The 72,089-nt window shown below is 33.4% G+C and overlaps 5 protein-coding genes across 7 annotated transcripts; 2 read left to right on the top strand and 3 right to left on the bottom strand.

Annotated features, from left to right (window-relative positions):
- The first annotated feature begins 37,845 nt into the window (after nucleotides 1-37,845).
- LOC120067102 (uncharacterized) lies at nucleotides 37,846-40,714 on the top strand. The gene is made up of 2 exons (XM_039018514.2): nucleotides 37,846-38,103; nucleotides 39,546-40,714. Exons 1-2 carry the CDS (start codon nucleotides 38,053-38,055, stop codon nucleotides 40,578-40,580), a joined length of 1,086 nt encoding a protein of 361 aa, XP_038874442.1. The 5' UTR covers nucleotides 37,846-38,052; the 3' UTR covers nucleotides 40,581-40,714.
- A 510-nt stretch (nucleotides 40,715-41,224) lies between these two features.
- Nucleotides 41,225-42,475, bottom strand: LOC120067103 (AWPM-19-like family protein). The gene is made up of 3 exons (XM_039018515.2): nucleotides 42,343-42,475; nucleotides 41,718-41,895; nucleotides 41,225-41,626 (listed from the first exon to the last, which is right to left on the bottom strand). The coding sequence occupies exons 1-3, from the start codon at nucleotides 42,470-42,472 to the stop codon at nucleotides 41,392-41,394; spliced, it is 543 nt and encodes a 180-aa protein (XP_038874443.1). The 5' UTR covers nucleotides 42,473-42,475; the 3' UTR covers nucleotides 41,225-41,391.
- Nucleotides 42,385-48,146, bottom strand: LOC120067104 (uncharacterized). Of its 2 annotated transcripts, XM_039018518.2 has the most exons (5): nucleotides 47,614-48,146; nucleotides 45,492-45,562; nucleotides 45,052-45,187; nucleotides 43,810-43,920; nucleotides 42,385-42,524 (listed from the first exon to the last, which is right to left on the bottom strand). In XM_039018518.2, the coding sequence occupies exons 1-4, from the start codon at nucleotides 47,768-47,770 to the stop codon at nucleotides 43,814-43,816; spliced, it is 471 nt and encodes a 156-aa protein (XP_038874446.1). In that variant the 5' UTR covers nucleotides 47,771-48,146; the 3' UTR covers nucleotides 42,385-42,524; nucleotides 43,810-43,813. The 2 variants fall into 2 exon arrangements, with proteins under 2 accessions (XP_038874446.1, XP_038874445.1); XM_039018517.2 differs by lacking the exon at nucleotides 42,385-42,524 and having other exon boundaries at nucleotides 43,590-43,920.
- Nucleotides 48,147-49,913: 1,767 nt separating this feature from the next.
- GATB (GLU-ADT subunit B) lies at nucleotides 49,914-54,322 on the top strand. The gene is made up of 9 exons (XM_090308482.1): nucleotides 49,914-50,123; nucleotides 50,345-51,019; nucleotides 51,201-51,409; nucleotides 51,885-52,025; nucleotides 52,132-52,335; nucleotides 52,725-52,922; nucleotides 53,095-53,163; nucleotides 53,676-53,792; nucleotides 53,907-54,322. Exons 2-9 carry the CDS (start codon nucleotides 50,395-50,397, stop codon nucleotides 53,985-53,987), a joined length of 1,644 nt encoding a protein of 547 aa, XP_090164608.1. The 5' UTR covers nucleotides 49,914-50,123; nucleotides 50,345-50,394; the 3' UTR covers nucleotides 53,988-54,322.
- A 2,490-nt stretch (nucleotides 54,323-56,812) lies between these two features.
- LOC120092591 (auxin-responsive protein IAA13-like) lies at nucleotides 56,813-59,291 on the bottom strand. 2 transcript variants are annotated; one of them, XM_039050726.2, is made up of 5 exons: nucleotides 58,657-59,291; nucleotides 58,190-58,494; nucleotides 57,952-58,075; nucleotides 57,363-57,424; nucleotides 56,813-57,281 (listed from the first exon to the last, which is right to left on the bottom strand). In XM_039050726.2, exons 1-5 carry the CDS (start codon nucleotides 59,055-59,057, stop codon nucleotides 57,232-57,234), a joined length of 942 nt encoding a protein of 313 aa, XP_038906654.1. In that variant the 5' UTR covers nucleotides 59,058-59,291; the 3' UTR covers nucleotides 56,813-57,231. The 2 variants fall into 2 exon arrangements, with proteins under 2 accessions (XP_038906654.1, XP_038906653.1); XM_039050725.2 differs by having other exon boundaries at nucleotides 58,190-58,497; nucleotides 58,657-59,279.
- Between the last annotated feature and the right edge of the window lie 12,798 nt (nucleotides 59,292-72,089).

The following is a 72,089-nucleotide window of genomic DNA, read 5'->3' as shown; positions in this document are numbered from 1 at the left end:
CTAGTTTCGTAATGACCCTCCAGAGGTTTAGGACAAAAGTCGCCGAAAGGTGGTCAATTTATCCCTCCTCTGAATTGAGATATTCTCAACCAGCCATTAATACCAGAACAACTCTTGCTTCTATAACGACTAGCCATCATTGATTTGGTCAAGAAATCATTAACTTATTTAACAATTTTTCGTAAGTGTGACCTACTATTTTAGGCCCTAGAGTTCCACCCCAAGCAACCAATCCGAAGGGAAAAAATCTGATTGAGTCAAAAACTAAAGTGACCATATCCATTTCTGGAGTTCACCTTGATATTAATCAACTGCACAAAACCCATCCGAAACGAGACACTCCTAGGGTGTTACGAGGCATTACAGAATGATCTCACGGTGTGAACCAATGACAGAGACCGTAGGACGTGTTGACACACACCCTTTACCCACTTATTATAAACACTATCTCCGTCCACCTTGATATTGACGCATGCAAACACCATCAGAAGGGGGATGCTCTCAGGGCACCACGAGGCCAAGCATCACGATGTGAATATTCAGGGAGAAACGTGAGTAGAATCATTGACATACCAGATACATCTCTTCGTCCCACTGAGTATTTTATGACCTAGGATTTAGTTTACTTAGAAAAAAACATGGCTAATAATTTTAACTAAGTGACTTTTTAGGTTCAAGAGTAACTTTTACCTTGGATAGTTGAAACAACTTTTGATCATCATCTATTAAACTCTTTAATGGAGTCTTTGACCAACTATCACATACTTGCAGAAAGTCTATCTAATTCACCTTTAAAGGTAGGTTCCCAGATAGGGGTGTTCCGTTTTCGTCAGCTTAAGTACCTCAGCCTAGACAGAACCCGCCTTAGACAAAAGGTATCTTATAGATAGATTTAATACAATTTTAATCTTTTATGCTAATCCATTTAATCCTATTAAACCGATTAAAAAAGATTAAACTAGGTTGCTAATCCCATTAGAACCTTTGAACTTAGGTCTACCTCAATCCAATTTTAAATCCCATTTAAATATGAGCTCACCCTAAGTCCGCATGCAACTCTTTCTTATTGATTTTAGTCTAATTTCTATTATAACGCTTATAACAGAAACAACCAAAACCATTCACAACCCCAAGCGAACACATACAAGGCATTCATAACGCTTATAAATAGCCTAAATATCATGCTCCATGCATTTTCATTCGTTGCTACTTTTGTCAAGAAAACAAGAAAACATGCTTCCATTCACCCTTATACTATAATGCTTATAATATAAAGATGATGCATGAATATGCTTACTACATGCAAAAATATAACTATTATATTTCATGATGCATGCACATGCTTTCTTGTAATTTCTTCATGTCATATTATAACACTTATAATACATGATGCATGAATAATTGCACAACCTAAGGTGTGTTTCAAATCTATATGTCATACACAATGCCATACAAACCACATACATCTCATGCATATTAAATAAAAGTTGATGAACGGAAAAAAAATTGCCTCAAATCCTAAAAAACAAAAGCTAATTATTACAAAAACAAAGAGTCTCCAGTTTAAACAGGCAAACCGGGCTTGAACCGTTCGGTCGAAGTCCGCGTCTCCACTAATCATGTACCAAAACCCAAGCGTTGGTAAAGATTGTGCAGCGCGCAATGCATAACGCAAGCCTTATGCGATTGTATAAACGACAACGATGCGGTGAAGCACGATCGTCTAAACGATCTCTGAACGAGCACCTTTGTATCATATACCGTGTGATCGTATAGTCAGTGACTATGTGATGAGCATGCTAACTACACAATCGTTTAATGCGCGTGAACGATGAGCATCAAATGCACCCACTCGATCATTTACCTCTAGCGTCTACGCGATCAGGCAACCAACGCTACGCGATAAAGCAAACACTTTACCCCATTATTTAGCATTAGCTAAACGATTGTTTAGTAAATACTACATGATCGTATAGAAAAATCTACATGATCGTTTAGCTAAAACCCAACGATCGTTTACCTGAGGCTACACGACATGACCAACTCTTGGTCTTCTTTTTCACTAAGAATCGCATCTCCATGCTTTGAAACTTCATCACGAACGACTCGACAAACTTAAACACTTTGAATTACAAACTCGATTGCTTATTAATGATGCCTAAAAACATAGGGGCCTTTATAAAGTAACACTGTATAATTTAAAGAAAGCTTTAAATAGAGGCAATTAACCCATAAACATTCATCAACACCATCCACAAACACATTTAACACTTAAACACAAATGCAGAAAACCCACCACTACTGTAAAAGAAGTTCAGACATGAGGATTTCCATGAGCAGCGAAATGATCATTTCAAATTTTCATTCGTATTTGAACATACATAATTACAATCAAGAAACAGAAACTAACCGATCATACACAATATGAAATTACAACATGCTTTCAATAAGATCAAGGGGTAAAGTATCATACCTTTAAAGACTCATCTTCAAATTCCCTCGATCACGAATGCTTAATCAATCTCAAAGACTGCAACACACGAATGCTCGTACACCACGACCACAACATAGCACGATCACAGCAACTGCGAACACAATGATCTCTAAGATCACGAACACAACGAACGACCTCCAAAAATCTTGACATCAGTCGAGTTGAGTAAGACACCACCACAATGGCTATGGGTATTCTCGGTGTGAGAATCCAAAAGTATGGCTCTGTGTGGACTTGGTTAGAGGAAGAGACCGGAGGAAGAACAATCGTGTAAATGATTGAGCAAGTGGGAGATGACAAAAGTTTATCGTATAGACGATGCCCAATAGTTTAGAAAAAGCTCAGCGATCGTTTAATTAATGGCCAGTTGAGTGAACTATCGTGTAATGTCACTCCACGATTGTTTAGTCTCTCTTCAGCTATCATTTAGTGAATCTTATTCACTTGACAGCCAATCGTGAGTCTATCGGAGAATGGAAACTCTCACAACAACTACTAAAAATAGGAAAACATTTTTCCTTTTATCTCACAGTTACCATGAAAACCACCAATAACTTCCCACTATTTTGGTTATTAGAGAAAAATATATAATTATCCAATAATTGAGGTCATGTCACCTATGGTCGTTTAGGTTAGATGTAAGTCTCCAGTATCAACGGCATTATATACAGTGACTATTCATCTCGTGGTCTGGTCTTATACAAACTCTTTGTATAGGATACCCCCGCTCGTATTTCTCCACATGAATGGTCAAGATCTACCATCTGTAGTAGTTCACAACATTTGCAAACCTCTACAAAGTGGGTTGTATCCGTAGTATCACCAGGATTAAGTATCCCTCATTAATCCTTATACTACAGGCCTATTTAAGTTATCACTTAAGGCACGACCCACTTGTATATCTCATATACATGCTTAAGTTTTCATACAATAACCATGGAGCTTTGTTTATTGGATATGAGTAAATGTCAAATAAAATAACTCTTATTTTATAAATAACAATGTGTATAGTTTACAAACTACGAGACTCCGAGAGAATTAGGACACCAATCCCAACATGACAAGCATCTTGTCAATATACGATGTCTGAGACAAGGCTAGCATTTTGTTCTTACGATCCTTGATGATTTGGATTCCTAAAACAACCTACACCTTTCTCAAATCCTTCATTTGGAATTGGGTTGCTAACCACTGTTTAACATTTGTCAGTAGGCCTACATCATTCCTAATAAGTAGGATATTGTTCACATACAACACTAAGAAAGCTACTGAACTATTGATGATTGTAGACACAAGACTATCAACATTTTGGTCAAAGCCATAAGATTTGATTGCAGTATAAAATCTTATATTCCAAGATCGAGATACCTGTTTTAATCCATAAATAGACCGATTAAGCATGCAAACCATTTTCTCTTGACCTTGTTTAACGAACCCTTCTGGTTGTTGCATATAAATAGTCTCCTCGAGATTACCATTCAAAAAGGCAGTTTTGACGTACATTTATCATATCTTATAGTCATAAGATGTGACAATGGACAGGAGAATCCGGATAGACTTAAACATGGAAACATGTGAGAAAATTTCCTCATAGTCCACTCCCTCAACCTGGGTATAAACATTTGCCACCAATCTAGCCTTAAAGATCTATAACTTCCCATCTACACCTTTTTTTCTTTTGTAGATCCATTTACAATCTATAGGTTTTACCCCATCAGGTTGATCTACAAGATCTTAGACTGAATTGAAGTACATAGACTCCATTTTGAGATCCATAGCCTTAACCCATTCATCTTTGTCCACATCCATTGCCTGTTTATAGAACAATGGTTCCTCAACTTCGCCATCTGATATGATAGTTAGGGTTTCTGTTAAACCTACGTAACGAGTAGGTGGGTTCATAACCCTTCCACTACGTCAAGGCTTCCACAACTGTTGAGGTGGATGTGCATAACTAGATGAACCCACATCAACAACTCTTGTTAATGTACTAGCCTCTTGAACAACTCCATTGAAGTGTCTGTAGTTTCATTTAAAAGTTCATTCAACACAATCTTACCGCGGGGCTTATGCTCCCTGATGCAGCCCTCTTCTAAAAAAGTAGCATTTTTCAACACAAATACTTCATTCTCCTTTGGATCATAAAAGTAACCACCCCTCATTCCCTTGGGATAGTCTACAAACAAGCACAATTTTGAACGATGTTCCAATTTCTTAAGATTTCTCTCAAGCACGTGTGCTGGGAAAGCCTAAATTTTGAAGTGGCATAAATTACATTTATGACCATTCTATAATTCCAAAGGTGTTTCAGAAACACTTTTGGATGGAACACAGTTCAAAATATAAGCTGCAGTCATCACTGTATAACTCTAAAATGAATCAGGTAAGTGAGCATAACTCATCATAGACCAAACCATGTCCAACAAGGTTCTATTTCTCTTTTTTGATACACCATTCTATCAAGGTGTACCAAGTGCAAAGAGTTGGGATGCGATTCTATTAAGTTCATATACTCTCCACCTCGATCTAATTGAAGTATTTTAATGGTTCTACCTAATGAATTCTCAACCTCAGCCTTATACTCTTTGAACTTTTCAAGAGCTTCAAACTTATGTTGCATTAGGTAAACATACTCATATCTTGAATAATCATTTACAAAAGAGATGAAGTATTCAAACCCTTCTCTTGCCTTAACATTCATAAGACTACAGAGGTCTGAATGTACAAGTTTCCAGGATTCTTTGCCTCTATGACCTTTTCCAATAAAAAGTACTTTTGTCATTTTGCCTTCAAGGCATGACTCACATACTGGTAAAAAAATATTCTTCTAACTCACTCAGAAGTTCATTCTTGACCAACCTCTCAATCCTATTGAGATTTATGTGATCTAATCTTAAGTGCTAAATTTAGGCATTTTCTTTAGGAGAAATCTTTAGTTTTTTATTTTGAGTTGTTGCAGTTTTGAACATTTCAGTATTTAGAAGCGCTTTAGTTGTTAATGGCCTTAGCACATACAAATTACTTTATAAGTTTGCAGAACAAATGTGAATACTATTTTGTTAATAAACACTTTATCTACATTGAAATTAAGAGAATAATGTTGTTCAAGCAAACACTTTACAGAAATCAAGTTCCTCTTTAAACCAAGAACTACATAAACATTGTTCAATAACAAAAAATATTTTTGTAAAGGTAATCTAACGGCTTCTCCTACTACTACTATGACGACTTGCCAGTTCTAACCCATATCGTCATCTTGCCAGTCTTGAGCTTCTACAAGGAACTAATCCTTGAAAAGAAGAACAAACATGGTTAGTGGCCCTTGAACCAATTACCCAGGCTGAATCATCATTCTCTATTAAACAAGTTTTCAAAACTAGTGAATCATATTTACCTTGTTTGGCCTTCTTTTTCTCTTCCAATACTTGAGACAACTCCGTTTCCATTTCCAGTGTCCCTTCTAGTTGTAGTGGAAATATTTTGCTTTAGAAACCTTGGCCTTTTTACCCCACTAGGTCATAACAGGGTTAACTTTATTCCCCTGACCTCCCTTCTTCTTCTTTTTAATGCTAGGTGAAGAAGGCACAGATTTTGTTCCAGAGTTCGAACCTTTGTAGAACTTCTTGGAGGAAGCGGCAACATTTGCCCCTTCCTTCTATTCCTTGACTTTCATCAAGGATAGGTATCACTATAGTCTAGCTTGTTCATTACAGTGTTACTATGGAATTGAAGGAAACTCTCTAGCAGAGTCTTCAAAATGAAGCTAACATGGTTGGGCTCATCGATGATGATCCTGTTCATTTCAACCACATTAAAATGGACTATCATGTTGAAAATGTGTTATCTAACAGATGTCCCCTCTTTCATAGGGCATTAAAGACGAACTTCAGAGTGTCATGTTTGAGCTGTGAGGACAGTTGTCCAAATATCTCTTATAGTGAATCCATGATCCCGCGTGCAGTGACCATGGATTCATGCTTATTTGCTATAACTTCAGATAAGCTGGTAAGAATGTACACTCAGGCCTTCTCATTTGCCCTTAGTCATGTTTTGTATGCATCTTGAACACTTCGAGCTACATTTTAAGTTGGGGCCTTAGGATACTCCTCATAAGACAAACCTTAGGACATTGATGAGTAGCACAGTATTGATTGTGTTTTTTCAACTTGTGTCGTTATCACCAATTAACTTATCAACACTTAAAACATTGATCGTAGCTAGTCATATTTGAAATTTTTTGGAACCATACAAATTATTCATATTAGTTATATACATTCTCCACTAAAAACCAATCAAATTTTAGCAAAATTTTAATGTACCATATGTGACATCTAATTTTGCAATCATACTTCAGTGAGTTAGGATGAAAGCCACCGTAGGGTGGACAATCACCCCTTCATTAAATAGAGAAATTCTCACTGATCATTACACCAAAATAACTCTTATTCCTATAATGATTAGCCACCATTTTTCGGTCAAGAAATCATTAACTTGCTTAGAAATTTCTCATAAGTGTAACCCTTCATTTTAGACTCTAGAATTTCACCCCAATAAGCCAATCGTAGGAAAAAATCGGTGCCATTACCACAGTTTGAGTAAAATTTCATGCACATACCTTCCTTAGGAGGACACGAACAAACGGTGTCATGAGGCCGAGCATAAAAGCTTACTGAAAACTAATGAAAGAGACCTTAGGATGTGTTGACACACGTCCCTCTCCCTTTTACTATAAACACTTTCTTCATTTACCTTGATATTAACCTACGTAAACAACGGTACCATGAGGCCGAGCATAAATCTCACGGTGTGAACTATTAGGGAGAATGTGAAAGAAAGTTGACATATCATATACATCATTTTCCTCTCATTAGTGTTTTAAAACTTGGGTTTATTACTTAGGTAAATCCAACCAACAATTTATCTAAGTGCATTGTTAAATTGGCCCAATATAACTCTTATATTGGGTAGTTTAACAATATATGATTTTGTTCATTAAATACTTTAATAAACTAAATTATTTATTGCGTGCTTATAAAATACTTGTTTAATTTACTTTTGAGGTTGGTTCCCAGGTAGGGGTATTCCGTTTTCGTTGGCTTAAATACCTCTAGACAGAACCTTCCTTAGACAATGGTCCTTTATAGACAATTATTTTATAAATTTAATCTTTCATTATTTCTTATTTAATCCTATTAAAAAAAATAAAAGATTAACCTATTTTTATTCATATTAAAAAAATTCAACATAGGTCTAGGTGAATTAATTTTAAACCATTTAAAATTAATTGAAACCTATGTTTGCATGCAACTCTTGATTATAGATTTTAATTCTAATCATTAAAGTTATAATACTTATAAATTGATGAAATAATTAAAACCTACAATCATGCATCTAATGACATTCATTAAATATAAAATTTATATTTACTAAGTAATGTCATGTTCAATATAATTTCATTTTCATTATATAATATAACATTTATATTATAAACTTGAAAATAAAACACGTCCATCATACAAACCATATAATATAATTTTTATACTATAATGTGATGCATGAACATGTTAAATATGCATGCAATCATATAATATAATATTTATATTCAATATGATACATGAGCATGCTTAGGATATATCATTTAACTATATAATATAACAATTATATTAAGTATGATACATGATAAAATGTTATCCTGCGGTAGGATTTTAAACTATATGACATACATTATGCTATATATAAAAATTAATCATACATCATATGTAAAATTAATTAAACAGCAAAATTGAACAAAAAATTGGTGCTTCTAAGAATTAATTAAATTAATATAACATTTATATTAATTTAATTAATTAAAAAACAAATAAGTTACATAAAATATCAAAAACAGTTAAAAAACTAAAGGTGCTCCTCGAATGCTTGGAACTCACAACCTCCAGGGCGCGTGCATGACCATCTCGAAGCGTAACTATGCTGGTCTAGAATTGCTCCAGCGTAATTACGCTCGGCTGGAGCATTGTGACATATGCCCTTCTATGTTATAGTGTAAAGGGCAACGTTGCAATGCTCTCCCATTATGCTCAAGCATCAAATGCAATTTCTGCTTCAAAATAGTTTGTTCTTGCTCCAAATTGCTCCAAGCTCAAGCACCCTTCATGGCAAACTCTTCACCATGAACGACACATATTTACAGACTCGATAACAAGAATTTAAATGTCCAAAACAATGGGCCCTTACAATTTTAAACGATTTAAAGCAGTAAATCTAAGTGCCAAATTTTTTAAAACATCCAATATTGCAAACCACAATCACAATGTAGTACAAAAATCCACTGATTCTCCGATTTTGATTTCTAAAAAGAAATTCAGAGACACAACCTGACTTTGATACCAATTAAAGGAATCGAATTCCTAATGTGGATGCGATTGATCACTTTTGTGTCAATGAATTCGTTTTTAGAACAAAACTTAAAATAAAGAAAGCACAAAACAGAAAGGATAAATAGTAACATATAGCCTAAGCATGCTTTCTAATTGAATTACTGAGAGAAATGGAGATAAAAAACTTACCCTTGAAGAAAAACACTCTTCACGTTTCCTCTCCCAGAATCACCAGCTCATCTATATCATGAACACTTCTTCACGAACATAGCAAAAGACAGAGTCTCTTCTTCACGAACATAGCAAAAGACAGAGTCTCTAGAACACCACCACAAGTGACTTCCTCGTTGTTCTCAATGTGAGAATCAAGAAGAAGTTATGGGCTCTTCTTGATAATTTTGGTGAGGGGGAAGGGAGTAAAACTTTTGAAAGAATTTCACAGAGACCAAGAACAAGAATTCTTGCAGAGAAAGTTCAACTGAGTATCACGTCTATCTTTCTTCAATCGCCTCTATAATCTTGTATATGAGAGAGATGAGGGAGTTATAACTCCCTTCATCACGTAAAATAACTCCCCAAGAAGTTTGTTTACTTTTAATTAAATTATTTTAATTAAATTATAATAATTCAATTAAATAAACCTTATATTATATTTTATATAATATAACATATAGTTTATATTATATCCCACATAATATAATCTATAGTTTATATTATATCATATATAATATAAACCAACTTTATATTCTCTCATATGACCTATAGTTTTAATATGAATCATATTCATTTTAATTTTAAACTATAGTTTTATATGAATCTCACTCATATAATTAATATTTGAATCATATTCAAATATTTCTCTCTTGATGGAATGTATCAGCAAGCAGCGGAAGCAACAAGGATCAATAAGTATTTTAATTCATTAATTTTGACAGTAACCAAAGCATGCTCATACTAAAATAAGAGGGTTTCAAGCCATACCTTTGTAGAATTTCTTCAAATCTTGATTCTCAACTGCAAAGTTCTCCAAATCTTGCTGTAAACCACCTCAAAAACTTCCCCACTATTCTCTTGGAGCTTTAGATTGAGTTGTGGAACCCTAAATAAGCTTGAATGAAGGGAACTTGGAGAAGAACTCACTGCTATAACCTACTTGAAGAACCACTTCTTCAACATGAATTTTTCAGCAAAAATTTTATAGATGCATGCCTCAATTCTACTCCAATCTTCTCAATATATTGTAGGCTATCATGCAAAGAAGATGTACGCATGAGATGCAGCTCATGCTTGGACTTATTGAAGCCAATGGATTTGAGGTAAGCTAGTTGAAGGCTTAATGGAAAAAACCAAATTTCCATTTTGTGTTGTTTTTCCAATTTTTCAATTTTTTATCAAATGATTTCAAAAAATAATTTGATTTAAAAAATTGAAAATATTATTAATTTTGTAAATTAATTTCATAAATTAATTTTTAATAAAATTAATAAATAAATAATTAAACAATTTAATTAATTCTAATTAATTTAATATCAAATATTAAATTAATTTTACACAAATCCATCTTCATATATTTAAATCATATTTAAATATTAATTCTCCTATTCTGTTTAATTCTTAAAATTAAACGTGTAATTATATCTCATATAATTACTAATTCCTTTAATTCTAATTTGAACGTTTCTAATTAACTTATTACACTATTCTAAAGTTAATCCATTTACAAGCTAGTAGGGGGACCTTGCGTACCTACAGATCATGGGCTCCAATTATCCAAGATTAATTGATTAAACTCACTACACCGAATTAATCCCCATTCATTAACTAATGGGTCACTCCACTAAAACCCATAGTTGCACTCCCCTCACTGTAGATATATTATGTCCACATGATTTAACCATAATTAGTAAGTCGATCCTTCACAAGTTGTTCGTAATAATAGCTGGGTCAAATGTCTGTTTTACCCTGAGATTATATCTTGTTCTTTAAGTTTCTACTGATCCTCTAATGAATAACTGGTTTGTGATCCAATCACTAAACCAAATCTCTCTCAACCTAGTGAGAGGGTGGGGCCCCTTATTCAAGACCTGGATTTAGTACTTGAGAGAACAACCTTTCTTCTATCCCTAAATCAGGTAGGTGTGAATTCCGTCTTGCATCCTATGTCTTCAGCTATCTATTCGGTCTTACCCCTGAAATGGGAGGCATATTGAGCCGACGCTATTGAGTCAACCCTCACCTATGCAAATCTAAGGATAATCCCGAATAAACAGAAATTCATAGTTAGCTCAGGATTAAGATCGAGTTACCTAGGTCATCTAAGTGAAATAGTTAGTCTTATACAGTAAACAACGTTATAAAGTAAGATTATTTTTTGGTACGATCTTATGCAAACTCATTGTATGGGACGCCCCCACTCCTCATGCCAAATACATGAACGAATCTGATCACTTCATTTGTAGTAATTTTACAACAACTTGTAACAACTATAGAGTGGGCCGCATCCAATAGTGTTACCAGAATAAGGTACCCAACCTTAATCATATACTATAGATCGTTTTTGCTATTTACTTGAACTTGATCTATCTTTATGTCTCTACATAAAGTTCAAGTATTCATATAATAGCCATGGATCTTAGTTTATTGGATTTAGACTTTTATGTATACAATTTATAAAATCAATAACAAGTTTATTGACTATAGGATATTATTATCTTTTTACAAACTGCGAGTTTTAGGACATAAAACCTACCATCTCACTCATCAAACTTTATATTATAATGTATCCATATACATTATATTAATTGCATCTCATACAATTAATTCTCTTTAATTAATTTGAACAATTCAAATTAATCTAAATTTTGATTCTCATTAACCTTTATTGAGCTAGCAAAGGACTTTATAGAACTATAGATTAGAATCTCCAATGATATGAGATTAATTAACTAAACTCTTTAATTAAATTAATCAACTTTCATTAATTTCTGGTTGCTTCACTAAAGACCGACAAGTGCACTCTTCATGTATATATTTCTATGTCCATTGGATATAATCAATCAACAGTAAGTTGACTATTCACAAATTTCTCGTTACTACAATTGGGTCAAAATTACTATTTTACTCCGATAGTTACGTCTAACTCCTTAAGTACCATCGATCCCTCTAATGAATAATTAGTTATAGTCCAATTATAAACTAGACCCCTCTCTGGCCAGTGAGAGGGTGAGATGCCTCATTGTTCAAAACCTAAAATTAGCCGTTAAGAGAGCAATTTATCTACTTACCCTAACAACGGGAAGGAGTGGTTTCCATCTTGTGTAACTGTGTTCTCAACTCCCCAGTTGGATGAGTCCCTAAAATGGTAGGCATATTGGGCAAGGACCACCCTTATAAGCAAGAGTTCACAACTCACTCAAGATGAAAGTTAAGTCACCTATGACCATCCTAGTGAAATGTAATTTCGTGTAACGGTGTTATAAAGAGAGGCTAATCATTTGGTGGTCTAATCCTATATAAACTCTTTGTACAGGATATTGCCACTCACATCTCTCCACATTAACGATAAGGATCAGATCATTTGTAACACTTTACAATAATTGTAACAATTACAAAGTGGGTCATATCCATAGTGTCACAAGGATAAGATACCCAACCTTATCCATCTACTACAGTCATTCAAGTTATTACTTAAACATGATCCATTTGTATGTCCCCACATACATGTTTAAGCTATATTAAATAACCTCGGATCTTAGTTTATTGGTTTTTGGGTTAATGTAGACTAAATGTCAAATAAAATAATACTTTGTTTTATTAAATAAATGATTCATTGTACAAATAATTTACAAACTATGAAACCACGAGATTTAGGGCATCAACCCCAACAAGGATATGGAAGTAGAATATGTTGAATTGGAATTTGATGATGATGAAGATGTAGTGAAGTGGTCTATTGTATATTATGTTGAGGTCGCAATGGTTGGGAAGGATCGTTTGAACATGAAGTTGAACACATCGCTACTTACAATAGTTGAATACATTAACTATTTTAAAACCTTAATTAAGGAAGGCTTCTATTTGACTTAACTTTGGAAAGTCTACAAAATGCTTTGAGAGACAAATTGGAATATTATAAGAAGGTGGTTGCAACGAACAAGGGTTTCAGAGTGAATACTCTTGACCAAAGATGCATTAAAGAGTGAAGTATTTATGCTTTCAATTAAAGAAAACTTTGAATTTGGTGTTTTCGAGTCGTCAAATGATTTACTGATAGTTGCATGTAAAGTCAGTGGTTGTGAGTGGAGACTACGTGCAGTTAGGATGGATGGAAGTCAAATATTTAGGGTCTCCAAATATTGCAATGTTCACACGTGCTCTCGACCACTAATAAACCATGATCACAAATATGTGAGCACTTCAGTTATTGGTCAACTAATAATTGAGAGAGTAGGAGGTGTTGGTCAGGTGTACAAGCCTAAGCATACTATTGACGACATAAGGAAAGAATATAGAGTGAATATAAGCTATGATAAAAATTGGTGTGCATGCGAGACAACATACTCAATATGAATGGGCTCACTGGAAGAATAATACATCATGCTGCTTGCATATGGTGAAGCTCTAAGGATTGAAAACTTAGGTATTGTATTCAATATAAAATTAGAAGATATAGTACATTTCAAGTATAAGTTCATGGCATTAGGCCTTTGTTTTCGATGGATCAACATTAAAATACAAATACAAATGCTACATGTTGGTCAGTGTAGCTATGGACGACAATAATAAATCATATTCACTGGAGTATGCAATAATTGACAAGAAGTTAGATTCATCATGGACATATTTTATGACATACCTTCGATATTACATAGGTGAGGATTTCAACATGGTCATTTTTTTATTGCCACCTTAGTATCTCTAATGTAGTCGAAGAAGTCTTCCTAAATATATTTCATGCCTTGTGTACTTACCACCTACATAATTGAAGGGATTAAACTTTTCAATCCTGCAGGGGAAGCTTTAGGAGTTTCTTTGAATTATTTAGAATTAAACAAAATCAAAGAGAAGGTTAAACATATATTATCTTTGTAGTATGTGCTACCAAGAATTCTCACGCCCTACCTTTCTTTAGTTGTAATAACTACCAGAAGGTCTTCCTTTCTATGGCTCTAGTAGGAATCAAACTTGTAGAGCCTCCTTGAAAGAAATGAAAATAAAGAGGAAAAATCATAGAGAACTTTCAATTGTGGTTTCTTTTGGGAGTAAAGGAGTCGTAGAGAGTTTTTCTACTTCAAGCTTTCAGAATATTATTATTTTAATATCTTATATTAAATTAAAATATTAATTATTTGAATCCTATTCAATTTTATTCTCCCAAATTATATATTTCTTATTTGAAATCTTATTAAAACTAAATATAATAATATATCTTAATGCATGAATATTTATATACAATATTATTTGTAGCTAATACAGTAAAATAAATTTTTCCTCAATTTAATTATTAATTTAAACATTTCAAATTTTCTTTCAATACTAGTTGATCCTTATTTGTCCATTATGACTTAACAATGAGACCTTATGGACCTACAGATTATAAGCTCCAATGATGCAAAGTTAATTGACTAAACTCTTTAATTAATCAATGTTCATTCATTAAAGTTGCATGTACTGTAGGATAAGTTGCTTCCATGAATATAATCATTACAAGCAAGTGGATCCTTCATGAGTTGTTCATAATTACAACTAGGTCATGAAGGAAATCGGAAGCGAGATTTCTATGAGCAGCGGAACAAGATTATTCCAAATTACAATCATAAATGAACATATATTTACAATCGACTTCAAATAAGCAGTTATGCAAATAATACAGAAATTACAGCATGGAAATCCCAAATGTACAGAGGGAAAAACTGTATGAACAAATGCAGAAGTGAGATATACAGTTGAACGTAAAGTCGAAGACCGTAGTTCTTTTGAAAACTTCTACCAAGGAGAGGGTGGGGACCCTTGCTCTCCATGCTCCGATGCGCACGATCGCTCGAACAACAGCAACCTCGAACGCCCGATATACACGACCACAACACTGCACAAACACAACACGAACACTTCGCGCTCATCTTCAATGATCTCCTCGGTCACGAACTCCTCCGCAACACAAACGAACTCCTCCGCAGCACCATGAACGACCTCTAGAAAACATCGACGGTGTTGAGTTGAGTCTGACACCACCAACAATGCGACCTTGGTATTCTCGGTGTGAGAATCTAGAGGGTGGGCTTTGTTTGGACTTGGTATGAGGCAGACAAACGGAGGAAACACCGATCGCATACACGACTGGGCAAGTGGAAAATGGCGGAGACCTATCGTATAGGTCGAAGCCTAATCGTTTGAATAAAGCTAAGCGATTGTCTAGCAATAGCTATGCGATCGTTTAGCTCGGTCTGTCGCCTACAGACTCTACATGATTGTTTACCTTGGGCCAGCGATTGTGTAACAACCCAAATTTGTACGCATACACTACAGGAAATTAAATGTCAAATGTTAAGCAGGACAAAATTTTATTTAAGGGGTAGTAAATGTAATACCCTAACCCTAATTTAGAAAGAAGGAAAACAAATAAATTTAATAGAAAAATCGGATGAAAATTTAAAATTGGAAAAAAATAAGAAATTTATTAATTATCCAAAAATAATGAATAAGGGGACAGAATCAGGGAGGATTGATAAGAAGTTGGAGAGAGTGAGATTCTCAGCGAGAAAGTGCCTGGAGAGAGAGCGAGATTGGATAGAAATATTGGAGAGAAACCTAGAGAGAGCGAGATTGGAGAGAAATATTGGAGAGAGCAAAGTTGGAGAGAAAAGATGGAGAGAAAGAAGGAGAGAGCCACACTGGCGAGATTGGAGAGAGCGAGATTAGAGAGAAAATTGGAGAAAGCGAGAGTGGAGAGATTGAGATTTCCAGCGAGAAATCGGAAGAGAGCGAGAGCCACGAGAGTAAACCAGCGAGAAATCTGGAGAGAGCGAGAGCCACAAGAGTTAAACCAGCGAGAAAGCTGGAGAGAGTGAGATTCTGAGAACAGAGAGAGAGCGAGATTTGGACATAAACGTGGATTATGTGTTGAATTTGGCCATGATCTTATAGATTATACATGAAGAACCCTAAAATTGAATACAAACAAAGGTTGATGACGTAAGGGCAAACGTTAGCCAAAATTAGGTGTCTTATTAAGAGAAATACTTAAACTAAGTAATTTTAAAGAAGCCATTTGTAGGATGAGTTGTCACATAGAGAAGAGCTGGAAACGGCTATAAATAGGAGGCTTTGGGCTGGAAGTTAAACTCATTCTCAAACAAAACTCAATAGTAAAAATCGTGTGAAAATGGTGAAGTAATTCTGTTAGTTAGAAGGAGGAAATGCGAGGGAAGTGCTGCCCAAATTTCCTTCTGATTTAAGAAGGAAAGCTCTACTGATTAAACTATAAGGAATAATAAGGAATAACTAGGATCACAGTCAAGGGAAGTAGTTTATCTCACCCTCTCTTTAAGTGTTTCATGGTAGTGTACCTTTAATATGCTGAATAATTATGTTATTGTTATGTTGTATTACATGTTTAAAATACGTTTATCGACAAGGGACCCCATGCATTATGTTTGTTCACAACGATGAAATAAGATTAAATTTTAATTAGATAAAGGTTATGCTTCTAAGGCTAGCAGGACTTGTATGGTTGCACCTCTCTAGACCCAATTCTATGTCAAGTTTATGCTAGGGACTAACAGAGTATGTATAGTTGCACCCCTCTAGTCCAGTCTTACGTTTATGCTAATGGTTGATGTTGGATGCGACTCTAGCCCTATTGACTGCATGACCCACTAATCATCAGATGGGTTAGTTTTCGTTTAAGTCCTCATCTTCCTACTAGGGTAGAGAAATTTACGTTAGAAGCATAACCGACCATCACATGTTATTATATGTTTTCGGTCCCAATCATATGTTTTCAAGACATGTTGCATGTGATTGTGCATGGTGAGAACTACTTATATTATATACTCATCCTATTTTACAGACTTTGTAGGTAAAGACACAGCGTAGATGACAGAACTAGACGTCGCTCAAATGGCCAACCATCAAGCTCACTATCATAGGCATATGCATTTTTGTATCACTACGCTAATGTTTTATGGATCCTGGTGTTTTATAAAATAACCTTTTTATATAGTTTTCTGCCTAATTAATAAAATCTTAGATATGTTCTTTTGAGATTTTTACCAAAACTCATCTCATGATAGAAAAGTCTAAGTATGCATGTCGTAGCGGTCGTTACAGATCGTCTAGCAAAACTATTCGATCATTTAGTAAATACTGCACGATCGTTTAGCTCTACTCTGCACGATCGTTTAGCTCGCCCGACCGTCGTTTAGTAAATCCGAATTTACTTGACGACCACGTGAGTTTCTTTTGCACGGAGAAAAACTCAAAACTTTTTCAATCTTTTGTAAAAACTTCTTTTAAAAATAGGAAAACTATTTTCCTTTTAAACTCACGGTTACCATGATTCAATAACCACCCACTACTTTGGTTATTTAAAAGAAAAAGAATTAATTATCCAATAATTAATATTATTATAAATATAAATGATAACCAACTTGTCATACTATATTTATAACCTATAGTTTTAATATTTCATCTCATGAAACATATAAACCATAGTTCTTTTTTTATTGCATGGTACTTAATGTAAATCTCATTTACATCAATCCTCCACTAGATGTATCTTATACATCATACTGATTATATCATATATAATCAAAGTACCTCTTGTCAATTTAAACATTTCAAATTAATACCAAGAACTTATGTAACGACCCAGATTTGTACGCATACAGGAAATTAAATGTCAAATAATAAGCAGGACGAAATTTTATTTAAAGGGGTGAAAATTTAGAAGGACAAAAAAATAATTGAATAAGGGAGCAGAATCAGGGAGGATTAATTAGAAGTTGGATGCTAGCTAATTCAGGAGACAACGGGTAGTAGATAACCTTTGTTTGGACACTACTCATTGAAAGAATTGAAGGTGAATTAATTGCCCATATACTCTTAAAATTTGAATGAGTTAAAAAGAGGAAGTGGAATCCACAAGCAGTGAAGGCAACCACGCGTGAAAACTAGCAAGATTGGAGAGAACATTGGAGAGAGCGAGAGTAGAGAGAGCGAAATTCATAACGGTCGGATCATAATGTGTAAGGATCCGGTCGTTACAGTTTGGTATCAGAGCATTTGGGCCAAATAGGCTCTATTGCATTAGAAGAGTCGTGGTGTTTGATGGTTCGGCCTGTTAAGTGATGCCCATAGCCATGCCAAATACGCTGGTAAGTGGAATTTTCAAATGAGCAATTTAGTAAATAATTTAGTAAACATAAAGTATGAGTTAAAAAAAATTAAATTAGATTGTTTCCTTATTATGAAAATAAAATGTGTGTACCAGATGCCACCACAAAGGGCTTCAACACGACGAGGCAGACCTCAAAGTGAATCCACATGGGATCAAAATCAAGGACATGGACAGACGCCTTATGTGTTACTTACACTAGAGGCGCTACAACTACTAATACAAAATATGAGTATGTCAGTGGCACAATTGGATAACAAAAATAGAAACTATTTTTCGCCATATGAACATCCCAGAAGAACAGAAAGTAAATTGTGCCACCTTCATGTTAAGAGGTGATGCAAAGTTCTGGTGGGACTTCACACAAAGAACAGTCAAAGGTACAGTCTCGTGGTAGCAATTCAATTGGGCTTTTTACAACAAGTATTTCCCTTTGACAGTGAGATATCAAAAGAAAGTGGAATTTCTTAATCTTCGTCAAGAGAATATGTCAGTGGCAGAGTATGAACGGAAATTTGATCTCTTGTCTCACTTTGTTCCTCGACTAGTGGACACAGATGAGAGGAAGGTGGAAGAGGTTTATTTGGGGATTAAGAGAAGGTATTCGAGGCATTGTTACTGCTTTCCGACACAAAGAGTATGCCCTTACCCTCGAGTCGGCCTTACTCATGGAAGTAGATCTTGCTGCCAAAACCTCAACTTCGGAACGAGGATTCATGCCAAATCAAAAGAGGAAATTCACCCAACAAGGCTTACAACGTTCACAACGGCAAGCAAAAACTTCCCAAAGCATTCAGGGCATACAGTCACAATAGGAGAGTCGAACATTCACATATTCTAAGTGTAGAAATTGTGGAAAACACCATCAGGGGCAATGTTTTCGGAACATAGAGGTGTGTTTCAATTGCGGCCAGACGGGTCATTATGCAAAGGCTTGCCCAAAGTTCATCAACCAAGTATCAACTGCCCAGACTACCCAGCCTACTAGTAACGAGGTTACCCAACAACAGAAAGGATGGGTGTTTGCTGTTACATGTCAAGAGGCAGAGGATCAAGATGCAGTTGTTACAGGTACATTACCCATCCTCGGGTATTATGCCTTCACTTTATTTGATTCGGGCTCTAGTCATTCATTCATCTCTAAAACATTTGCACAACATGCTCAATTAACATCAAAGCCCTTAGGCTACATTCTATCCATAGCTACTCCTGCCGGAGTATCTATGTTGGCCCACTCAGTAGTAGAAAACTGTGAATTGTCAGTATCAGGACATAAACTAGGGGTGACCCTTATCATCATAGACATAAATGATTTCGACATAATACTAGGTATGGACTGGTTGGCAACAAACTATGCAAGCATAGATTGCCATAATAAAGAGGTCATATTCACCTTTCCAACAGAAACCAAGTTTAAGTTTAAGAGTTCTAACACACAATCAGTCCCAAGAATAATTTCAGTCTTAAAAACTAAACATTTGCTCAACCATGGAGCTTGGGAATATTTAGCAAGCGTAGTAGATTTACGAAACCAAAAGGATGAAATTAAGGCCATCCCTGTAATAAGAGAATTTGAAGATGTATTCCCAGAAGAGCTACCGGGTTTACCACCGAATCGAGGAATAGAATTTTGTATAGATCTAATTCCCAGAGCTGAACCAATATCTAAAGCACCATATAGAATGGCACCTGCGGAATTAAAAGAACTCAAAATACAATTACAAGAATTGTTAGATAAGGGATTTATACGCCCTAGTGTGTCTCCATGGGGAGCACCTGTTTTATTTGTTAAGAAAAAGGATGGATCAATGCGTTTATATATAGATTATCGGGAGTTGAATAAGTTGACAATAAAGAATAAGTATCCACTCCCACGCATTGATGACTTATTTGACCAATTACAAGAAGCCTCAGTATTCTCCAAAATAGACTTACGATCTGGATATCATCAACTACGAATCAAGGAGTCGGATATACCCAAAACTGCTTTCCGAACAAGATATGGGCATTATGAATTTGTTGTGATGCCCTTTTGATTAACGAATGCCCCCGCAGCCTTCATGGACTTGATGAATAGAATTTTTAAGGACCATCTTGATAACTTCGTGATCGTATTTATAGATGATATTTTGGTCTATTCCAAATCTGAGGCAGAACATGAAAAACATCTTAGGAACGTCCTTTCCATATTAAGAAATGAAAATTTGTATGCCAAATTCTCCAAATGTGAGTTTTGGATGCAACAAGTTGCCTACCTAGGGCATATTATAAAGCAAGAAGGAATCTCAGTGGATCCTGCTAAGACTGAAACAGTTAGCAAGTGGCCTCGCCCAACAACAGTCAGCGAAGTGCGCAGCTTCCTTGGATTAGCAGGATATTATAGACGATTTGTGAAGAATTTTTCTAGGATATGCATTACCCTTAACCAACCTCACCAAGAAGAATAATCCTTTTGTCTGGAACCAAGCATGTGAGCAAAGTTTCTAGGAACTAAAAGAAAGGTTGACCACAACCCCTATTCTCACTATACCTGACGGATCAGGGGGTTTAACTGTGTACAGTGACGCATCGAAGAAGGGGCTTGGTTGTGTATTGATGCAACACGGAAAGGTAATAGCATATGCTTCAAGACAACTAAAACATTATGAACTAAATTATCCCGTTCATGACTTGGAGTTAGCTGTCGTAGTCTTTTCCTTAAAGATATGGAAACATTACTTATATGGGGAAAAGATCCAAATTTATACAGATCATAAAAGCCTTAAGTACTTCTTTACCCAGAAAGAGTTAAATATGAGGCAACGAAGATGGTTAGAATTAGTCAAAGACTATGACTATGAGATCCTCTATCATCTAGGAAAAGCTAACATTGTTGCTGTTGTTCTTAAGCAGAAAGTTAGCTCATATAGCAACTCTAAGTACCATCTCCAAACACATAATGGATGACCTGGAAAGAGCTGAGATCTCACTAATACCAGACACCTTCAGAACTCAAACAACACAGTTAATTGTAAGACCTGCATTAAGGAAAAGGATAATTGATGCATAACAAATAGATAAACACATAAACAAACAACTACAGTCAGAAAATGGAGAAACTAATGAATTATCTACATCCCTAGACTCTGCACTCCTCTACCGTGGGCATCTATGTGTACCAGATGATGAAGAAATCAAGAAAGAACTACTGAAGGAAGCTCATGAATCATGCTTTTCAATACATTCTGGGAGTACCAAAATGTATCGAGACTTGAAAGCACATTACTGGTGGTATAACATGAAAAAAAAAAAAAAAAGATATAGCTGACTATGTAAGTAAATGTTTGGTTTGTCAACAGGTGAAAGCTCTATGGTAACTACCACAAAGACTCCTCCAGCCTCTAAATGTTCCAGAATGGAAATGGGAACATATTTCTATGGACTTCATCTCAGGACTCCCAAGAACTATTAAAGGCCACAACATGATTTGGGTGATTGTAGATCGACTCACCAAATCGGCCCACTTCCTACCATGCAAAACCACTCACACTACACTAGCTCAAATGTACTTAAAAGAAGTCATCCGGTTACATGGAGTCCCAATATCAATTGTTTCAGATCGAGACCCTCGTTTTGTCCAAATTCTGGAAAAGTTTGCAGAAATCAAGGGGTACACAACTAAATTTCAGCGCAACCTTCCATCCACAAACTGATGACCCAACAGAACGAGTTAATCAATCCTAGAGGACATGTTGAGGGCATGTGCTCTGGATTTTACTGGAGCATGGGATTCGCAAATACACCTTATAGAATTTGCTTATAATAATAGTTATCAGGTGACAATTGGTATGGCTCCCTTCGAAGCTTTGTACGGAAAGAAATGCAGATCCCCTCTACACTGGGATGAAATCGGGGAGCGAACACTATTAGGGCCTGAATTGGTACAACAAACATTAGAGTCAATCAAGCTAATTCGAGAAAAAAAATGTGAATAGCCCAAAGCAGATAGAAGAGTTATGCTAATAATCGACGAAAAGAATTGGAATTCAAAATAGGAGATCACGTATTTCTAAAAGTAGCACCAATGAAAGGCATTATGCATTTCGAATGAAAAGGCAAGCTTAGCCCTCGCTTTATTGGACCCTTTGAAATATTAGAACGTATTGGTCAAGTAGCTTACCGATTGGCATTACCACCCACACTTTCTACAATACATAATGTCTTTCATGTATCGATGCTTCGAAAATACGTGTTTGACCCATCACACGTAGTAAATTATGAACCTCTACAAATAAGTGAAAACTTGGAATATGAGAAGACTCCAGTTTGCATCCTAGCAAGAGAGAAGAAGTCGCTTTGTAATCGGGAGATGAGTTTAGTGAAGGTTCTCTGGAAAAATCAGCAAGTGGAAGAAGCTACATGGGAACGAGAAGAAGAGATGAAAGACAAATACCCTTATCTTTTTAAGAACCTAGAAACTTTCGAGGACGAAAGTTCTTAAGGGGGGAAGAATGTAACGATCCAGATTTGTATGCATACAGGAAATTAAATGTCAAATAATAAGCATGACGAAATTTTATTTAAAGGGGTGGAAATTTAGAAGGAAAAAAAAAGAATAATTGGAAATTGGAAATTTATTCATTATCCAAAAATAAATAAATAAATAATATGAATAAGGGAGCAGAATCAGGGAGGATTAATTAGAAGTTGGACGCTAGCTAATTCAGGAGACAATGGGCAGTAGATAACCTTTGTTTGAACACTACTCATTGAAAGAATTGGAGGTGCATTAATTGCCCATATACTCTTAAAATTTGAAAGAGTTAAAAAGAGGAAGTGGAATCCACAAACAGTGAAGGCAACCACACGTGAAAACTAGCGAGATTGGAGAGAACATTAGAGAGAGCGAGAGTAAAGAGAGCGAAATTCTTAGCGAGATAGTAGGAAAGAGCAGGAGTGAGAGCGAGAGCGAGAGCGAGACCAGCGAGAGCGAGAGCGCAGCCAGTGACAGCGAGAGCTAGAGCGAGAGCCGCGAGAGCCAAACCAGCAAGAAAGCTGGAAAGAGCGAGATTCTGAGAACAAAGAGAGCGAGATTCGACAGAAGCGTGGATTATGCGTTGAATTTGGCCACGATCTTATAGATTATACATGGAAAAACCCTAAAATTGAATACAAACAAAGAATGATGACGTAAGGGCAAACGTTAGCCAAGATTAGGTGTCTTATTGAGAGGAATCCTTAAACCCTAAGTAATTCTAAAGAAGCCACATGTAGGATGATTTGTCACACTGAGAAGAGCTGAAAACTACTATAAATAGAACCATTTGCCGAAGATTTAACCCATTCTCAAACAAATCTGAGTAACAAAGAATCGTGTGAAAAAGTAAGTGTGAATGAGGAAGTTTTGTGAGATTAAAAGAGAAAAGCTCGGGTAAGGTGCTGCCCAAATTTCTTCTTTTGATTTAAAAAGGGAAAGGCTCTACTAATCAAATCATAAAGAATAATAAGCAATAATTAGATCACAGTCAAGGTAAGTAGTTTATCTCACCCTCTCTTTAAGTGTTCTATAGTAGTGTACCTTTATTATGTTGCATGATTATGTTAATTATTATATTGCATTACATGTTTAAAACATGTTTCTCTACAAGGGACCCCATGCATTATGTTTGTTCACGATTATGTTAAAATCAAGTTTTAATTAGGTGTAAGTTATGCTTCCAGTCTAATCGTACGTTTATGTTAATGGTTGATGTTGGATGCGACTCTGGCCCTACTGACTGCTTGACGCGCTAATCATCAGATGGGTTAGTTTCCACTTAAGTCCTCATCTTCCTATCAGGGCAGACAAATTTATGCTTCCAGGGCTGGCAGGGCATGTATGGTTGTACCCCTTCAGGCCTAATCTTACGTTATGTTTATGCTAGGGACTAGCAGAGTATGTATGGTTGCACCCCTCTAGTTCAATATTATGTTTATGCTAATGGTTGATGTTGGATGCGACTCTGGCCCTACTGACTGCATGACCCGCTAATCATCAGATGGGTTAGTTTTTGCTTAGGTCCTCATCTTCCTATCAGGGTGGAGAGATTTATGTTGGAAGCATAACCGACCACCACATGTTATTATACGTTTTCGGTCCCAACCATATGTTTTCATGACATGTTGCTTGTGATTGTGCATTTGGTCACTACCCTACGTGCGAACTACTTACTGGATATATTATATACTCATCCTATATTTTTACAGACTTTGTAGGTAAGGACACAGCGTAGATGGCAGAATTGGACGTCGCTCAAATGGCCAACAATCAAACTCACTATTATAGGCATATGCATTTTGTACCACCACGCTATTGTTTTATGGATCCTGGAGTTTTGATAAATAAACTTTTTTATATAGTTTTCTATCTAATTAATAAAATTTAGATATGTTCTTTGAAATTTTCACCAAACTCATCTCATGATAGAAAAGTCTAAGTATGCATGTCGTAGCAGTCGGATCATAATGTGTAAGGATCCGGTCGTTACAACTTATCCTCAACTAAATCCATTGAGTTACCAAGGGGACCTCATGGACCTATAGCTCGAAGCTTCAACGGTACGTGAATAACTGACTAAACTCTTTAGTCACGGGATCCACCATCCGTTAACTGTCAGACACTCCACTAAAGATCAACAGCTGAACTCTCCTTACCACAGATATATTATGTGTCCATCTTAACCAATCAGCAATGCGACAACCCTTCATAGATCGCTTATAAGTACAGCTGGGCCAATAACCGTTATGCCCCTATAGTTACATCTGTCTCCTTAAGTACCAATGATCCCTCTAATGAATATAAGGCATAGTCCTACTATAACCGAGTCTTCTCTTCCAAAGGGAAGCTGTGGCTACTATGTTCAAGCCCCGGAATCAGCCCTTAAGGGAGCAATCTCTCTACTTATCCCTGCTTCGGGAAAGGAATGAATTCATATTGTGGATTGAGTTCCCAGCTCCCAGATCAAACAAGTCCCCAAAAGTGTAGGCATGTTGAGTTGCCAATCTGGCCACTCTCGCCCATACTAATCAAAGGACCGCCCTCAAAGGCAGGAGTTCCCAAAACACTCAAGATTGAGGTCGTGTCATCTATGGTCATTTAGGTGAGATGCAAGTCTCTAGTATCAATGGCGTTATATACAGTGTCTAGTCATCTCGTGATCCAGGTCTTATACAAACTCTTTGTATAGGACACCTTCGCTCCACGTCTCCACATGAGTGGTCAGGATCTACCATCTGTAGTAGTTTACAATACTTGCAAACATCTACAAAGCGAGTCGTATCCGTAGTGTCACTAGGATCAAGTATCCCACCTTAATCCTTATACTACAGACATATTTAGGTTATCACTTAAGGCATGATCCACTTGTATATCACTTATACATGCTTAAGTTCACATAAGATAACCAATGAGCTTTGTTTATTGGATATGAGTAAATGCCAAAATTAAATAACACTTATTTTATTCATTGAACAATGTGTATCTTTACAAAACAACAAGACTCCGGGAGAATTAAGACACCGATCTCAACAGGTCAAATATTCGTTTTAACCCTATAATCACTTTTTCTCTGTTAGTGCAACTGATCCTCTATTGAACAATTTGTTTATGGTACAACTATAAATCAAGTCTCTCTTGGGCCAGTGAAAGGATGGGCCCAATTTTTCAAATCTCAAAATCATCACTTAAGGGAACTACTCATCTAATTTTCCTATATGGGAAGATATGATTTCCATCTTGTGAAATTATGTTCCCAGCTCTCTATTTAATCTACACATGTCACTCTCACCCATACAAATCAAAGGATGATCCCTCGTAGGTAAGAGTTCATAACTCACTCAGGATTTAGATTGGGTCACATATAATTATCCTACAAAATATTAACATTTTCATTGAACAGATTTATAAAGAGAGATTAAATATTTTGCGGTCTAGTTTTATAAAACTCTTTATATAGGATACTCCCATTCGTATGTCTTCACACGAACAATTTGGATCTAATTATTTGTAATGATTACAAAGTGGGTCGTATCCATAATATCACCAGGATAAGACGCCCAACCTATCCTTATACTATAGACCCCTTGAGGTTATTACTTAAACATGATTCACTTGTATGTCAACCACATATTGTTCAAGATAAAATATAATAACCTTGAATTTTTCATAATATTGGATTATGTTATGAAAAATACAAAATGAAATAGCAACTTATTTTATTAATTAACAAGAAAATGTTTATTAAAAATCTAAAAGCTTTAAGATATTAATCCCAACAAGAACAACGTCACAACAAACTTCAAGGACAAGACAATTCTAAAGGTCTACTATAATGCATGTAGGCATATAGAGAATCTGAATTCCATATGTTTTGGGAAGAACTACATGGATTTCGAAATGAGGTTGTGCCACATTACTTGGATGATGTCGACTTAGAACAATAGAATTGGGTGTTGGGTTTGAAGGAATGGAATTCTAAGCGGAAGCATGACAACACATGTGCCAATATAATTCAATTTGTAAAACTCGAAAAAATAGAGAAATTATAGAAGAACAGGATAAACATTTATAAATTACACCATGCTTTTAGAGAGAAAAGGATGAGAAGAATTAATCCTTGTAGACTTTTTTCTCATAATTCATCTCCTCGAAATAGAACAACATGAACACAAGATCTCCCTCGAATTGAAAAATGCCTCTCATGAACAAACAAGTCACAAACAGGTGACATTACCACTTGGTTTTCTTGCTATTCCTAGGATAAAAATCAAGAATGTGTGAGCTTCTTAATTTGTTAGGGAGAGATTTGTATGAGAGCGGTTTGGGGGAAAATATCAAATACTCAGAGAGAACACTTCTCTTTGATTGTTTGTGATCTATGCATTGGAAAAATACTAATAAAAAACAAATCTTCCCCTTTTCTTTTATGTGAGAGTGAGTTGGTTGGAGAGGGAGTTAAAACTCACCTCCACCAACTCACAATAACTCCCAATGGGAGTTATTATTTTAAATTTAAATAATTTATATATTAAACTAAAATTTAATATATTAATAAATAAATGAATATTTACGAAGAATTAATTATATATTTAATTTTATTTGAATCATATTCAAATAACATTCTCTCAATAACTTATAGTTTTAATATGAATCTCATTCACATTATTAATATTTGAATCTTATTCAAAATATTTATATCTAATATATTATAAAGTATAACTTTGAATCTTATTCAAAATTAACTTTATGTTATAATGTATCTATATACATTATATTAATTGTATCTTATACAATTAATTTCCTTATTTCATTTGAACAATTGAAATTAATCCAAAATTAATTGATTCTTTTTTCACCCTTAGTAAGCTAGCAAGAGAACCTTGTGGACCTACAAAGTAGAAGCTCCAATGATATGAGATTAATTAATTAATATTTTTAATTAAATTAATCAACATTCATTAATTGTAGGTCATTCCACTAAAGACTCACCGATGTACTCTTCGCACTATAGATATATTTTTGTGTCAATGGATAAATCAATCAACAGTAAGTCCACCCTTCACGAATCGCTCATAACTACAACTGATCAAATTACCGTTTTATCCATGTAGTTAAATCTAACTTCTTAAGTACCACTGATCCCTTTAATAAACAAACTGTTTGAACAAATAATTTATAGTCCAACTATAAACTAATCTCTCTTGAGCCAGTGAGAGGAAGAGGCGTCAATGTTCAAAACTCGGAATCAGCCTTTAAGGGAGCAATTCATATATTTACCCTAAAGACGGGAAGGAGGGGATTCCATCTTGTGTAGTTATGTTCCCAGCTCCCTACTAGGACAAATCCCAAAATGTAGGCTTATTGAGTCGGAGAATCTAACCACTCTCACTCATATAGGCTAAAGGATTGTCCTCATAGACAGAAGTTCATAACTCACTCAAGATTAAGGTTGAGGTCATTCTATGAAATATTAATCTCTGAACGACTTTATAAAGAGAGACTAATCATTTCACGGTTCGGTCTTATACAAAATCTTTGTATAGGTTTATCTCACTCGCATGTCTCCACATGAATTATTAGGATCAAATCATTTGTAACATTTTACAACTTTTGTAACAATTATAAAGTGGGTAGTATCCATAGTGTCACTAGCATAAGGCACCTGATCTTATCTATGTACTATAGACCATTTAGGTTATTACTTAAACATGATCCATCTGTATGTCAATCACATGCATGTTTAAGTTACATAAAATAGCCTCGGATTTTAATTTATTGGATTGAGATATACAAGTCTAAATGTCAAATAAAATAACTCCTTATTTTGTTAAATAAATGATTTTCGTTTATACATGACAAACTACGAGATTTAGGGCACAATCCTCAATAGGGTTTTATGCCTTAGACTCGTGGGTTGTAAATAAATTTACTGATTATTAATAAAATAATTGCTATTTTATTTTATGTCTTAATATTACATAACTCAATCCAATAAACAAAATACAAAGTTATTTACATGAAACTTGAACAATATGTAGTTGATATACAAATGGATCATGTTCAAGTAATAACCTAAAGGGTCTATAGTATATGGATAAGATTGGGTGCCTTATCCTGGTGATACTATGGATACGACCCACTTTGTAAGTGTTACATACAATGTAATCCATCGCTCATGTGGAGACATGTGAGTGGGAGTATCCTATACAAAAAGTTTGTATAAGACTGTATCGCTAAATAATTAATCTCTCTTTATAACTTCATTAATTGAAGAGATATTTAACATAATGATCATATGTAACTCGATCTTAATCTTGAGTGAGTTATGAACTCCTGCCTATGAGACTCGTCGTTTGATTTGCATGGGTGAGAATGGCTTGAGTCGTTGATTCAATAAACCTACCATATAGGGAGTTGGAACGTAATTTCAGAAGATAGAATTTACTCCTTCCGGTGTAGGGTAAGTAGATGAGTAGTTCTCTTAAGAGTTGACTTTGAGACTTGAACAATGGAGCCCACCCTCTCATTGGCCCGAGGGGGACTTAGTTTATGGTTAGACCATAAACAAATTGTTCATTAGGGGATCAATGGTACTTAAGGATATAAAGGTAATTATAGGGGTAAAATGGACTTTTGACCTAGTAGTAATAATGAACAACTTGTGAATGATCGACTTATGTGTAATGGTTATATCCATGAATGCAACATGTCTTATAGTGCATAAGAGTGCAACTATTGGTCTATAGTAGTTTGCCTCATAGTTAATGAAGGTTGATTAATGAATTAATTTTGAATCATTGGAGCTTATAATTGAAGGGATTAAATCCTAATGCAGAAGCGTTTTATCGATTTTGTCTTTGAATTTGGGAGAAAAGATTGTTCTCAGAATTAAAAGAATAAACAGATTGAGCATGGTGGAAATAAACAGATTATTCATGATTCTCTGGCAAGGATTAAGTTTGTGGGAATCAACTTTTTGGAATACTAAGAGGAAGAATAATCCTCTTGTGAGAAAACATTTTTCCTCAGTTATGTTGAAAGAATTGTTAAAGAGTTAGTGATTGAGTGTAATTGAGAGAAAACTTACAAAAAAAACTCTTGAGAGTAGATGGAGATCATTAATTCAACCCTAAGAATACATTCTTCTGGACCTTTTTTAGAGAGAGGAAAGTAAATTACGTATTAACTTCCCTTAACTAATCTTTAACTTCCCTTAACTAATCTTTAACTTCCCTTAACCATGGAGAGTTACAATTTAACTAAAGTTAAATTAAATCATATTTAATCTAATTTAAGTAAATATTAATTAATCTAATCAATTAAATATAAATTAATTAAATATTATATATTTAATTAATATTACATTTGAATCATATTCAAATGTATTTCTCTCTCTTAATCTATAGTATAAATATGAATCTAAATATGAATCTCATTCATATTATTTAATATTTGAATCTTATTCAAATATATTATTCTCTCATATTATATAGTTTAATTTTGAGTCTAATTCGAAATTAACTTTATAATGTATCTATATACATTATGTTAACTAATACAACTGACATATAATTCCCTTATATGTCCCCTATTCCTTCGATCGGAACTGGCACTGCCTTCCTTTATCAGACAACTATTCGAGTTCCACTTTTTCTACCGGGCAGAGCTGCAAAAGTGGCTTGTTTGAATCTTATCCAAACATTAATACTCTCATATTATAAAGTTTAATTTTTAAACCAATTCAAAATTAGTTTAATTTTTAAACCAATTCAAAATTAGTTTAATTTTTAAACCAATTCAAAATTAACTATATATTATAACATATCTCTATACATTATATTAATGTAATTTATACAATTAATGCACACCCTTGTTAAATTTGAATAACTCAATTTTTTTTTTTTTTTTTGCAAAACTAAATTAATCCTTGTTTTACCTTTAGTGAACTAGCAGAGAATCTATTGGACCTATAGACTATAAGCTCCAATGATTTGAGGTTAATTAATTAAACTAATCAATAACTGTGTGTGGCTCCATTAAAGACCCACAATTGCATTCTTCACACGGTAGAATATTTCTGTGTCCATGGATATAACCATTACCAGTAAGTCGACCTTTCATGCACTGCTCGTAACTGTGACTGGGTCAAATTACCATTTTATAGTCCAATTGTAAACCAAATCTCTCAGGGCCATGAAAGGGTGAGGTCTCATTATTTAAGACCCAAAATCAACACTTAAGAGAGCAATTTATCTACATACCCTAAAGATGGGAAGGAGAGAATTCATCTTGTATAGTTATGTTCCCAACTCCCTACTTGGACAAGTCCCCAAGATGGTAGGCTTATTAAGCCGGTAACACGGGTCGCTCTATAAAGAGATTGAATCCCAATGCGAAAGCATTTTATTGCTTTTGTTTTTGAATTGAGAGAAAAGACTTTGCAGAATTAATAAAAATAGATTAAACATGTTGTTTATCAAGGAGAGATGAAGATTAATTTACCTTTGTAGAACCTCTTCAAAGATTTTCTCCAGTCATGAATAAATAGTAAGATCATGAACTTAAGACCACGAGCAAGACACGACCACAAGCCTTCTCTGCTATTCTTTTTGGACAAGGAGGATGGTGGGATCTTTTTTGAAAGTCAAGGGAAGAAATGTAATTTTCGTCAAAGAATTTTTTTCTCTAAGTGTGAAAGCAAAAGAGTGGGAGGGATAGGGGAGATTTTTTTTCCAGAGCAACCTTTTGTATTGCTCAACTTTCAAATGCAGACTCCTTTGCATATTTAATATGTGAAGGAATTTGTAAATGTTGGGGTTGATGTTCTAAATCTCATGGGTCTTGTAGTTTGTAATTGTAATGTACAGACAATTTATTTATCTAATAAAGTCAGAAGAATTTTATTTAACATTTAGTAGCATTAACCCGTAAAACCAATAAACTAAGATTCAAGGTTTGAAGGGATCGAATCCCATAATGGAAGTGTAATGACCCAGATTTTTACGCATACAGAAAATTAAATGTCAAATAAGCAAGACGAAATTTTATTTAAAGGGGTGAAAATTTAGAAGGAAAAAAATGAATAATTGGAAATTGAAAATTTATTGGATTAATTGGAAATTTATTCATTATCCAAAAATAATGAATAAGGGAGCAAAATCAATGAGGATTAATTGGAAGTTGGATGCTAACTAATTCAGGAGACAACAGGCAGTACATAACTTTTGTTTGGGCACTACTCATTGGAAGAATTGGTGTGAATTAATTGCCCATATACTCTTAAAATTTGAAAGAGTTAAGAAGAGGAAGTGGAATCCACAAGCAGTGAAGGTAACCACGCGTGAAAACTAGCGAGATTGGAGAGAACATTGGAGAGAGCGAGAGTAAAGAGAGCGAGATTCTTAGCGAGACAGTAGGAGAGAACGGGAGCGAGAGCGACAGCGAGAGCATGAGCGGGAGCGAGAGCGAAAGCAAGAGCGAGAGCAAGACCAGCGAGAGTCGCGAGAGCCAAACCAGCGAGAAAGCTGGAGAGAGCGAGATTCTAAGAACAAAGAGAGTGAGATTTGGACAGAAGCATGGATTATGTGTTGAATTTGGCCACGATCTTATAGATTATACATGGAAAACCCCTAAAATTGAATACAAACAAAGAATGATGATGTAAGGGTAAACGTTGCCAAGATTAGGTGTCTTATTGAGAGGAATCCTTAAACCCTAAGTAATTTTAAAGAAGCCACCTGTACGATGATTTGTCACACTGAGAAGAGCTGAAAACTACTATAAATAGGATCCTTTGCCGAAGATTTAACCCATTCTCAAACAAATCTAAGTAACAAAGAATCGTGTGAAAAAATAAGTGTGAGTGAGGAAGTTCTGTGAGGTTAAAAGAGAAAAGCTCGGGTAAGGTGCTGCCCAAATTTCTTCCCAAATTTCCTTCTAGTTTAAAAAGGGAAAGCTCTACTGATCAAATTATAAAGAATAATGAGGAATAATTAGATCATAGTCAAGGTAAGTAGTTTATCTCACCCTCTCTTTAAATGTTCTATGGTAGTGTACCTTTATTATGTTGCATGGTTATGTTAATTGTTATATTGCATTACATGTTTAGAACACGTTTCTCTACAAGGGACCCCATACATTATGTTTGTTCACGATTACGTTAAAATCAAGTTTTAATTAGGTGTAAGTTATGCTTCCAGTCTAATCTTACGTTTATGTTAACAGTTGATGTTGGATGCGACTCTGGCCCTACTGACTGCATGACCCGCTAATCATCAGATGGGTTAGTTTCTGCTTAAGCCCTCATCTTCCTATCAGGGTGGAGAAATTTATGCTTCCAGGGCTGGCAGGGCATGTATGGTTGCACCCCTCCAGGCCTAATCTTACGTTATGTTTATGCTAGGGACTAGCAGGGTATGCATGGTTGCATCCCTCTAGTCCAATATTACGTTTATGCTAATGGTTGATGTTGGATGCGACTCTGGCCCTACTGACTGCATGACCCGTTAATCATCAGATGGGTTAGTTTTCGCTTAGGTCCTCATCTTCCTATCAGGGTGGAGAGATTTATGTTGGAAGCATAACCGACCACCACATGTTATTATACGTTTTCGGTCCCAACCATATGTTTTCATGACATGTTGCTTGTGATTGTGCATTTGGTCACTACCCTACGTGAGAACTACTTACTGGATATATTATATACTCATCCTATATTTTTACAGACTTTGTAGGTAAAGACACAGCGTAGATGGCAGAATTGGACGTCGCTCAAATGGCCAACAATCAAACTCACTATTATAGGCATATGCATTTTGTACCACCACGCTATTGTTTTATAGATCCTGGTGTTTTGATAAATAAAATTTTTTATATAGTTTTCTATCTAATTAATAAAATTTAGATATGTTCTTTGAAATTTTCACCAGAACTCATCTCATGATAAAAAAGTCTAAGTATGCATTTCGTAGTGGTCGGATCATAATGTGTAAGGATCCGGTCATTACAGGAAGTGTTTGTTGAGAACGCTTGCATCCCGCAATTCGATTTTTACATAAATAATTTCAGTATACTAAAACAAAATATAAACACGTAATATAGCATGTTTTAGGGAAAAAGATTAGAACCATTCTTACCTTTGTAGATTCCCAAGCTTCACGAACAATCCTCTCGAAGTTCCAACGAACGACTCCTCCAATGATCTTGATCACAAACAATTTCTTGAACAATCTTGAACACTAACACGAGAGTAATCTCGTTATTTTTTAGGATTCTAATAGAAGGATAGGTGGTATCCAACTATTGGGAGAGTGAGAGGAGAAAAGAATTTTGAAGAGTAGAGATGATTCTCTTTGTGGCTTAGAGAAAATTTTGCACAATAACACTTGTGTCTTGTGTATTATCAGTATCAGTGTCTGTGTCTCCTAAAGGGACCATGGGAGGTCTTTATATAGAGAAGAGCATTTCCCTAATCCTTTTTCTTATTCTTTTCCAAAATTAATTAATTAAAGTACATATTTAATTAATTAGTCCAATCAATTAAATAGTACTTATTTAATTAATTAATGCAATTAAATAATACTTATTTAATTTAATTTGCACATTAATTAACTATTTATACATTAAATTAAATTTAATGTAGGTATATATATTTAAGTTTCATAAACAACGTATGTATATGTACAATACCTCTCTATTAAATAATTTTTTGTAAATCTAGTTCACTTGAATTAATATCATATTTAAATATTACTATCCATTTTAATTTGGATTATAGATCAGGTCTATTAATCACATTAATATATGGTTTCCTCAAATTAATTTGAACCATTCAAATCATCTCTTAAATATCACTCATTAACGAAGTTAATGAATATTCGTTAACTGTGAGTATACTCCATTAAACAACATTAAACAACCACAGCTGCACTTTCTCACTAGATATATATTTCTATGTCCATGGATATAGACCAATAGCATATATTATGTTTTCAAAATCATTCAACAAAATAATATCTTTACCCCATATCTCATCCGATGTTTTCAAATGAAGAAAAAAAAAGGTGTTCTTGATATAGTTACCCCACACCCACACAAGCGTGTGAACATAGATATTGTGACCATTAAACGATACTAGCTACTATACGACAACAACATATGTGAACATAAATACTATGTATTTATAATCTAGAACTGAAGCTCTATATAGTTCAGAATCGTTAAATAGAACAAATTCCCAACAAAATATAACAAATCCTCAACAAGTTCTTTGATAATGCAGAAAAATAATAAAAAAAATAAAAATTAAATAGGATTTTTTTTATAAAATAAAGTGATATTTGAAGAAAAATAACATTTAAAAAGAAAGAGAGAAGAAGAAGAAAGGATCTCTATTTTCGTCAAGCCTCCATCGCACTTTGTCCGGCCAATAAGCTCGTTTAGAAAGGTTTGTTCCTTCATCTAAATTTCTCATATATAAGACGATGAGTTCAAAGCGTGATACGATATCTATACGTTGAAGAATCACAATAACAACTCCAATCCTAATTTGCAGATTCCATTAAGATAAAACAAATATTTCTCACTATCAAGATTTTCTTTGGTGTTTAGAAAAGAATTTGTGAAGAATTTCGAAGCATGAAAATGTATCATGACTGCACTCCAAGAAAATCAGCAACAAAGAAGTTTTTAAAAAGTATTTAGACAAAAACTTTGAGGAAGAAAATAAATTGGAAGTGTTATCACATTGATTTTCAGTATTTTGAGATCTCAAAGAAGAAGCAAAATAACTGTATAAAAAAAAAAAAAGAAAAAAGAAAAAAAAAAGATAAGATGAAATAATAAGGATGATATAAGATTCCAAAGAAATAAAAAAGAAAAAAGAAAAAAGAAAGGAAGAATTGGAACAATAAGGATAACATGAGATTTGAAAAAATACAAAAAAGAGAGAAAAGAAATGGAAAATTGAGATAAATTGAGATTTGAAAAGAAAGATTTGATATTATCTCAAGATTGAAATAAATATGGGAGATTTTGTAGGCTATAATATAGGAAGACCAAAATTTAATTATGGTATAATATTAGATATTGTGGAGGGTATTTTAGAATTTTAAAAAAACACATAGGCATTTTATCATAATTAAAAAGAATTTTATTATTTGCTATTTTTTCAAATGACAGTGGTTCCAAATTATAAGATGGGCCGTTCTACCCCAAGCCCAAGTTTGAATCTAGAAGAAGTTGAAATACACCAAACCGGCAACAAACTTTATTTTAAGCCGTTGGACAAATATCTAATTTTAAATGGAAATTTTAAAAAATGTCTAAACTCAAATTCTATTCCAAAAATATTTAAACGTGCACTATTTAATTAAAATGCACTATAATTATTTGAAGATGCGAACTGATACACCCTTGACAATTACACAATATTTAAATACATAATCTAATTCAAAAATTCAAACTAACCATAACTAACCATCAAATCTATTAAAAACTAGCCAAAATCAAATCTAATAATCTAAAACTAACTAAACTAAAAGCACAAAATCATTGGCCAACAATATTCTTTTAAATAAAATAACTAACTACAATTCTAAAAACCAATATTTAAGATAAAATAATAGTCACAATACAATATCATAATAGAAATTTACCTTAAAAACTACCAAATTTAGAAAAGTAACTACACAATTTCCAAATATTTAATAATAATAACTGAAATTTAAGTATTACATAAATACCTTATATTTGGTGCCACTATCAACTCAAGTCTTCTAAGACTAAGCCTCACAAACACAGTGTACTAAAATACAATATAACAACTTACAAATACATTATACTAAAATACAATCCTAAACAACTTAAATACTATTGTAAAATAAATAAATACGTGTGGGATTGGGACAGACAAATACCTTGTATCATCTCAATTGAATATGTAAATACTATGTATACTAGAAAATAAAATATTGATTGTGCACACAAATTACTTCGTACTAACAAATTAAATCTTTTGGTGGGAATAAGATTTTCTAAGAACAATGTACCTAAACTCTTGGAAATAATTGACATGCTCTCAAAAATAATTCATGAAGATAGAACTTAAATTAATTTCATATGGATCGAAATTCAAAATAATCTCAAAACTCGAATCGAAAATACCTTGTAATTAAAAGATTGAGTTTATGGTACAAATATTTTGATATAGAAAAAAAAAATAAGAATGAGAGGAAGATGTAATTTTCAAGTAGTTGGTACGAAATTAGGAGATACATTTTGTTTCGTTTATTACAATATAATGTAACATAATTCTTGCCTTTTATTCCCTTTTTTTTTTTAAGTATTGTAATTAAAGTGTGGAATCGAACCTCTAATCTCGAGGTCGATGGTACGAGCACTATGTCAATTAAGTTACGCTCATATTAGCTTTTAATCCCATCATCTTTTAGTTCCATCTTTTCTGAGATGATTTAACACAGATGCTTGGATCAATGAAAAAGAAGGGGCTTCGCGTTGTTGCACATCAATTTTCACTTCTCTTTCTTTTCGAATTGACATACATGGTTTTAAGGGATTTAAAATATGTAAAAATGAAACTCAATAATCTATAATCTATAATTATAGATGATTAAATAATTTAGAGATAATAATTAAGTTTACTTACTTAAATAATATATATATATATATATAATTTGTAGAGGATCTCAATTCGAAAATCAAATTAAATTTTATGATTTTTTTAAAAAAATCATCATCAAAATAGGTTTTTTAACAAAAAAAGTAGCCATACAAGCTATAGATTACAAGATAGTTGGAGGGCAAATGTGAGAGAAGTCACCAATTAGAGAAATTATATATTTTTCAAAGAATTTTTAAGATATACATTTTTCAAAATCACCCTTCCATTTTAGACATTTCCTACCATTTCTCTTTTATTTGAGGGGATTTTTAGAAATAAAAAAATAAGAAACTTTATTGAGACAAGACAACCAAATTTGTAAGAGAACCACAAAAATCTATTAAGGTGTATAAATGATAGAATAGTATATGATAGACAAAATCTTTTTTACTACTTTTGTAAATTATTTGACATTTTTTTCTTCATTACTTAAAATTTTTCTCTAATTATATATGTATATATTTTTAAAAATTACCTTCGTTCACGAGGAGGTCAAAGAAAAGAAATAGCAACAGAGCATCTCCTTTTTAATTTTTTGCCCTAATTTTCCTGCATGTTCAGTTTCGAAGAAAGTAGAAACCGAGGTTGAAGATGACTGCGCCAGATACTGAACCGGAAGTTGCTTCGTCTTCCCAAAGAAAGGTATAATCTTCTCCTCTTTTCTCTTTAATGGCAGAAAACGGCCTTCTCAACTCTATCGCCCTGCGTTTTTGGGGGAGGGTTGACTTTGGTCTTCCGTTTCTTGTGGAATTAATGGCGCCTTGTTAGATTCTGAGGATACAAGTAATTTATTTAGTCGTGTGATGGTGTTTGTTTTATTTAAATTTTGATATTCTTTCTTGGACTGCACTTCATAATCCTTGGAAAGAAAGACAATGCTCATCTTCTCTTACTGATTTTTAGAAATGTTGCTATTCGGTATACATCTTAGATAGATTGTGATTAATCCGATACATTTTGATTTTTTTTTCCCTTCACAGTACTGTGGTAGTAATTGGCATATAGCTCGTTGAAGATATTAGTTTTGTATGTATTTCGGTTCGTTGTTACTCTCGCTTAAAGTTGGAGTGCTCATTTTAGTTTAATTATTTCTATGATGGGGAAATGATGGATTACATGCTCAAGAGACACTGTTTTGCTCTCATCTACTGAGACCATTCCTCGAATCCCATCTTAGTGAGTTACACAAGCTTACGAATCAATCTAACCAACCCAAAATAAGTTAGCATCTTTTCTTAAAAAATGCCTAGTGCCAGCATTTTCCCCCCTCCTCTCTCGCTAGATCAACGATCAGCTCGTCCTCTCGGATTGTGAGTCGAGGAAGTATCAGATAAGCTTATTTATTTCACATCTCACTTGGTCTCTATACCACTTTACATTCATCTCTTCCTCATTTATTTCAACTTGGGATCTCGAGACTGGTTGAATTTTGCTGGTTTCTATTCGTGATTTGAATTCTTAATGTTAATAGACATCGTACATTGGAGCCTTCCCAAGGGGCCATGGTTTTTTAATCTTCTGGTGGACCGTACGTGCAAACTTTTTTAGAAGATAAAAATAGATGTGGTAGTCTGGCAGGCAAGCATACTGAGCCTTTTGCATCTGCTTGTTCATCTCTTGATCTGGGCTCTCTGGTTCTCTCCATCTCTTCTTCTGTTTTCCTTTTCTAGACCATCAGTTCAGTATCACAATCAAACCCAAACCAAAGGGATTACACCCTTATTTATAGCCAGATTGGAAAAACTCTTTTTAGAAGGTAAATTCACCGAATGCTTGTTAACTAACCACAAAAGGTTGGAACTCCATTAATTTGGAGGAATGTGCAAAATCTTCTGTTCAAAGATTGTGCATATGCCTTCTATAAGAAAAAGAAAGAGGTAAAAATTGACTGTTTTATTTATTTATTTATTTATTTTTCCAAAAAATTTACTTTTCTCCATCTGATATATACCTTGTTGACTATTGCTCACTTGTTTTTATGCAAATGAAGGGAAATGAGGTGAAGCATAATTGTTTTCAGATATTTTTTTTTTTTTTCTTTTTACTTATCGTTTCCCTCTTTCTTATTTATTAAATTGTTTCAGGTGAAGAAAAAAAAGCAGAAGACTGTTGCAGCTTCTAATTCTGGCGTAGATCTGAAGTCCATCATCCATAACCATGCATTACTCTTTGACAAATTAGTGGAGCTTATCCCGGTAAGGTTCTATCTACCTAGTGATGAAAAAGGAAAACCTTGGTTTCAGGGCCTTAGCAAGAAAGAAAAGGCTATAGCTAAGAAGGAATCAAAGGAAAACATTAAGAAAGCACGAAGAGATCGTATGGATCCGGAAAAGTCTTCTAAATCAACCGTTGATTTGCTTAAAGAGAGCTTGGAAAATGAAGGTGACGATGATGAAGAAGATGTTAAGCCAATGGCATCTGGGTTCAACGATGACCAGACAGTGACATATGAAGAACTAAGACAACGCCTTCATAAAAAAATTGAGGAATTCCGGGTGAACAGAAATACAGGATGTTCAAATAGGGAAAAGAAGAGAAATGAAAGAAACGAAAGAAGGGAAGTTATCAAGAAGAAACGCAAGAGAGAAATCGACCCTGATGAGAAGAAATCAGCCACCACCCTCTCCAAAGCCGAAATGGAGAGGAATGTAGTTGAGGCTTCCAAGGAGCTTGCATTTGGTCATGTTAAACTAGGAACTGAAGAAGAGCATGGTAAGAATAAGAAGAGAAAACTCTCTAAGTTGAAGGAACTCGAAAAGGCAAAAAAGTTGGAGGAAGCAAAGAAAGATCCTGGAAAGGGCGAGATAATATTGAAGCAGCATTCTTGGAATGCAGCAACAAGCAGAGCTGCTGGGGTTAAAGTTCATGATGATCCACAGCGCCTGATGAAGAGTTTACGGAAGGAAAAGAAACAGCAGCTGAAGAACGTCGAGAAATGGAAAGACAGGATTGAAACCACCCAGAAGATGAAGGCAGAAAGACAACAAAAGAGATCAGAAAACATAGCTCAGAAAATCCATGACAAGAAGATGAAACGGATTGCAAAGAGGGAGAAAAAACTAATGCGCCCTGGTTTCGAAGGTCGCAAGGAAGGTTTCATTAACGAAAGCACTGGATGATGTGAAGAGAAGTAAGTTTCTGCACCAGTTTTGCCTTTTGAGGTTTGAAATTAGTTTAAGGAAATCATTTTAACGTCAAAATATGTAACTATATTCTAAAATCAAATCATTTATTACCCTCGTTCTCATTTTAACGTCAAAATATGTAACTATATTCTAAAATCAAATCATTTATTACCCTCGTTCTCTTTTACTCTTGATCAGCATGAGATTGAAGAGTGTATGTCTTGACTAGTAAGCAATTTGGTAATGCTCGAGCGAGAATTTAGTCCACATTAATAAATTTCATAACTTGATACAAACATTGAGATCTAATTAATGCAATCCTTAATACCGTGCTTTTAGATTTAGTTACAAGTTCAATACTGGAATCTTGATTCATAAATGCTTCACGTTGATTGTCCAACCTTTATCCAATCTCCCATAGTCTGATGCATTCAGGTGTTACTGTCTTCAATGGCGTACTGTATTTTATTAATTATCATTGCTGCTTTTTTCATTTCAGTGTTCTGTAGATTTATCATTTTGTTATTAAAACAGCAGTTCATTATAATACCAGTTGCTTACATATATTGGTTCAATGACATGCCCAACCATTGGTCAAACGATGATGATGGATTTGCCTTGCTAAAACATAGCAAAAATATGAAATTACACATCCTTGTTTCTATGTGAAAGATCCCAATCCCTTATTAAACATCCTACATTTACGGTTTTGAAGCAAATTGACAGACCCAGAAACTATGTTCTTACACAGAAAAACAAAACAAGAGAAACAAACCCACCCACTGATCATACACAACCATCTATTCTAGACCACCCTGGTTCCGGCAGTTCCCTTGGGAGGTTCACCGGGAGCCGCTGTTCCTCCGCCCATGCCGTAGTCGGTGTCCCAATAACCAGGGCCGTAGCGGCGGCTGAAGATTCCGGCGTGGAGCAAGAGCAGATACAGAAGCTGAGTGAAAGTCAAGATTATTATGAAAGCTTCCACCACTCTCAGCCTCCACCCTCTGTGACCTCCTATGTTGATTTGCTTACAGGCTAAGCTGTGGAAATGGAAAAGAAACAAAACCAATGATCTTCAAGAGTTTCTCAGTCTAAAGAGAGGAATATTTGTGAAGTTCATAGAAAAGTTACCCGAAAGCCAGAACAGTTACAGCCCAAGTGAGCAAGGAAGTTGATCCCGCTCCGGCGAGGCTGTCGCTCCTCCAAGCTCTGATATGGTAGAGTCCGGCCAGTTTTGATGCCACTCCCAGAACTGCCGTCAGCATTGCAAATGTCAAGAAAAACGGAGTCGCTCCGTTCCCTCCCATACCTTGTGCAGTCCAAAAATAGCCATCGATCAACAAAAACATAAATCTCAAAGGTTCATAGTTCGATTATCGACCAAAAGATTTCGATCTTTATGACACGTGTTATTAGCAATATTTCTCTTTCTATTTCTCTATTATTTATTTTTAGTATTGAAATCCTCAAAATTATGAAACTGATGACATATGATTTAATAATTTTATTAACTACGGTATAGAAACAGATAAAAGCTGTGAATTTATTTGCTTTCCTAAAATGTGAAAAATATCAAAATGTTTTTTTCTTAAAAAAAATCCCAAAAAAGAAATTTTGTTTTTTTTTTTTCAAACAAACCAAGAAATACAAGTATTTAATGTAATAGGGAAAAAATTCAAAACAAGACTTCGACATCAAATATGGATCACCTTACATATTTTCTTATATATTATCACAAAAGAAAAAGGAGACTTACTAGGATGGTAGGTTGTGCCATTGATGTATCTATTAAGACACCAACTAGCAAAACCTATGAGAATCAAATACATAATCAAGTTGATAAACAGCAATGGAGCTGCCATGTTCCTTCCCATAGTTTGAGCCATCTTTCTCTCTCTTTCTCTCTCTCTCTTCCCCCAAAAAAACACCAAGATACACCTTCAAAGATGATGATATTATTACAAACCCAAACAAGAAAGCAGATAAGGCAAAGCTTTTAATACATTCCTGTAACAACCAAAGCTTGTATTAAATAGACATATAAAGAATCACTAAGCTTTGCATATCAGACACGTGTGGACCAACTGTCTTGCATGCTTTCTCATAGGTACACGTGTTAAGACACTTGTCATTGGCCTTCCTTTTGAACTCCTCTCTCAATGAATCTGGAAGTTTTCTGATCCAGTAGGGACTCAAAAAGTGCTTTTGTTTGTGTTCTTTGATATGGCAACAGAAGAAAGAATGTGAGAATTATATGTCTCTTTCTAGCTGGTTGTTTCAATGGGAATAAACATTACTGTGGGAGCTGTGCTGTGAGTTTTTTCTTTACCCAACAATAGAACAGAACTGCTTCTTGTGATGTTTTTCTCCAACTTACTGGAAGGTTTATGATTTGTGTAGACCGTAGATTAGAATGATTTTTATGTTTGGGACAGTGTTATAAATATATTCATTCCACTATATTACTCTTTTTTTATCATGAATTTTTTTAAGGATTAGAATCAACAAGCTAAATTTATGATTGGTCCTCAATGTTTTGTCACATTTTCCATTCTCATCCATGTTCTAGCTATGATGACATGGAATATTACAAATGGTATTGGTGGATAATTTAGTTGGCAAGAAATGTATCCTCTTCATCTTGGTTGATAAACAATTTCATTCTTGTAGTCAGACTATTAACAATAATATATATTTCTGATTAATTATATTTGATTATATCATGAATAAGTCCCCATCAATCTCAAATAGGTGGTAAATAGGTGGTCAATATGGATTGAATCAATTTCCTCTAAATTCTTTATAAAAAATAAGACTCTCATTGATCACTAGACCAATCTTCGATGGTATCTTTATATGATATTCTTTATCTCTTATCTCTTCGAACTCAAACTATAGCAGAATTTCAAAATGTCCATCCCTAATTCAATATCTCTAACATGCTTGATACCTCCCTAGGTTTTAAAAGCTTTTGATTTTGTAATGTTATGATACCTTTTGAAATATAGTAATAATGTGACAGGTAAAACATTATAAATATAATCATATGTTGTACACAAACATTTGTTGTACTAATTTAACATATAGAATAAACTTTGAGCTTCTGAATCAGTCAAACTCTATTTTTGTAAAAGGGCATTCGGATATAAAAAGAGGTATGATGCTTTTCACTTTAGAATCACGTAGACAAGTTTGTTATTGAAGGTACAAAGAAAGTTCATACAGATTTAGAAGTTGTGTTTTCGAGGCTGATAAGAAGAACTCAGTGTCCCATTTTTCTCCATTTCACGTAGTCTTGCTCTTTCCATCTTCCTTTTGCGCCATTCCTCAAGAGCTGTCACAGACCATTCACATTAGACAATGGTTCGCGCGTAAGCAAGGTTCAATCTCGATAGAAATTTTGAGAAATTATATGGAAATTGTTATAATTAATCTATGAAATTTTGATTGTAGCTTAATTAGACTATAATTGACCATTTTTAATTATCATTTCTATAAAGTAAGACAATATTTAGATTTATATTGTAAATGCAAGTATAAATGTCGATGCGAGATAAAGTTTGGGAATATTTTGAGGTGAAATGATGTGAAAATGAAAGTTTTAGATGGTAAAAGAAATGAAACTTATATTACTTTAATTTTGAGGTGGAATGATGTGAAAAATTAGTGGAAAAAGATTGAATGAGGTTAAAAATAAATATAGGTTCTTTTTTGTGGTGTTTTTCAAATTAAATTTCTTTGGAAATAAAAGTTTGGATTGAGAATAAAGTTGAAATTTAAAAGTCGGAGATTGGAAAAAGTAGCAAATTAACAAAGCTTCATCCCATCGTAAATGACATTGACGTGTAATTAGACCATAAAACTAAAAAAATGAACCGAGCTAACCTAACTAATTCTTAAAAAAATCCAAAATTTCTTCGACATTTCGTCAATGTGGAAAAAATGAAATTCTCCCTAAAATTTATTGGGGGGGAGTCAACATCAAACTGATGATTATTGGAGGAAGAAAAGTATCCAAAGTTGAAATGGAATTACTGAAGTGATTAAACTACAAAACCATCCACCAAAGCGAGGCTGAAAAAGCTATCAAATTAGGTTGATAGATATGTTTGATTTTATACTAATTAGATTATAAGTTTAGTCCATGAACTAATGAACTAACCTACTAACTTTTGTGTCTAGACCAGTTTGAATTTTTTTAAAAAAAGAACTAATTGGTAAATTAGATATAAATTTCAATTTTAGGTCTATTAGATCACAAATTAAAAAAGGAAAAAAAAAAAGGATAGAGAGATAAAATTTGAAACTGGGAAGTTTCAAGATCAAATTTGAAACTGGGAAGTTTCAAGATCAAATAGACATAAACCTGGACAAAGATAAACCAAACAAATTCAGTAATTTGATTATGGCTGGTTTATAGGAGGGTGGAGCTGGGGGAGAAGATTTCAGCGCAGAAAAGTTGTACCTTTTAAGCTGGAAGCATCATTGAGAGAACGGAAGTCTTTCAATCTTTTAGAAAGATCAATAGCAGCATTCTGCTTGGAGTCTTTGTCTTGTACATCTTCTGTTTCATAATGTGCTTCCTGCTGAATTTCCCTTACCTGAAGAGTGGAGACAATTATGAAAGTTTGAACTTCAACGCAAAAGAAAATTCCAAATGTGCATTGACGCCAGGGTGTAAATTAAAACCAAAAGAAATTAAACCAAATCATCACAGTCAGTTAATTCAAGTTAGAAAGCTTGCTTAGTCTATTTTTCAGTCGTCATCGTTTCTTTCTTCCTTCCTTTTTCTCGAGAGGTTCGGTTTTTATTTTCTTGGAACTACCGTGTCGAGTTGACATTTACTCATGAGACTTACGTCTTATGTTTTGATGGGTTATCTGATATACTTGATGAAGTGCTTACCCTTTTAATCAGCTCCAAAGGTTGCATGGAAAGTCGAATCTCTTCAGATTCCCTAATATATTTGAGCTGATCTGCAGTATGAATTTTCACATGTTACCTAAGTTAGCAATCAGCAACAGCCAAAAAGTAGAGAGCATAATTAAAGGAGGGTAGAACATCAGATTCAGACCACAATTTTTTCCCACAGCAAAGTTCAGATAATAAGTCCCCTTTTAAGCTTAGCAATGTTTCAAATATTAAAAGATTAATCTAAATAATCCCTGAAGTACTGCATAAATTCATTACCAGGTCAAGAGTAATAACAAACAATCAGGGCAAAAGATTATGCTTGTTCTTTCCTTCAAGCTCTTCAGCACTCAAATGGGGAGGAACAGGCAGAGCTGCAGAATTGCTTAAACTATTATGAATTTTTGCTGAAATTGTTGTCTTGCATTACCAGGTCAAGAGTGATAAGAAACAATCGGGGCAAAAAATTAAAAGAAGACAAAAGAACTCGTTATCAATGGGCTGAAGGATGCAATATCCTTATTCATCCACGGTATTGGCAAGCTTATCCTAATAGAAACTTCCCAAAAAACAACACTAGTGAAGAACTTGATATTGTCAAATTTATCCCCAACGATATAGAAGTAAATAGTGACCCAAATTATATGCTAAGAGAACTACCAGACTTTTGAACAAAATTACTGACTATAGCCAGCCACCTTTTAGATTTTCCAAGAATACGTGATGAAATGAAAAATAATCCAATTATACAGAAAACAAAGTAGGTATTGCATCACATAATGGCAAGTTATAAGGTTGATGTGAAATGTAAAGGCATAACAATGGTAGGCAAAGTTTGAAAGGCTTTCGCACTTGGCAAGATAATAGTCCACCATGAGATCCAAACTTGTCCCTTTTAAGAACCTCGATTGCTTAAAGCATGAAAGGAGGAGAATCCGATTTCATTTCCAACTTTTTCTTTTGGAGGGGTGGTCAAGGTTTTAGATCATTGTCTCCCTCTCATCTTTGAGTAAGGTTTCGATCAGTTTGGAAGCAAGCAAGTAAAGAACTTACTATTTTCCCCACTTTCTCTCTCTTTATTTGTGTAAGAAGATATTAGTTTCTATCACAGTCTTCTGAGGTCTCTACCTCTCAAGTAATGAAAGGCAATACAATAGGACACTCTAAATTATTGGAGTATTAAGCATACATAGATATAATGTTCCATTCAATATTAACCTATTTTATAACAGAAGAAATGGGAGTAGAGACTAAAATTTTGATGTTACAATTGTTCTTTCCCAAACCAGATCATCTTCACTCAAATGTTACAATGTAAGAAAATTTAACCCAAAATGCAAGATTCAAGAACAAAAAATCCCAGGTACAAACGCTACTTGACAGAGGTGGAATTTTCAGGAAAGCAAAACGTGCAAATAACAGAGGTTGCCAACAAGTCTTAGACACCAACGTTCTTTTCTTTTTCTTTCACCTCACTCCCAAAGTTCTTTCCTAAACATTTCCTTTTCATATTATCGACGAAAGTTGTTTCTTGCTCCAAAAAAAAGTCCTAGATACCAATTTTGGACTAATGATAATTAAAACAACAGGTGCCATTGCTAACTAAAAATTTCAGGTGCTTATGATATTTGAGAGTCTGGACTTTCCAGGATATCCAAAATTGCAATAATGAGGTATCCGATCCACCTCAAATACAGATCTTTGGTGATTTACAATGACAGCTAGGGAAGGTCAAAGTGATTTGAGCACAACAGTGGAAAGTAAATGTTGGGAACTTGGAAGGAGACGAGTTTCATCATCTTGATAGTTCAAGTTCACAACTGTCATCATCCTTAGATTTTAGCTAACTGGGTTTAAGGATTACCATTTTAAGTCCTCAAAGATGCAATTTCTTGTTTCCTGGTGGTACATATATGACACCTTAATCCTCAACTAATCAATCGCCAACAAGCAATATGCAGTTCAAACAACCACTTTATCATATCGTGGAATCAAAACTCAAAGCTAAGGAAAATCCCACCTAATTCCATTAAACCTCCAACAAATATTTCGATTACTTCACATTGAATCTACAAACAGAAATTGAGAGAAGTAAAGAGGAGGAGAGAAGACAAACCCAAATTGAGATTTGTTGAAGAGGGTCTGTTGCGGGAAGAAGCAGCAGATAAAAAACCCTGAAGCAGAAGAAAAACAGCCACTAGGTTCAACAAGCACAAAGCTATGGTCGCATTCCTAAACGAGAATCTCAATCTCCATGACTGTTGAACCTCCATTTTCTTCTTCTATGGATACACACAATGGATATTCCCTTTGCTTTCCCAAATACCATTCAGCTGTTTACATCGAAGCCGAAGAAACTAGAAGTAACACCAGAGAATTCTGCGGCTGATGATGGCGATGATTTTCAAAAATCAAGAAAATCAGTTTGTGGGTAATTGGGGAAAATGGGAAGAGATTCGTATAAAAGATCTTAATCAAGGGAAATTCTTCAACTCAATCCCACTTTCAACTGCTCTCTCTCTCTTCAGCTTTGGCTTTTTCTTTTTAGAGTACAAATGAGGTGTGGTTCTTTGGTAACAAGTAACAACTACTTTGATTTTGCCATGGCAACTACTTCAAAAAAATGTGAGTTATGCAGATTTAATCGTCAAGAGAATAGTACTACATCTACATGTTAATTAATATTCGAAAATTGTAAACTAAAAATATAGTTATTAATCAATCAACATCAATTTGTCCCTAAACTTTTTATAAGTCTCCAAACTTTCTATTTTGTGTCTCGAACTTAAATCTCTGACATTCTAGTCGAAAATATGAGTGTCCGAAAAACTTGATATTCAAAAAAACAAGATTACCCTAATTCAATTTTTACCATTTAGGTTCAAATAAATGGAACTTTTACGAGTCAAAGTTGGTTCATAGATTTATCTAAACGATTCAAAACTAACCTTGTTTATTCCAAAAAGTTTTCTTTATTTTTTTACTTACAGTATATTATATATACATGTATTTATTTTGATCTTATTTAACTTCATGGATGTTTTTGAATTATTTATTCTCATTTTATTTAGAAGAACTTTTAAAAACTTTTTTAATCACTTGAAATCTACTTTTCATCATATAAATTGAAATTTAGATGGTTATCTTATTTCAATATTTAAAAATAATTAAATAAATGATTTATCTTTTTTTTTTTCGAGAAAATGAATAAATGATAAAAACAATTCGAACAAACTCAACCCAAATATTTGATTGTTTGGTTGGGTTAGATTCATTATTTAATAGGACTTTCTACACACATATCCTAAATAAATATGTTTAATTATCAATTGTCTAAACTTTTCTATCTTTTACATTAATAGCCTAATGGATTACTATTTTACCAAAAGTATGGGTCAATTTACTTTTTTGGCCCTCCTTACCATTTATTTTTAATATATATATATATATATGATCATAATAGTAATAATACCAAAAGAAGTAAGTTTCTAACTTCCCAAAACAGTTTTCTTTTCAAAACCTACCCAAATATCAAAAGTCTCTAAAAAATACGAAAATTATTGTCCATATAAATAAAAACAAAAATCGACTAGAAACTTCGGAAGAGAAAACACGATATATTTGATAAACACCAATATATATTTGAATTTTCTAAAAATAAATAAGGATATATTTGATTTGATAAGTACATGAACAAGACAATTTTTACCATATATCACCCAACAATATATGCGATGTATATTTACATTTTCCAATATACCAAAAAATAAACTATAGGATATGCGGTATTTTCTAGCAAAATGTAGTATATTCGACATATTCTTGAAACTTCAATTGAGAAATGATCATTTTTTTAGCTTGGAATATATAATAAAATAAATGAAATACTCTAAATTAAAGGAAACATTAATCTAAAATATCAGGCATTAAATGAATATCAACTAAAATTGATAATTAAGGTAATAATTAAATATTTCAAAATTTTATTGATGAGGGATGATGTAATTAATTATATTTTTAAAAATAAAATCGTTATATAATTAATATTAAAGTAAAAGAAAAATGATATATACTTATTTTAAGATATTATAAAATTAAAAAATGAGAGAGAATATCAAAAGATTAAAAATGTCCCCAAATGTTTTAAAATCTAATTATAAAATATTACTGAATTTTAGGACATTTGTAAAATATTAGTTATATAATATACTAATTTCATAAATCTTTTTATTTAATAAAGTTGTTTGAAATGAAAAAATTTATCGAATAATTAGATTAGATCTAGAATCTTTCATAATTCTATCAATTCAATCCACAAATATTTAAGTTAGATAATAGAAATTAAATTGTTACAAATTTAAAAGAGGTTGAGTTAGTATATTATTATTAAGTAATTTGTTAAATTCGTAAGTATATGAACTAGTTAGGGGAAAATGAAAAATTTTACCTCGAACCCATGTAGAGTCTATTTCCCTTTTATCTGAAACGGCAGCAACTGAACGGATGACTGGGTGGCTCCCTTTGTGTTTCAGTAATCAGTAAGATAGAGTGGCCGATGTTTCTTTGAGTGAACCACCTCGTCGAAACTCCGGACGTTGGTCACGCCGGCGGCAGGTTTTCATTTGGGTTAGTCTAAAAATTACAAGTAACCGTCTAGATTTCTCTAATCACCCCCTTTTTTTCCCTTCTGTTCGATGGTTGCTTCTTAAATTTGATTTCAATTGACTTTGACATTTGAAATTTTCATGGGTTTCTTCATTTTAGCTGTTTTAGTTGTGATTTTTAAGTTGCTTTCAATTCCCATTGTTTTTGTCTTGTTCCTGATGCATTCTTTCAATGTTTTGCAGCTGTGTTTTTTAAACTGTTTGATGCTGGAAGAATATTAGGGACTACAAAAATGGCATTTGCAGGAGTAAGATGCATCCGAACTCAACCATTGTTGTTTCATCCTGCTGCTTTGTTTACCAGAAGGAAGAGAGTTTTGTATTTCTCTGTGAAAGCCTCACAAGCCCAAACAGCAACTCAAGAGAAGCAAAGACCCACAGCAATTTCACCACATTTTGATAAACAGATTATTGATAAAATTTCCAAGGATTATGAAGCAATTATTGGTATTGAAACCCATGTTCAGCTCTCCACTCTCACCAAAGCCTTCTGTAGCTGCCCTTATAATTATGGTTCTTCGCCAAACACTAATATCTGCCCTATATGCATGGGGCTTCCTGGTGCCTTGCCTGTTTTGAACTCAAAAGTCATTGAGTCTGCAGTGAAATTGGGTCTTGCACTAAACTGTAGTTTATCTTTTAACTCAAAATTTGATAGGAAACAATACTTTTACCCTGACCTTCCCAAGGGCTATCAAATATCTCAGTTTGATGTCCCAATTGCAAGTGGTGGTTATATTGATCTTGATCTTCCTATTGAGTATGGTGGTGGGCATAGACGGTTTGGTATCACCAGGGTTCACATGGAAGAGGATGCAGGAAAGCTGCTTCACTCTGAAAGTGGAAGCTACTCTCAGGAAATGATTTTGCATCCCTCATCTCATGTTTATATGATCTTATTCCAAACAAATATTTTAGCATATGGTCTTAACATAGCTGTATTTGATCAATTTTGTGGCCAGTTTCAATATATGAATTTAATAAATTTTGGTAATATATTTCCTTGGCTGCGATTTTGATTGTCTAAGTTATTTGCAGGTTGACTTGAACAGAGCAGGAGTGCCCTTGCTTGAGATTGTTTCTGAACCTGACATGAGGACTGGGATTGAAGCTGCAGAGTATGCGGCAGAATTACAGAGGTTGGTTCGATATTTGGGTGTAAGTAATGGAAATATGCAAGAAGGTTCTCTACGGTGTGATGTGAATGTCTCGGTTCGTCCTATTGGGCAGTCACAGTTTGGAACAAAGGTAGCTTAGTTCTCTTACAAGTATCATTTTTGTGCAGTAGTCGGTAATTGGAAGACACTTGTTTTATGATTTGGTATGTAGTCCTCATTAGCATGACTGCAAGAATATAGTTGAATCCCTACAAGTTTTAGAAGCATGTTTGTTATTTGTATTGGATGTCCTTAAAGGGACTCGATCAACATCTTTTTCCCTTTCATAAGTTTTAGTTGGATGGGTGGTTGATGATCAATTATTCTTAGCTTCTTAAATAATAGTTAATTGTTGAAGTTCGTTAGATGGTGAGCAGTTGTTGGAAAGGACTATTTGTGAAGGGGTAGACCAAATGTGAGGGTAAGAAGAATTTACTCGAGAGTAGGAGAAAGTAGAAATGCAGGATCTTTTAATTTTCAAGTTTATATTCTTTCTTTTGACGAAGGACCAACTAATTGTTTTGTGTAGTCTCATTATATATTTAGTCGCTCTCATTCATTTTCAGGTGGAGATAAAAAACTTGAACTCATTTTCATCAGTGAGCAGAGCAATTGATTTTGAAATTTCAAGACAAGTGCTTCTCCATAGTCAAGGCCAAAGTGATCAAATTGTACAGGAAACCAGACTCTGGGAAGAGGGTGCTCAGGTATTTCTTAAGTTTTCGTACGCTATCTATTAATCATCAGGCATAACTTATGATGATTTTTTCTATTCTTGTCCACTCATGTGCTTACCTGTGTATCATTGCTTAGAAAACAATTACAATGAGGAAAAAGGAAGGACTTTCTGATTATCGATATTTTCCAGAGCCTGATCTTCCAGAAGTCATCCTCACAAAAGAATATGTTGATAATATCCGTGATTCTTTGCCCGAACTTCCAGAAATGAAGCGTAGAAGATATGAGAGTATGGGCCTGAGCATGCAGGATGTGCTTTTCCTGGCAAACGACATTAGTGTGAGTTACTTGAGAATTTATACACACTCAGTAAGTTGGTTTTGGGTATTGCAATGTAACTATGTTGTAAAAGGGAATTGAAGGTAAGGATAAATATAAAGTTTTTTTCTATGCCAACCATTTGATTAAGACTTATTACACCTTGTAGAAATAAGGCAGAACAATACCTATGATAGGGAAAGATTTCTGGCTTCAAAAGAAATTTTTTGAAAGGGAGCAAACTTCCGCAGCAAATAGAGGCAAAAGAATTACTTTTTAGTTGAATTAGAAGGAATGCCCCTACGTTTTATCTCTTCTATTGGTTTTACTTTTGTGTGCTTGAGTTCTAAAAAATTATAAGGAAAACAAGCCAACGTTCATAGCATAATTTTTGCTGCATGACATCGTAGGTGGCTGAGTTTTTTGATGCAACTATCGCAAGAGGGGCTGAAGTCAAGCTGGCTACCAATTGGATAATGGGCGATATTGCTGCCTACATGAAAAATGAGAAGTTGACTATAAACGACATAAAGCTCACTCCCCAAGAGCTTGCTGAATTGATCGCTTCAATAAAAGGCGGTACCATTAGTGGAAAGATCGGGAAAGAGGTAAATTTTGCTTCTTGCATATGGGCTTCTTGAAAATGTTTTTCAAAGTGTGACTGGCACCTTAAATTTGATGATTGATTGCAATCTAATTATAACATCTTTTCGTTTTAATAAGATGACAGATTTTCATTAGCTGTCTTATTGATGCATTTTCTTTTCATATGCTGTATAGATTCTTTTCGAGTTGCTAGCTAAAGGTGGAACTGTAAAGGGGCTGATTGAAGAAAAGGATTTGGTTCAGGCAAGTTCTTTATTATCAAATGATGATTGTCAATTATTTTTTAGTATGAATATTTTCCCTTGGCTCAAAGTATCTTTCATGTTAAATGTTAACTGAGAGATTGCCTTATTGAGTGGCTAAATTGATTGCTTTTTGGACTTTTAACTGTGTCTGGCTAGAGAACAAGTTAAGCACTTCTACTCAAGAATAATTCATATTGTGTAGCATTGCTTAATGGTCTATTTCAGCTCAGTTTAGCTCAAAAGATTGCAAAGCACCTCAGCAAGGGTTATATAGTTCAATAAACAAGAGCCTAAGAGAAATTTACTATGATACAAGTTTGAGCTTTTTTACTGCCAGCTCTATTCATTCTAGATCTTGTTGTGGGGTTGGGGGAAGCTAGGATAGCTTAGACTAATTGTTGAAAGGAATAAAACCAATGGATAGCTGGTTTATAGTTTACTTGATAATGACAATAGGACACGAATAATTAACCGCAGTGATCATTGATTCTGGCTGTTTTGTGATGGCAGATTGCAGATCCTGCTGAGATAGAAAAAATGGTGGAAAAAGTATTGGCAGAGAATCCGAAGCAGCTCGAGCAATACCGTGGGGGCAAAACCAAGTTGCAAGGCTTTTTTGCTGGCCAGGTCAAGGCGAAGCCTAATTGAAACTTGATTTATCACCATCGCAAACCCGCCCTCGCTGATTCTCGTTCTTCCTCGTCGCGTTTGTTTACTGAAACAATAATCTTTTTTTTGCAGGTAATGAAAGCATCCAAAGGAAAAGCAAATCCAGGGCTTTTAAACAAGATCCTCTTGGAGAAACTGAATGCCAAAAGCTGATGATGCGGGTTGCTCGAGTCGAGTGACTGTGTAAATTATTGGAGCATATTTTGGTCTTGTTCTTTCCTTCAAGCTCTTCAGCACTCAAATGGTGAGAACAGGAAGAGCTGCAGAATTGCTTAAACTATTATGATTTTTTTACTGAAATTGTTGTCTTACATTATTTGGTGACATTTTCACACCCTCTATTTTCACTCCCATTCACTTAGCTGAAATAAATTAGAGAAGATAGAAGTATAATTTTAGGACAAAATACATCTGGATCCTTGTAGTATGGAATTGGTTTCTAATCAGTGCCTAAAGTTTCAATATATTCAATCCTTTAGTTTGTACAATATGCTGACATGACCCCAGTCTCACTTCCCACTACCTATTTTAACATGAGAGTGATTAGCATGAACATGCTCTCTCTCTCTCTCTCTCTCTCTCAATCTTTTAATGAGTATTAATCTTATTTTGGAAAAGAAAAAACTTGATCTGTCAATTTGTACCTTAAACTAAGACAAATTTACAAAATTTAACTTCGAATTTTAAGAAGTATTGCAATATCAAATCCCTAGGGACGTTTAGGGCATGTAGTGAAGTTGCGTTTGTATGGAGAGTTATTTAGTTTATGTTTGGAGTGTAAGTTATTTAATCTAGAATTACAAAGTCTATGTTAAGGTGCAAAATTGTTTAATCTAGATTATAAAATATATTTACGATCCGAAGTTTTTTTGTGCTGGAATTTATGGATTTTGACAATATTATTTCAGGATTAATTTGTGCATTTATCAGTTTTCTTTCGTGAAACTTTTAATTGAATTTATGAAGTTTTCAAGTCTGTTTTTTCCCCTTTTTGGTTAAAATTAGTAGGCTAACGATTGCAACATTTAATCAAGTTTAGGGACTATTTTGATGAAACCAAAAGTTTGGAGTTCAAATTGATTGATACTAGAATTTATTGTTAAGCAATACATACAAAATTTTGTAGTAAAAGGAGTCATTGCAAGTGGTTGTTACATTGATTTCTTTTTCCCCATTTTTTTTATAGAGGTTTTGATCTATGTCAACATCTGCTTCTCACACTAGTAAATAAAAGTTTACATTTTTAACAGCTTTTTTTAGATTGTTTCTTTTTTTAAAAAAAAAAATAATTTACAACAAGTTAATAGTATTTTATGTTCTGCTTAGAGATCAAAATAGAAAGTTTAAGAATTTAGATGAATTAATCAATTATGAAAATAAATTCTAATACTCCATTTTAGGTTATTGAATTATAAAGTAGGGTGGAATTTATTTTCTATCAAAAAAGTTATTTAATTAATGTCTCCCCATCATGGACTTGCTTGCAATTCTCTAAAAATGGGGTTGAAAAAGTTTCCAACATTTTGTTCCAATTTCCAATGACATCATTTTTTGTCACATTTAAAGTGGCCATTCATAATATAAGGTTTTTCTTTTATTTCCATTAAATTTGAACAAAATTTTCTTTCCCTTTTTGAAGTCTTTTGTAAATAAGGACAGGCGAGAAATGTAATTTAAAATAATTTAGGACAAAATACATTCTTGGTCCGTGAGATTTAAGATAGATGTTTATTTGGTCTGTGAAGTTTCAAAATGGACACTCTTAATTTCTGAAGTTTGAAAAAATGTTTTAATTAAATGGTACCTAAAGTTATTGACCGTTAGTTAACTAATAGAAAGATAATGTGGCTTGGTTGAGATGTCACCGATAACTTTTATTAATTTTTATATTAAACTAAATTTATGTAAAACTAGAGTTGCATAAGACATTAAATGCACAAACATATGACTAAACTACTCATAATTAAATGGCCTAAGAACACAAAACCCTTAATTAAATCTCAAAAAGAAGCTACCTTAAGTGAAGGAAAGGAATTTAATATGCAGAAACGAGTTTTGAATTTGATGGAGTTTCAAATTATCAATGGAGAAGATAAATAAAAAATAAATAAATAATGTCGAATGAATTTAATTTAATATAAAAACTAACGAAAGTTGCCACCTCAACTAAAAAGTATCACCTTAACCACACCACAATCTTTCCGTTAGTCAACTAAGAGTCAATAACTTTCAGGACTATTTAAAACGTTTCTTCAAATCTCATAACCAAATAGACACCTCAAATCTCAACACTTACATTTTGCCCAAAAATTTAAAACAATCATGATACTCACAACATTTAAAAACTAATTTCTTCCATTTTCTAAAAACAAAATTCCAAATTTGGATTATTCTAAACCAAGAAGGATAATATATATATAATCTCTTTTCAAAAGATTTGTGAAATTGTAAATGAATAATAGAGAAGGGCAAGATCCATGATATATAAGAGGAAATAATTATCTAAAATATTTTAGGTGAAACCAAATGTAAAATCCTTTTTTAATGTGTGAGTATCTGAACATTTGGTGTTAATCAAACTCATAAGATATCGAATCCTAGATAGTTGGTCATATGAATAGAATCCATGGCCTTTTAGTCCTTCATCAAAAAAAACATTTTGTTAGGCTAGTTGATTTAATCCATATCATGCAAACTATTATCTTTATTATTTTTAAGTTTAAGCTAAATTTCTATTTACTTTTGATTTCAATAAGTTACACTCTTATATCATCAAAAAGGCTAAATGTCTTTTCTGCCCTTGAAGTTTAACTTAAAATTCTTTGTATTCCAGGTTTCAAAAATTTTGACCCAACCATATGCTCTTAACTCTTGAGAAAATAACAAAATTGCTCTACAAACATAAACAATTACCCATCAATGAGGAAAACCAACCAAAAATTAGCAACAATAATAACTTGAAAGCCACAAACTTCTCATTTAGCAGAAAATTGCAACAAACTCAACTCCATAGATATCAATCAAAGTGTTTTCCTTTATGTACAGTATGAGAAAGCATCCACCCAAAGTATACACTTCTGTATAGTAACCACTCTATAATAAGTGATTTTAAGGGCTAAAATCATATGGCCTGTAAAACCCAAAAAGAGAGAGAGAGAGAGAGAGAGAGAGAAAACTAAGGCCAGCAAGAAGAGAACCAGCTTTGAAACACTTCAAAATCCCAAAAGACCAAAAATAAAGCCAACAATAAAGCAAAAAAGTAGATGTAAATGTAAATCTTTCAACAGCAATCCATTTCTCATTGTCTTGATCTCTACTTCTGTTCTGTAGTCAAACTGTGCATTTTTTTCGGGTTCGGGTAGATCTAGGATGTACTTGAGACAGACAGTAGTGTTTTTCAGATAGGCTTGCTCCTTTGTATCATTTTCTTGTCTTGAGATCTTGGTGCTGCAATGAAGCCAGCTAGGTTTAGGAAACATGTGAAATGAGGAGAAAATATGAAGTTGAGTGCAAGAACTTATCGACTACCTAGTCCGTTGGCTTCAGATGTCCTCATTATGCGAAGTCTTCGAACAGAGCTTACGAACATCCTAATCAATGAAAATCATGAACTTAAGAAATGACACAAAAGAGCGAAGTTGAATCAAAAGTACGGTCATCTGTCTCCGATTTCAGTCTATGGAATTAGAGATGATCCCAACCTTTTTTCCATTTGAAAACATAGCAGGACTTTAAAAACAAGAGCCAATAGTGCATTGATCTAGTTAATCAAGATCCTCTATGTATATGGATGCTCTAAAATCTGGAACTGTTTTGGAACTCATCTTCCTCAATTGACTAGATTGCATCTCATGAATCAAAAGGGAATTTAATATGCCAAGTAGCCCAAATCTTTTTCATAAAACTAGCTAAGCCTTTTCTCCTTTCTTAAAAAAGTTTGCAAGATTTTAGAACCAAGAGTCAAGATTGGGGATCGATATAGCCAATTATAATCAAACATAACTAGATTCTCTTAGATCTCATCTATCTTCTTTTGCCCACAAAATTCAATCATCTATGTTATTTCTATAATACTAGCACATAGATATTTGACCTAAACAACGTGTAAACAACATACCCCCAAGGGACATCTCCAACCAACATCCAATCTCCCTCTCTATCTTCATATGTGAGCACAAACTCAGAGGATCCATCCAGAAGCTTAGACAGTTTCCTTGCTTGTTCTTTGTCTCCACTTTGCCCTGGGAAACACCATGACAACATAAACAAATCAAACGAAAAAAATGAAGATTTTTGGTCCCAAGCTTCTTAATGAACTGTTGAAGCTGAAATTCCAAACTAAGACGAAAACTAACCATTGGAAATGGAGGCTCCTGCAGACCTGAAAAACATGTCCTCCAACATCAGGGCGAAAGTCTCATAGCAAGAATGGGCATTGAGATCCACTTTCCTCCCTATCACAACCCCATCCACATTCACTTTAACAAATCCCAAGTGCCCTTTTCCATCAACATCACATGTTTTGTTCTTCAAAGTGTCCTCAGACTGATCTTTCTTCTCCTCACAGACAACATCATCTTCCTCAGCCCTAGCTGTCTTAGCTTGGTTCACCAAGCTGTTCATCCTGTATGTTCTAATGGGTGGCCATCCCACAACCTGACTGCTTCCATTTTTTAACACAGATTTACAACAAGCTCATCAGAAAACTCCCATAAATGACAAAACACATATCAATTCCAGAGGAAAAAAAAAAAGGAGTCAACAGATTCTCAAGTTTAGGTAGCTATAAAAACAAACAATAAGAGGGGGAATCAGAACTAACTTGAGAGCAGTGGGGGAACCTCCTTCATTAGGAGCAGAGTCAGCAGCTCGTTTAGTCCCAGAAAAAGAACCATTAGCCTCTCTTCCATGGAAACGAGAAGAGGAAGAGGAAGAAGAAGAAGTAGAAGAAGAGCCACAATGAACAGGGAAATCCTGGGCAGTCAAAATCCGACCACGCTCACCCCAAATACCACCATTAACCTTGCCGCCCCCGCCAAGTGCTAAACCAAGGCCCAATTCGAGGTCAGAGGAGGCAGGAGAGGGAGAGGAGTGAATCGGAATGTTACCCACAAAATCTTTGTGAAGAATGTCGATTGTGGAAGGATTGGGGTCATTAATGGCGGACCCAGAAACCGACCCACCAAGTGGAGAAGGGCGGAAAAGGCCCAAAGTAGATTCCATGGAGGAAAATGGGATTAGAAAAGAGGGAAAGTTTTAGAGAACCGTAAATGGAATGGAAGAGAAGGGGATTAAAGAGGGTATTGAAGAAGAAAAGGGAAGTGTTACGCCATGGATTGGATTGAAGCAGAGCAGAGAGAAGGGAAGTGATGGGGTCAGGATGTCTGGTGGTGCGCCTACCACTCATACCAGTAATCCATGCTTCCTCTTTTTTCCCGACAACAATCATATTCCTCTAATCTAATTAAAATATTTCAATGAGTTGTTGTGCACCCGAGGAGCAGAAACTTCGATATCAATAAAATATAATATTACAAATTTTGTTGTAAAGTCGAAGAATATAACGAAAATATGGATATCGATAAAATATAATATTAAAATAAATATAATATAACATTAAAATAAATTAAATAAAATATAAAATAAGAAATTTCTCTAAATTCTCTACTTTCTTCAATTTTCATGAATTTTGTCCAATGTTTGTCTTTTAAAACCTACTAAAGGTCTCTATTTATAGACAATTTGGCAAGTGAAAGTGGATTACATAGACACTAATAATATGTAATCTTGAGACACATGGACAACACATGGGTAATGAATGTGTGACACATGGTTAATGAACAATAATAATAGGCATCTACATTACACCTAATTTAACATATTTATAATACTCTCCCTTAGATATCCATTATATATGAAATATGTCTCGTTAAAATCTTATTAGGAAAAAACTCATTGGTAAAAATCTAAGTGAAGGAAAAAGAGTACATATTTCATATGATATGATACACTTAAAAATAATACAATATATTTACTCCCCCTCATGGAAACATCACTTGAGATTTTCGAGATTTTCGAGTCGCTGCATTCTAATGTTGTACACCAATTTTTCAAAGGTTACGGTTGGTAATGATTTTGTAAATAAGTTTGTCAGGTTATCCTTCGAACAGATTTGTTGTACAGTGATGTCACTATTTTCTTCAAGATCATGAGTATAGAAAAGCTATGGTGAAATATGTTTTGTTTAATTTCCTTTAATATATCTTTATTTGATTTGGGATATACATGTTGTGTTATCTTCGTATAATATCGTTGAAAGATTTTTACTAGAAGGCAAACCACATGTTTCATGAATGTGCTGAGTCATTGATCTTAGCCATACACATTCTCTATTAGCCTCAAGAATTGCAAAAATTTCAGCATGATTTGAGGAAGTGGTTATTATGGTTGTTTAACTAATAGCCATGATATAGCAGTTCCTCCACATGTTTGAGATCTAGCTTTGTATGGAGCAGATAAATATCCATAATCTGCATAGCCAACTAGATCAAAATTTGATTTATTTGAATAAAATAAACTTATGTCGATAGTTCCTCAGAGATAACGGAGTATATGCTTAATTTCGTTCCAATGTCTTTTTGTTGGAGAAGAACTATATCTTGCTAATAAATTGACTGAAAATGTAATATCTGATCTTGTATTATTAGCAAGATACATAAGTGCTCCAACCGCACTAAGATATGGTACTTCGGGACCAAAAAGTTCTTCATTGTCATCTCGAGGTCAAAATATATTGTTTTCACATCTAGTGAACGAACTTCCACGCTAAATGCTCAATTTGCAAGCCAAGGCAAAATTTTATTTTCCGAGATCTTTCATCTCAAATTCTTTCTTAAGATATTCTATTGTCTTTGAAAGCTCTTCAGGAGTCCCAATTATATTTAAGTCATCAACATATACGGTTATAATAGCAAATCCTGACTGTGATTTCTTTATTAAAACACACAGACATATTGGATTATTTTAATATCCTTCTTATTGGAGTACAGAAACATACAACGGAAGAAAACATAATCATTAAGCATTCTAATTCCTTAATTTTGACATCAAAATAAGCATGTTCATAGGGTATTAAAAAGGTTTCAAGACATACCTTTAAAGAATTCCTCAAAATCCAAGCTGCTCTTCACGTGATTTCAACTTCAAATCTTCAGTGAACCACCAAGAGATCTTTTCTACTATTCTCAACCTTGAATTTGAGTGGTGGAACTAAAAAATAGAGTGAACTTGTGAGGGAATGTAGAGGGTTTTGTGGTGAGGATGAAGAACTCAACAGGAACAAATTTTCCAGTAACTCATCAGCCTTCCATTCTGCCAAATTGGAATGTTTTTATTCTTCAACTACATGCAGGCATGATTGAATTCAATCAAAGACACCTCCAACTTGAAGATTGAGTGGGATAGATATGTGAATTGTAGAGTTCCACCTACTAGTGGGTGAAACATTTGATTTTTTCACTAAGTGAAAAATTCCAATTTTCAAATACAATTTGAAAATTAGTTTCAATTAATTCAAAATTAATTTGAATTAAAATTTTAGAATTAAATTTCTCAAATTGAATTAAATTTGAGAATTAATTTGATTTTAATTAATTTTTAATAATTTAATATCAAATATTAAATTAATCACACACCTAATTTTAAACATTAATCCTATTCATGTAATTAACATTTAAATCAATATTTAAATATTATAAACTCTCCAATTTGGTTTAATATTAATAAATTAAACGTTAATTAATTATATCAAATATAATTATAAAAACCCTAATTTGAATTTGAACTATTCAAATTCAAACCCTTAATTCAATTTGAACATTTCAAATTGATATCGTTTCAAATTAACTCAATTTACTAATTCAAGGTGTTCATATTTTACGAGCTAGTAAAGGGACCTTATGGACCTACAGATCACGAGCTTCAATGATTTAAGATTAATTGGCTAAAACTCTTTAGACCGAATTAGTCAATATTCGTTAACTATCGAGTCACACCAATATAGCTCGACAGTTGCACTCTCCTCACTGTAGATATAATTGTGCCTGCTTGATTTAACCATAATCAGTAAGACGACCCTTTACAGGTTGTTCGTAATAACGACTGAGTCAAATGCTATTTACCCTCGAAATTACGTCTTGATCCTTAAGTTCCACTGATTCTCTAATGAATAATTGGTTTGTGATCCAATCATTAAACCGGATCCCTTGCAAGCCAATGCGAGGGTAGAACCCCTTGTTCAAGACCTGGATTCAGCACTTAAGAGAACAACATTCCTCCTATCCCTAAATTGGGTAGGTGTGAATTCCATCTTCCATCCTATGTCTCCAGTTATCTACCCGGTCTTATCCTTGAAATGGGAGGCTTATTGAGCCAACGTTGTTGAGTCAACCCTCACCTATGAAAATCTAAGGATAATCTCGAATAAACAGGAGTTCATAGTTAGTTCAGGATTAATATCGAGTTACTTATCTAAGCGAAATAGTTAGTCTTAAACAGTAAACAACATGATAAAATAAGAGTGACTTATTTCTGGGTTCGATCTTATGCAAACTCATTGCATAAGACATCCCCATTTCTCATGGCAATACATGAACGAATTATGATCACTTCGTTTGTAGTACCTTACAAAAAATTGTAACAATTACAGAGTGGGCCACATTCGATAGTATTACCAGAATAAGGCACCCAACCTTATTCGTATACTGCAAATCATTTTGACTATTTACTCGAACCTGATCCACTTTTATGTCTCCACATAAAATTCAAGTATTCATGTAATAGTCATGAATCTTTAAGCTTATTGGATTTATTTCTAAAACGAAATAAGCAATTCATATATCCAATACAACTTTATTGAATCAAACTTCAATAATAACTTTATTGAATTTATTAGAATAAATTTATTGTTTACAAACCACAAGTTTTGGGACATAAAACCCAATACTTCTTTCAACAAATACCCTCTCAGGCGATTGTACCACATTCGTCCTGATTGTTTCAATCTATATAATGATATCTATAACTTTATCGAATACAATTCCCGGGTGATTTATATGTTTCAGATACCTTAAATCCTTTTAGAATTCTCATATAAATATCATTGTCAATATATCAACATAAATATGCTGTGACTATATCCATACGATGCATATCCAGACTTTCATACACAATCAGACCAATTAAATATCTTGGTGAAATTGCATCAACCATCGGAGAATACGTCTCCTCATAATCAATGTCAAGTCTTTATGAAAAATATTGTGCAACTAGTCTTGCTTTATATGTTGTGCCTCATTATTTTCATATTTTTTCCTCACAAATACTTATTTTATCCCACAGGTTTGACATCTTTTGGTGTTCGGATTACTGGTTCAAAAGCCTGACGTTTTGAAAGTGAGTTTAATTCTACTTCGATTGCTTTTTTCCACTAAAACCAATCTTTTCTATGTCGACTTTCGTCAACAAATTTTGGTTCAGAATCCTCATTTTCAAATATAATATCAAGAGTAACATTATACACAAAAATGTTGTCAATAACTACAAGAGTTCAGTTCTATCTTTTTCCTATCATGACATAGTTTATTGAAATCTTATTATTATCTTTAGGTATTTCATCTTCTTTACAAATTCGACTATCAATCACATCCAGGATTTCTTCATGGATATTTACATCCCCAACCAAGTCTTTTTTATTGTTAATTATTTTTCCTTTTTTAGAATTTTTATCTTTGGAACCCACCAATCTATCACGCTTCTGGCGCATTCCAGATTCATTAGTTGTTGGGTTTTATGCCCTAAAACTTGTAGATGGTAAATGTTATTAATTGATCGTCTTCAATAAAGAGTTGTAGAGATTAATTCGATAAAAGTTATTGTTTGTATTGTTGTCTGATTTGTCTAAATAATCCTAAATCCAATAAACTAACATCGATAGTTTCCTTATGAGTCTTGAACTATATGTGGAGACATATAGGGATCAATGTTCAAGATACAACCTAAACGGTCTATAGTATAGGGATAAGATTGGGTACCTTATCTTGGTAACACTATAGATACGACCCACTTTGTATTTGATACAAACATAATGATCTAACGGGCTTGTGTAGTTGACACGCGAGTGGGGGGTATCATATGCAATGAGTTTGCATAAGACTAGACCGCGAAATAGTAACCATTAGATGTAACATTGTTGATTAGTCCAATATGTCTACCATTTTAGGGACAAGATCGAGTAGGGAGCTGAGAACACAATAATACAAGATGAAATTCACTCATTCCCTCCTTAAGGGTAAGTAGATGAGTGTTTCTTTAAGTGGTGTCTTAAGGACTTGAACAAAGGATCCTACTTTCTCATTAGCCTAAGAGAGGTTTCTATTTATTGGTTGGACCATAAATAAGTTGTTCATTAGAGAAGTACTGGTACTTAAAGAGTCATAGGTAATCCAAGGGTAAAATGGTCATTTGACCCAGTTGAAGTTACGAACACTCGTGAATGACTAACTTGCTAGTATTGGTCTATATCTCTAGACATAGAAAAATATTTGTAGTGAGAAGAGTGCAGTCGTGGATCTTTAGTGAAGTGTACCCATAGTTAAAGAATATTGATTGACTTGGTTAATGAGTTTAACCAATTAATCTCGTATCGTTGGAGCTTCTGATCTACAGGTTCACCAGGTCCCCTCGTTAGCTCACTAGAGGATACGTAAGAGGGACAATCTGAATTGTTCGAATTAATTTAAAGGAACTATATATTCATGTGATTAATATATAATTAATTATGGATATGATCTATAATTAAATTGAAGAGCAATATTTGAATAAGATTCAAATTAATTAATTCAAGTGAATAAGATCCATAAATAATTAACTAATAGAAAGGTTTTACACATATACATGGGATGTATAGGATAATTAAATGTATACATTAAATTGGGTTTAATGTATAAATAATTATTTAATTATTGTACAAATTAAAATTAAATAAGTGTTATTTAATTGGGCTAATTAATTGAATAAGTGTTATTTAATTAAATGGGCTAATTAATTAAATAAATGTTATTTAATTAATTATAAAAAAGAAAAATATATTGGGAAAGATGATTGACCCTTCTCTATATAAAGACCTCCCCATGACCCTTTGGGAATACATAACACTCAATACACAATTCTCATTACAGAAAAACTCTAACAATACACAACTCCTTAGTGTTATTGTGCAGAATTTTCTCTAAGCCATAAATCCTCCCTACTATCCAAAATCTTATTCTCCTCTCTCTCCCAATAGTTGGATACCACCTATTCTTCTATTGGAATCTCAGAAATAATGAGGTAATTCTCGTGGTAGTATTCGAGATCATTCAAGGAGTTGTTTGTAATCAAAGCCGTTTGGAGATCCATTCATTGGAACCTTGAAGAGGATTGTTCGTGGCATTTGGAGAATCTACAAAGGTAAGAATCGTTCTAACACTTTCCTCAATAGCATGCTAGTTTACGTATTTATCTATTTCTTTTAGTACAACAATTTTGTTTATTGTAAAAATTGAATAGCGGGATGCAAGACGTTCTCACACGAGATGCTTCCATTGTCGGATTCGATCCCTTCATTAGTGATAACTTGTGTTGTGATATCAATTTTCGATGGAACATTTGCAGCTGGTATATGTGATTTAGTTACTTTCTTTGTATCTATAAATGCATCTGGTAACTTATTTTCTATATTTTCCAAATGAATTATATGTTGAACTTTAAGTTCACATTGATCTGTACAAGAATATAAATGAGATAATAACAATGTATTCCATGTAATTTCTTTTTCCAACTTCTTAATTCCTCTATCTAATGTTAGAAAATTTTTCTCATAATAACAATCAACAAATCGTGCAGTAAATACATCAATCGTCAGGGGTTCAAAATATTTAATAATTGATGGAAAATCATATCCAATATATATTCCTAATCTTCTTTGAGGACCCATCTTCGTACGTTGTATGGAGCAATTGGAACATATACTGCACATCCAAAAATTCTCAGATGAGAAATATTTAACTCATGGCCATAAGCTAATTGTAATGGCAAGTACTTATGATAAGTTACTGGTTTAATGCGTACAAGTGACGCTGCATGCAAAATAGCATGTCCCTATACAAACGTAGGAAGTTTAGCTCTCATAAGCAATAGTCTAGTAATTAGCTGTAAACATTTTATGAATAATTTTGTTAAATCATTTTGTGTATGAACATGAGCTACAGAATGTTCAACACTTATCCCAATTGACATACAATAATTATCAAAAGCTTGATATGTCAATTCACCACCATTATCAAAGACGAATTGTCTTAATTGTATAATTAGGAAATTGTGCTCTTAACTTAATTATTTGAGCAAGTAATCTTGCAAATGTAAGATTTTGATTTGATAATAAGCACATATGTGACCATCTGCTGGATGCATCTATTAATACCATAAAATATCTAAATGGTTCACTTGGTGGGTTAATAGGTCCACATATATCACCATGAATTCGTTCTAAAAATGTCGGTGGTTCAGTCCCCACTTTGACTGGCGATGGCCTAATGATTAATTTGCCTTGGAAGCAAGCATCACATGATAATTCATTAGATTGAAGAATCTTCTAGCTCTTCAATGGATGTCCATTTGAATTCTCAATAATTTTTCTCATCATTATAGACTCTAGATAACCTAATCTATCATGCTAAATTATAAATATATTTGGATTCATCATTATAAACCCTGGATAACCTAATATATTTTTCTCATCATTATAGACCCTGGATAACCTAATCTATCATGCCAAATTGTAAATATATTTGGATTCATAAACTTTAGGTTCATTGTTGCATATGTTTCAAGTATTCGTATGTGAATATAATATAATCCAGAAGATAAAGCGTACAACTCTTCTCGTATATGTTTTTCATATGAGACAGTAGATATGATAAAGATACTCCATATTATTCTTTCTATCAGTCTCAATATGATAACCATTGTGACGTATAACTTTAAAACAAAGTAGATTTTCCTTTGATTGACTAGAGAACGATGCATTGTCAATTGTAAAATTTTTTGTTCCTCTGGGAAAAATAATATTTACTTTTCCAAATCCTTTAATTAGGTCTACAGAACCTAATATTGTATTGACTTTTGCTTCAGCATTGTCAGTTTGGAAAAATATTTTCTACTTGTAAGTATTGTATGTGCAGTTGCACTGTCTGCCAGACATGGATTTTTTTTACTCATTTTTTAATCACTCAACATATGAAAATGATTCAGGTTTCTTCAGAAAATACTTACAATAAGAAAAACAATGTTTGGAATTTACAAAGGTTAGCATCTGCTAAGAGAAGAAAGAAAAAACAACATAAAGATGAAAAAAATAACACTAAATCTAGATATTTTCAAAGTCAAAGGGAACACTTGATGTTACATCAATTCTGCCGATTTTCTCTTCAAGATATTCAAAGAAGTCCGTCACATCCAAATTTGTCATATGGGATGGTTCAAATATATCATTATCCTGGTATACAAAATTTTCTTCCACATTTTTCTCTTTTTCCTTCAGGAATGCTTGATAAAGATCAACTACGTGTTTTTTTACTTACAATAGGTACGTGACCAATGCCTAGTCATTTCGCATCGGAAGCATTTATTTTCAACACTTTTTGAACTCTTATCTTGTGGAGCTTTTCCTTTGTGATCTTCATTTTGTGTGGTTCTTTTGAAATTTGAATGATTAGAACGACCACCACAAAAATAATAACTATTTCTTCCTCTGTCCCGGTCACGACCTCGACCTCGACCACAATTATTATTAAAATTTACAATATTCATTTCAGGGAATGATGTCGTCCCGATTGGTCAAGATTCATGATTTTTCATTAATAACTCGTTATTTTATTTGGTCACAAGAAGACATAAAATTAGTTGAGAATATTGTTTAAAACCTTTCTCTCGATATTACTATTGCATGAGCATATTCGAGACATGAAATGTAGAAAATGTCTTCTCTAACATATCAACATTAGTAATTATCTCTTTGCATAACAACAATTCCAAACTGATTTTAAATAATGCAGAGTAGTAATCATAAAGGGAAAACCATTGAAGGTTTACGCAGCGGAATGTAGGGATCGGTCCTAATTTTCGTTTTTCATAGAATTTACAAGAATTACAGAATTAAAAGAAAGATTATACATTTAATTTAAACCTACAACATGTTTTTCTAAAGAAAAAGGAAAGGAAAAAATATCTTTGAAGAACAAATTTCTTCGAGAACTCCATCGATCAAGATCACGATTTGGAAACTCAATTGGGACACCACCAAATTAGAACCTCTTGTATTCTCCTTAGGGTTTGAGAATGACAAGAGGTGTCGTCTCTGCCTTAGGTTTGGAAGAGGGAAGGAGATGGAGAGGAAGAGAGGGAGAGTTTTTCTTAGAGAACTTTTCTCTGTAAAAATCTTCAACAAGAACAGTTTCTTTCAGAGAGAATTATGGAAGAAGATGAAGCATCCACCACACATCTCACTCACCCTACGTGTTTGACTGAGAGATTAAGGGGAGGGAGTCAACTCCCTCCCTTTAATTAAAATTAAATTAATAATATATATATATATATATATAAGAACTACTTCATTATATATATAAACTATATGTTATATCAAATATAATATATAGCCTATAGTTTTATATTGCATCAAATACAACATAACCTATAGTATTATTTTCTCCCAATAATACATGACATTTAATATAAATCATATTTATATTAAATTCACTTATATGAATCTCATTCATATAATTGATATTTGGATATCTATATCCAAATATTTAATTCCTCTCAATTTATTTATGGTATTAATATAAATCATATTTATATTATATTTAATTACATGAATCTCATTCATATAATTAGTATTTGAATCATATTCAAATTCCTCCCATATTACCTTATATTATAATGTATCAAATACATTATATTAATTATATCACATATATAATTAATTTAATTAATTATATTATATATAATTAATTCCCTCAATAATTTGAACACTTCAAATTAATCCAAAATTAGTTCTCAATTAAATCCCTGTTGAGCTACAAGGTACCTTATCGATTTGTAGATTGAAGCTCCAATGGTACTTGATAATTAATTAAACTCTTTGATTAAATTACCCAACTTCCATTAACTGATGGTCATTCCACTAAAATCAAAAGCTACACTTTTCGACTACAAATATACTTCTGTGTCCATTGAATATAACCAATCAACAATGCGATAACTCTTCACAAATTGCTCGTAAGTACAGTTAGGCCAAAATTACCGTTTTGCCCTTATAGTTACATCTAACTCCTTAAGTACCATTGATCTCTCTAATGAACAATAAGTCATAGTCCAACTATGACAAAATTCCTCTTGGGTCAGGAGAGGTTGTGGCCACTATGTTTAAGCTCCAAAATCAGTCCTTAAAGGAGCAATTTATCTACTTGCCCCGACATCGGAGAAAGAGTGAATTTTGTCTTGTGTAGCTGTGTTCCCAACTCCCTAGTCAGACGAATCCCAAAATGGTAGACATATTGAGTTGGCGATTTGGCCACTCTCACCCATACAAATCAAAAGACCGCTTTCATGAGTAGGTTATCCTAGTAAAATGTAAGTCTATATTATTAATGACGTTATATAAAGAGACTAATCATTTCATGGTCCGGTCTTATACAAACTCTTTATATAGGATATCCCCGCTCACATGTCTCCACATGAATGATCAGGATCAGATCATTTATAGCAGTTTACAACACTTGTAACACCTACAAAATTGGTCGTATCCGTAGTGTCACCAGGATAAGATACTCAGTCTTATCCATCTACTACAGACTATTTAAATAGGATCCACTTGTATGTCTCTATATACTTGTTTAATTACATAAAATAACTTAGGATCTTAGTTTATTGGATTGAGTATATGTTTATAAAATAACACTTATTTTCATAAAATATCACTTATTTTTATTAATAACAATATGTTATACAATGTTTACAAACTATGAGATTACAAGAGATTTAGGACACCAATCCCAACAGTAATCACTTATGATTTGAAATCTTGTAGCCTCAAGTACATCCACTCATAACCAGCTTTAGGAAGAATAACAATTTTTTTTTTTATAATGATCATACCTCTCTTTCAATTTTTTCCACGAGATATGGGGATCTTTTATTATAAGATACTCAATTTTTAATCTCTCGTGGAGAAGATGACGAAAGAAAATCATAGTTTTCACTATTTCCTGACTGGATGTTATATTTTCTTCTTTAATAGTCTCTCCAAGATTCATAGCATCCATGTGATTTCGACATCAAGCACCCATGACAAATAATTATTGTCGTTAATATCAATGACGGCAAATTCTAATTTTGTGATATTTATCATGACAACACTATCATAAAATAATGTATTGATATTAGAAATTTAATAAATATTAAATATGAAAAATAATATTAAATTTATTAATTATAACGAATAGGAAAAAAAGCCGACATACCTCTATGACCTACCTTAGCGGAGAAAACGATAGGAGTTCGTACTGATAACGTGTTGTGAACTTGAGGAGTACAACGGGAACACGAATATCAATAAAATATAATATAATAATAATTAAATTAAATTAAAATAAATTAAACATAATATTTAAATGAATAAAATATAAAATAAGAAATTTCTCTAAATTCTCTAGTTTCTCCAATTTTTATGGACTTTGCCTAATGTGTGTCTTTCAAAACCCACAAAATACCACTATTTATAGGCAATTTGATAAGTAGGAAGTAGATCACATGAATACTAATAGTGTGTAATTTTGAGATATGTTGACAACATATGAGATAATGGATAAGTGACATGTGATCAATGGACACTAATAATGACATCTACATTACATTTAATTTAACATGTTTATAATGAACCTAACTTTATGTTTATATTATAATTTTAAGTTTTAAAATTATTTTGGTACAAGTTTGTCATTTTTATTTAATGTATTTTAATTTATGTAATTTCAATAAATCTTAAATTTATTCCATTAAAGTTATTGAAATTTGTTGAATAATAAACACTTTTCATACAAATAAATATAGTATGTGAATATATTTTCAAAATTTATAATAAAATTTCTATTAGATAACAAAAAAAAAGGTTTTTGAAAAAATTAACTACAAACTAACATTGGAGACTGCATTCAAAATTTATTGATAATACACATTTTAATTGGATAATTAATAAAGTATGGGGACTAAATTGAACAAACTTCAAAATATAAGGACCAATATGATATTTTAACCTAATTTTAATTTTAAGTTTATTTTTTTAAAAAAGATTACTAAAATGGTTAATATTTTAAAGGTTAAATGCTAAAACTAGTTTTTATTTTTAAAAAATATTTGTAGACTAAAATAGATATATTGAACATTGGTGAGCTAAAGAAGAGTTTTTTTTTTTAAATAAATAAATAAATAAAGTAGAATCAAGGATTAAAATATCATTATCGAAATTTCAATTTTACGGATATATCGATAAAATATCCACGTTGACGAATATTTCTGTAAGTCAAAAAAATTAGAAAATTTGTTTACACTAATAATTAAGTTGTTTTTACTCTCAAACTAAATTATATATATTGTTATATTTCTATTCATATTAGATTAAAAAAATGACCTTTTTTTTTATCAACAAGAGCTTACTTTAATTGGTATTTATATGTACAATATCGAACTTTTCAATTTACGGATATATCGACATATCAACTGTATTTTCATAATAGAGTTAACATCAGAGCGTAAGAAATAAAATAAAATTTAAACCTTTAATAAATATATTTAATTTCTCTAATAAATTTTATTGACACATGAGTTGAATTATACATGTGTAAATATAGAATTCCACATCAACCTAAGTATAAATGTATAATATAAATGGTTAAATGTACTATATTCTCATCATGCTAATGAATCTTTATTAAGGACAAAGAGAGACAAATTATGGGTATAAGACATAAACAAAGAAGGTTTGACTTGGTTTTTGAGGACAAATTAAAAAATCAATAGATGAAAGTAGTGTTTATAATTTAATTATTAAGAAACTCTATAGTTATCAAATGAGACTTAATGATCCAACCGTGAAACAAC

The sequence above is a fragment of the Benincasa hispida genome, chromosome 12, assembly GCF_027475165.1.
Source record: "Benincasa hispida cultivar pf3 chromosome 12, pf3_genome.v1.1, whole genome shotgun sequence".
Lineage (NCBI taxonomy): Eukaryota > Viridiplantae > Streptophyta > Magnoliopsida > Cucurbitales > Cucurbitaceae > Benincasa > Benincasa hispida.
The sequence above is the reverse complement of the archived record's forward strand: the minus strand, read 5'-3'. Positions and strand labels throughout refer to the sequence as shown.

Bases quoted from the DNA above. Each gene is read 5' to 3' on its own strand.
- GATB (XM_090308482.1), top strand. From the start codon at position 50,395: ATGGCATTTGCAGGAGTAAGATGCATCCGAACTCAACCATTGTTGTTT. The intron at 51,020-51,200 runs AAATGATTTTGC...GTTATTTGCAGG, and splicing joins AAGTGGAAGCTACTCTCAGG to TTGACTTGAACAGAGCAGGA. The intron at 52,336-52,724 runs GTGAGTTACTTG...ATGACATCGTAG, and splicing joins TCCTGGCAAACGACATTAGT to GTGGCTGAGTTTTTTGATGC.
- LOC120067103 (XM_039018515.2), bottom strand. From the start codon at position 42,472: ATGGCTCAAACTATGGGAAGGAACATGGCAGCTCCATTGCTGTTTATC. The intron at 41,896-42,342 runs GTAAGTCTCCTT...GGACTGCACAAG, and splicing joins TGGCACAACCTACCATCCTA to GTATGGGAGGGAACGGAGCG. The intron at 41,627-41,717 runs GTAACTTTTCTA...CCATTTCCACAG, and splicing joins GTAACTGTTCTGGCTTTCGG to CTTAGCCTGTAAGCAAATCA.
- LOC120067104 (XM_039018518.2), bottom strand. From the start codon at position 47,770: ATGGAGGTTCAACAGTCATGGAGATTGAGATTCTCGTTTAGGAATGCG. The intron at 45,563-47,613 runs GTTTGTCTTCTC...TTCATACTGCAG, and splicing joins TTCAACAAATCTCAATTTGG to ATCAGCTCAAATATATTAGG. The intron at 45,188-45,491 runs GTAAGCACTTCA...TCCACTCTTCAG, and splicing joins CTTTGGAGCTGATTAAAAGG to GTAAGGGAAATTCAGCAGGA.
- LOC120092591 (XM_039050725.2), bottom strand. From the start codon at position 59,057: ATGGAATCTACTTTGGGCCTTTTCCGCCCTTCTCCACTTGGTGGGTCG. The intron at 58,076-58,189 runs GTTAGTTTTCGT...GGTGTTTCCCAG, and splicing joins AGGAGCCTCCATTTCCAATG to GGCAAAGTGGAGACAAAGAA. The intron at 57,282-57,362 runs GTAGTCGATAAG...GCTTCATTGCAG, and splicing joins ATCTGAAGCCAACGGACTAG to CACCAAGATCTCAAGACAAG.
- LOC120067102 (XM_039018514.2), top strand. From the start codon at position 38,053: ATGACTGCGCCAGATACTGAACCGGAAGTTGCTTCGTCTTCCCAAAGA. The intron at 38,104-39,545 runs GTATAATCTTCT...AAATTGTTTCAG, and splicing joins CTTCGTCTTCCCAAAGAAAG to GTGAAGAAAAAAAAGCAGAA.